Source organism: Macrobrachium rosenbergii, chromosome 44 (assembly GCF_040412425.1).
Source record: "Macrobrachium rosenbergii isolate ZJJX-2024 chromosome 44, ASM4041242v1, whole genome shotgun sequence".
NCBI lineage: Eukaryota > Metazoa > Arthropoda > Malacostraca > Decapoda > Palaemonidae > Macrobrachium > Macrobrachium rosenbergii.
Window position 1 is genome coordinate 38,073,070 of NC_089784.1, and position 62,500 is coordinate 38,135,569.

At 37.7% G+C, this 62,500-nt stretch overlaps 2 protein-coding genes across 4 annotated transcripts; both read left to right on the top strand.

The window, feature by feature from the left end:
- Window positions 1-6,469: 6,469 nt before the first annotated feature.
- LOC136829533 (decapping and exoribonuclease protein-like) lies at window positions 6,470-57,450 on the top strand. 3 transcript variants are annotated; one of them, XM_067088369.1, is made up of 8 exons: window positions 6,470-6,763; window positions 30,959-31,193; window positions 33,984-34,135; window positions 40,509-40,604; window positions 41,828-41,955; window positions 46,311-46,521; window positions 50,030-50,165; window positions 55,353-57,450. In XM_067088369.1, exons 2-8 carry the CDS (start codon window positions 30,969-30,971, stop codon window positions 55,557-55,559), a joined length of 1,155 nt encoding a protein of 384 aa, XP_066944470.1. In that variant the 5' UTR covers window positions 6,470-6,763; window positions 30,959-30,968; the 3' UTR covers window positions 55,560-57,450. The 3 variants fall into 3 exon arrangements, with proteins under 3 accessions (XP_066944470.1, XP_066944469.1, XP_066944471.1); XM_067088368.1 differs by having other exon boundaries at window positions 6,479-6,755; XM_067088370.1 differs by lacking the exon at window positions 40,509-40,604 and having other exon boundaries at window positions 6,488-6,755.
- nero (deoxyhypusine hydroxylase nero) lies at window positions 15,852-16,772 on the top strand. The gene has a single exon (XM_067088439.1). The coding sequence runs from the start codon at window positions 15,852-15,854 to the stop codon at window positions 16,770-16,772; it is 921 nt and encodes a 306-aa protein (XP_066944540.1).
- Window positions 57,451-62,500: the final 5,050 nt, after the last annotated feature.

Genomic DNA, 62,500 nt, shown 5'->3' on the forward strand with positions numbered 1-62,500 from the left:
TATCACTTGAACCAGAAACACAAACACACCGAGATGGATTATTGGTAAAACTAAAACCCGACGCTCTGTTTGGAACTGTTACCTACTTATACAATTTCATATTCCCGAAAATACGTAGTAAAAATATGTCAAGACGCATTAAATATTATATGTGTGCTAGTAGGCATGGTACGCCTGTGATAATTTCAAAATATCGAGATGCATAGATATATATTTACTTTTTTTGATATTTTGTTTTATATTTTTTTAGAGAACGAACAAGCTCTTATCGTAGAAAATGGGTAGTTTTGTCGCTCACAGAGAGATTTCGCAGGGCACTATCGAGAGACATACATATTTACTCTGATATATTTTTTGAGAGAGAGCGCCAGTTATTTTTAGATAATGTGTATTTTAGTAGGAAAGCAAAGTATATTTCTCACTTCCACCTAAAAAGTCATACGGAAATTTTGCGACAATTTTTCGCTCAATGCCGCGTAAATGCCGATAAATGCGGTGTAGAAAAATGTAAAAAAAAACATTTAAAATTTTTTTAGCAATAATATTTCAGGACATGTTAATTTAGACATATACCAGTACAAAACTGTAAAAAACTAAAAATCGATAATTCCTCGAAATTCGGCTATCGGCGCGCCCTTTAAGTATGCTGTTAGAATGATACAAAATCATATCTAACTTAATTCATAATGTAACCGACAATCATAAATACTATGCATTAGTGTTTGGTGCCTATGTTAGTAGTCAGGAGCGACTCGTACTTACCTTACTCTCGCTCTACTATAAATAAACGGAGAGGTATCATACAAGTGTCATTTAATAGCTGATAAAATGCTATTTCAAACTTGTTCTTAGGTATTTCTATTATATATGCGTGTATGCCCATAGGTAGTTTTCAAAACAAAATTAATACAACTTTGGGGAGACACTAAGAGTTAAATAGCTCTAAATCATAGTAAGCACTTCAAATTGGAAATATAATGGTATAAACAGATTCCTCGTGCCTTAAAACATATATGATAGTTCAGTCATGTTTTTAAGCCTTCTGGTTGCTGCGATACATTATTTGGCACGCTTGAATCAAGCGTCTGTGGGGGTGAACTGCGCCTCAATGGACCCCCTATTGTTCACATTATTCTGCCACCCTTTTAGATTAGTTAAGTCATAGTCCAAACTATGAGAAAAACGCAAAGGGCAAACTTTTACATTCCGTGTAAATCACAATGAATCTTTACTCTGTTCTCACCTACTACCATGTCTGTTTCTGTTTTCTTCATAGTTTTCAAATGCTTTTTTATTAGTATCTGGACTCTCTGTTTCTGTCTATAATATGCTTCTTTGTAACGTTTCTTTTCCCATGTGCTTGAGGTCTTCCTCTTTAACTTATCCCTGGTTCTTGGTTCCAAAGCGCTCACTCCGTGCTCATTAATATTAGTCAGAATTAGTGTCATCAGCGTCCAAGTATATTGCCCTTGAGCAAGTTTATGCTTTCTCTTGACAGTGACAACCAACCAACAAAAGAAGGAACATAATTCTTGCTGCAGACACAATTCTCGGCACAACGTTTTTTGCACATACACCTCACACTTGTTTCCAGATTAGCTGTGAGTACTTTTTGGTCATGTAAACTGAAGTCAGTATTGCAGAGTTTTTTTTTTTTTTTTTTTTTTTTTTTTTGCAAAGACCAGCCATGTGATGTGAAGTCAACAACGTTGTGATGACTTGCTTATGATTGTTGCAACGGCAGAACATTTGATATGTTGTAGAAGAGCATCTTCTGTTGGTGGAAGGCTGAGTAGTAGTCCGGATTTTGCTGTTAAAAATGTTTGCGTCCGCAATTCAACCAATGATTGTTCAGTGCCACCTGATGCACGAAGAACTGACTGGCAAGACTGTATCAGCTCGTCACTGACAATCTGGACTGCATATCCTCAGCAAATGATTTCAGAGGATTAAGAGGTATCTGCCCCAGACACTTCTACAACTTCTTTTTGCCAAGTTCGTAGAAGAATGATGCGTCATCTTTCCCGGAAAATGCATGAAAGAATGGTAACAAAGTGCATTTGACCTTCCCCAATGATCTGACAATATCATTGATAGGAATAAATGCCCCAGGACCTGCTCTAACCCACACATTGGTCGAGGAAGTTGATATTACACAGTAATAGGTTCCCAGAAGACAACATCTGTCATTGAAATGAATGACAATACGATTTTCACCTAATTCTTCAGCACTGTAAATTGCATGAAGGATGATTCGATTGTCAACTTCCTCGTGAGTTGATCCCAGTATGGTGATGTCTCTCGCTCCCTTTTCATCCACAACCATTGTTTTTAACTTCTCTGTAAACCCACCAGACAAGTAGAGAGGAACTGGACTGCTTGCCCTAGGACCAGACCAAGAACTTGAGAGGAATTACAACAGTGCTCCCTTATTTTCCATTGCCAACACAAAATCCCTGAAGGCAGGCACTGAAAGGTGATTCTGGATATCATATAGCTTCTGTAGTTTTGATTTTCCTCGCCCTGTCCTTTCCATTGCCTTTAGACTGGGCTCTTGATCATGTCTATCAGAGCAAAAGAGAGTGCTTGATGTGTTTGTTGGGACATCTCGAAGAAGGGTGTGTCTGTAGCGTTTTTCAAAATCTTTGAATTTTCCGCTTGGGCGAAATGACCACCTATGGATTGCATACATGGCGTCTACAGTGACAGCGGTGCTGATTGTTTCATTAAGTAAAGCATCTAGACAGTTTGCGTGAGTGTCTTCCAATATTACTTTCAACACTGTTGATTTGTTGCCTTTTCTCATTCTGCCCTCAAAGTCAAACAAGGAAGGTTGAATTTCTGTACATATGCATATGCAATTTCAAAAGCTGCTTGGTCGCAAGTTATGATGGTGTGTGTCATTCCAATCGTTCCTGCCATTTTAACAAGACTGATCATCGCAGTCTTCACAAAACCAGAATCTATAGGGGAGGAAGGAATAAATGGCAGATAGCAAATTTCATTTGGTTTGTGTGTGTCAGTGGCCCTCGCACAAAATGCACTGAATCCTGGGATATCGTCATCAAGTTCAAGTATGCGAAGCTGGGTTGGTGTCATTCAAGTAAGACCCCAGAGAAAGAGCAAATGCTCACCAACTTTTGGCCCACATGTGGTGAGAGATTCATTGCCATCAACATTTTGCAGACGTCTCGATTTCTTTCTGTCTCCAGAGGTAAGACAACAAACTTGAATAGCTTCTTCCTCCACTTGATCAATAGCACGCTTACGTGAAATTGTTTCAGTGTCCTTTTGACCAACACCAGAGTCATGCACTCCTACTGTTGATTTAGGAGGCTGGATCATGATAGAACTTGTAGCTTGGTAAGTGGATCCATCTTCTGTTTTCTCAGCACAGTCAATGTTTTCCATTGCGAAATGAGTAAAGACACCATACGTCATTTTTGGAGGTATACAAATTCCATTTTCTCTTTTGATGGAAATGACCTTATTATATACAGATGTCAATATAAGATGGAAAGTATCATTGCTAACACACTGATGCAGCCGGTTCCTCTTTGTGAACTGAGTTTTGCTTCTTGTTTCGTAGTATATGTCAAAGGCAAGTCCGATGCTCAGAGGTGTCTGAATATTACATATCGAGGTTAAAAGCTGTTGTGACAAAATCAATGACCTGTCATCTCCCTCTTCTTTGGAGACTGTTATGTTCTGAATGTCAAGCTTTTTGTCATTAAGAAATTGGAAAGCAAACATGTAGATATATGTCTGGAATCATTAACAGGTCATCAAGTGTTTGAGTTTGAGATAGTCTGAGAGACTTCACTGATTCTCTCAGGACTCTTGCAGCATTTAAGACAAGATTTGCATCATTTTTGTCCAAGTGAGCATCTTGGAATTGTTCGAGTTTGATGAGAACGTCTCCTATAGGCAAGCTTGACGAAGATACGACATCAGATCCCTTGCCTTGTGAGAAAAAGGAAATTCTGATCTGGAAGTAACTCTGCACCTTTTCATGAGCGATGAAGATCTGTAGGTCTCCCAGTATTGATTTCCATGTTCTTGAAGTATGGACCGATATATAGCACGAAGAATAGTTAAAAGGAACACTACAGATCCATTTGACAATGGCTGAGTGATTTTGTTTGCAAAATAGTTGAATATGTCGTCATTGTCGTCAGCCATGTTGGAGGTCGATGATTTAGCAGGCCGTTTGCACATATACCTGTTCATACAGATTCTGTGATAACACACATAGGCAACCATATCAATAGTTGTGTCACCAAATGCTTGAATCCTCGACAATAAAACCTTATCATTCAGATCCTTGGCTTTCTGTTGCAGTGAAAATTGCCGCTCCTTTGTTGTCACCAAAGAGGTTGGCTCTTTTCCCTCCTGGTATGTCTTGCAACAGATTATGCATTGCTTCTTGCTGTAAAATTGTGGAGACATTGAACGTCTTGTCATGGAATTGTGAGATTGATCATCCTTATTGTCTGAAGATTGTTTGCTTTTTAATACCTCGTTTCGTTTTTTTTTTTTCAGCAAACTCATATGATGATTTGAACAGGTAGATATTTCTACATCTGGGATGCCACTTTGGTTCACATTTGTGTCTATTATAACTGGCAGTCTTTCAGAGACAGTATCTTGTCGAGCACACATTGCTCTCTTGATTGAAGGTAGAGGAGGTGGTGTGACATCGTACAGTTTTCCTGTACCTTTTTAACAGATGATACAAGATGTGAAGTCTGTTTCTGCATGCGAATTTTTAACAGCAGAATGCAGCTGTAGGTTACCAGCGCTGGTGGAAGGCCGTAAGTCTGATGACATCATGGATTTTCTACATGCAGAGAAAAGAAAAATAATTGATATCTTATTTTTTTAATATTTCAAACTGAGGCATGAATCAGCTTAAATTATATCAACACTTGGCTAAAGATCAACAATATTGCCACCGATGCTGGAACTAATGCACTTCTAAGTAGCTTACTGAAGGTGTGTGCTCTGCATGAAAGTAGAGGAGATGCAAAAAAATATAATAATGAATATTTCGTTCTCATTACCATGGTATTACGACTAGAATAAGTGGGGGAGATCAAGGGTTTGGATCTGTGGTTTTTCATTTTTTTTTTTTTTTCAGGCGGTGTATGGTTTTGTTGCCCCATAGCCTTGAATCTTCTAAATTTCTATAAACTAAATTAAAAGACCAGAATAAAATGTTACATCTCAAATGCCCTTTCAATAGATATACAAATTATGTAGCATGATGCAATAGTAAATGCTCAGTACAATAAAATAAAACATAGAAATAATATTGCATGGTTAAATTTGCGGATCTTCACCTATATCTACTAGTTAATGTGGTCCTTTGCAAGTACATATTGGCTGATATGTAATGTGATAGATATCACTTAGAAGCTCATTTTTCTAGCTTCCATTTAGTACATCATAACACTAAACTGTAGTGACTACACATCGTAATTTAATGGAAAACGATGATACCCCTCATTTTTATAGCAGCAAAATTGGCAAAAATTTGCTTGTGGGTCACCTCGAAACTACCCTCGTGTAGAAGTTCCTGCAAAATTTCCAGAAGCCTGGCCAAGCAAAATGCATTCTATAGGGACCGGAGTTTATGAAAAATGACACCAGCCTTTGACAGCATGAGGTGTCCACTGAACCCCCAAAGTGGGACCTTGGTTCCCCGGGTACGATGTAATCATTTTCCCCTAAGTTTTCTATGAACATCAGCTTCATTTCTTTCTTCTTCTCTTCCAAAGTCTCTTCAATCTCTTGCCTAATTTCTATCTTTATTTCCTTCTTCGATGCTTTTTTGACGTACACTCTCATTCCATTAATCTCTAAGTTATATTTGTTACATATGGTTACTATGCTTTTGTCTAGCACAGATCGTAGGGGGTCTAGTTGATTTTCTAGTATCTCTTTAGTTAATCTTTTCTCCTCCGAGTTTATTATGTTGTGGAAAATCACATTTTTTATACTCTATTCTGTAAGCTACTTGCCATATGCCGGACTCCGCTACAGATCCACAATACGGTGTGCCCTTTGGTTCTTCATGCTCATACATCCCTCGGAGGATCCTGTATTGCATTTTCTCTAGTGCATTCCATTCGTTTTCCGTGACAGACATTCTTCTTGGGCTATTTCTGACTTTATCTCTTTGCATTGTTGAACACAAATTGAGGCGTTAACGTTTCCTTTGTAGTATTGACTCTCTACAGTATGACAGAAAGTTAAATATTATCTTAGATAGATAGATTAACATGAGAAATAGGAAGTTTAGTAAACTACTACAAATATATGATATACAGAAGAATGCGTAAGACATTACTAGCTATAAGCTATTAAGTTTTAAGAGCTATTAAGTTTTAAGAGCTATCACTTTCATATAGCTTGAAATTTCCTACGGGCGTTCGGCACTGAAATCCAAGCAATAAACTCAAAATATACATTACGTGTTTTCCTCTTTTTTTATTGCGTCAACCACTGCATTCTACAGCACGAGCGGCACTTAATCCAGCGGTGAACTTGTATAAACAGCCTGCTTGTTATTAATAATTTAAAGGGTTGATTGATTAAAATTGCAAGCCGGTGAAGCAAGACTCGACCATTTAGTATATCAGAGAACTGCCATCTGTACTGGTAAAGCCTCGGAGGTCTCCAGAAGTCTTCAAGTGATTGACTAGAAACGCCGAAGGCAAGGCTGGTCCCCGCCCAAGTTCCCCAAGGCTAAGGTAAGAATGTAAGTTCAAGAGTAATTTTTTGGTTTAATTGCACGCGCTACTGGTAAATTTGAATGTTATATCCGTAATCGAGTATGAATGCATAGCCTAATAAGCTAGCCTAGGTAGCCTGTCAGATGTGACATTTTTGACATTTCTGTAATTAACCTCGCCGGTAGAACTGTACAGTAGCTCCGCGCAGCCGACGGCGCCATAACGTGACTTTTTCTACAGTTTTTTGGTTGCTAATTGTGAATTTACCTTTCATTTTTGGTGCTCGAGCCTAATTAACCTGTAATTAACCCCTGAAGTCCATCCAACAAGGGGGTTCCATACGCAATCTTCACAAGAGAGAGCACGGGTACGTCTCTTTCGAACGGTTCATATCCCGTCCGGCAAGTGCAATAACTTGTTAACGTATGGGTACCCAACGCCCCCGGGCCAGTACTAAACATAGCGAAGTGGCATTCCATTTGGCCGACAACAAACAGATACACCGCCAGTGTAGAAAAAAACCAGTTGAAAAGGTAAAACCAGGCGCGGAGCTAATGTATATAATTACCACCTCGCCTAATGGTATGTTATAACCCTAAAACGAGGCAAGCGAAACGCCATAATTTACGGTGATAGGCTTAAGAGTTCAGGATGGAAATTTTGTTTGTTCCAGCGGAAATACAACCAGGTTCTTCATGTAGGCTAGGCTAGTGGTAATTTGGCTGGTTGTGCTGCAGAGTAGGCCTAGTTGTACACGTCATTCTGCATTCAATGACGTCATGTTGGAAGAGTCAAAGGCCAGGTTCAAGTTAGGTCAAGGGAAGGTCAGGTAAGGATGTAGGCTCTTTGAAATGTCTTTAACTCTTTCGCTGCGCAGTCACCCAAAGGTCCTCGTCCATGACATGGGATTGATCTCCACGGTCATACTTCTTTTGGTTCTAGTTAGGCAGTTCGTAATGGAGAACCCGTTTCCCTTGTCATTTTAAGGAGTTTTCTCTGTATTCAAGCGATAAATGGCAACATTTGATTTCAGACTTCCAGGATCATCTATAGTTCTGATAGTGCCAGCAGTGAGTATGGTGATGTTTATTGTATTGTAGTTATAGGCAAAACTACTTTAGATAATTTTTTTGCTTCAGGTTTTATCAGAGATGATCATGGATCAAAGGGAATGACAGAGGAGGAGGCAGATTTGTCAAGCACCAGAGGTGGTGTGTGCAAACAAAGAAAAGCGATAAAATTGGCGAATGGAAGACCATTAAAGATTCAGTTTGTAAAAAAAATTGGTGCTCTGAATTTATTGGAGATGATACATTCTCATTATTTACAGAATGCCAAGTCTATTTTTTATTTTTTGTGAGGTTTTTCCACATGAAATTTTTCACCAAAAGCAAGCATTCAAAGTTTGTAATAAAGATTTTCACACTGAATAACAAAAACAGCTTTACTTCACTCCAAGTTCTATAGGTATCACACTGAAGTGAATCACCAGTAAAAGCTACATAATTAATTTAGTATTTGAATATTACCTACATATCATTTGCTTATTTTATCATTCTAGTATAAGAAAACATTATAACATAATAGTACAGAGTAATATTATATCAGTAATGAAAATAACAAAGAATCGAAGTACAAATATAAAAGGGAGAAAATTAGTCAGTTACACAATTAGTAGGACGCTGCTCTCGTCACTTAGTGGTGAAAGCAGGCTTGCAGTGAAGCGGTTAGTGTAGCCTACCTATAAGCTGACCAGAGCTTTAGGAGATAATTCTAAGGAAGAATTATTGTATATTAATGAAATTTTTTACTGAACAACATAGGAAAGGGCAAATATGATGTAGTATAGGTGAGATAACTTGAAAAATTTACTGAAATATGAGAAATATACTGTCTTCTGTTCATGTTTTTACATTGAAAAGGTCAGCAGGACATCATGTTAATACCAGCCCCAAAACATAAACAAAAGGTGGTAAATTTCTCACTTTATTTTGATAAATTTCTCAAGTTATCTCACCTATACTGCATCGTATACTACACCCTATTCTATATTGTTCAGTCGAAAAATTTTATTAACAAATAATATCTCCATGTAGAGCTCTGCTTAGAATTCCTACTTGAGTTTTGGCCAGCTTAGAGGTAGGTTACATTGAAGACATCTCAACAAGCCTACATCCTTGCCTAACCTTCCCTTGATCTAACTTAAACCTAACTTAAACCCTCTAGGAAAAAACTTGTGCAACACTTGCACTTGTACAGAGTATTCCTCAGCATGGGCTAGAAATGATTGATGAAGCTTGGTAATGAGTTGGTTAAGTAGTGCTATTGGTGATCTGTTAAGACCTGAGGGTCTTTCTCTTTTGGAATCCATTCAGGCCGGTTTGCAATGGCACTTATTTCCTACTGAAGTAAAAACCATTGTCTTTAGCCTATATATCAGTATTTCTCAGTGCAAGTTGGAAACGGTCATTGAAGCTTGATAAGGTTGTTAATTGGTGGTAGCCAAGTGAGTTCCTTAATTACTTGCAGTAAACCAACACTTTTATATAAGTAACCTACCAAGTAATGACATAGCTATTAGTTCCTAATTTTGCGGCAGCTCAAGTTTTTAAAATTTCGCGGTAGCGATTCATTGTTTTGGAGTAGGTAACTGACCCCGCCCACTTTCAGGAAAAACTTGTGCAACCTGGCTCAGGAGCCCAATTCGTTCCTGCCGCTCAGCGACTGAACATCAGTTGTTGGGTAGCTTTTGTTTTGGTTTGGTTTCACCAGTTGGCTGCAGACATTTGCCAACTTTTGGTGAAGTACTCTTGTTTATTTTGGTAGTACTAATCTTGTTAGCTTAGCTAGTTCATCAGTTGTGACTATGTCAGACTCCAGTTCACACAGTACAGTATTCAGTATTGCAGCAGGGGCTGCAAGACCAGATTGATTTCTTCCAAGTATGACACTCATACGATTTGTAGTTCTTGTAGAGGACAAACTTGTTTTCCTGACCTTATTTGTGACAAGTGTAAGCATTACCTGGCTCCAAACCTTCCGAGCCCAGTGCCTTAGCCAGCCTCGAAGCCAAGGTAGATAAGAAGTTTGACGTCTTAGTGGATACTGTAACCCAGCTTGGAGCTTCAGTTAAGATCCCGATGGATCAAATGAGTGCGCGTAATGTTGGTGCAAGTGTTGTGTCAGTGGAGGGGGTGACTACTGTACTCGTCCCACTGACGCTCTAGACAAACTCCCCTAACCCTGGGAGGAGGCAAACATGCAGTGGCAGCTGAGCACCCAGGGGGAGAAGAGAGTGTAGTGTGCAAGCACTCGGCTGGCACCAGACGTCCAGCTGGCGTCAGATGACCAGTAGGAGAGACTGCAGTGCATTTTCAGTGTTCAGTGGTAGTCGAGCACCCAGTGAGTTCCGTATTGTAGTGGATTTCAAGCACACAGTACAAGCCAAGCGCTCCGAGCTTTTGTTGGCGCCCGAACATCCTGCTAAACGTTCACTTTCTAAGAAGCGACCAGTGTTAAATCAGCCTTTAGCTGAATGTTCACCTGTTTCTGAATGTTCTTCGGTATTGGTGGCTTTGCCTGTGACTTCTCACCCACCTGCGTCGACACATTCACCTGCTCTTTTGGTGCCACCATCTGCCAAGCATTTGGCACCACGTACTGCTTATCATGAGCATCCCTTACAGCCAGATTTGACGACTGTCAGTGTTCCTGCGGTGCAGAATTCTTCTTTGGACCCAATCCAATGTTGCTAGACAACATCTTGGACCTTTTAAAGAAGCCTTCGTTTGCAGTGCAGGAGCAACCGGACTTAGCTCCTTCTTCGATTTCATCCTCAGAAGAAGACTTAGAGAAGGATCAACCCACATCGGCACATGCTTCTTTGTTGAAGTACTTTTTATTTTGTTATCCGATGTTCTCTCTTTCGGGCTGTCGTCTCCAGGCTCTGCTTTATATGATGAGGCAACCTGCAGGCTCCTCTAATCTGCCAAAGATGGTGCTCTCCTGTTCTTCGAAGAAAGTGTTATCCTGTATCGAAGTTTGGTTGTCCGACAAGAGGGATCTCAGGAAGGCTAGCTTTTGCTTCCCTCCTCCTCGTCTGATGAAAAGGAGGTATCTTTCCTATGCCAGCAGGGAAGTTCCTTCTTTGGGAGTGTCTGCCTCCTCCCAGGGGGACTTCTCCGGCTTGATCGACTCAATGCATACAGTAAACCCCCTGTATTTGCGTTCTCACGACTTGCGAACTCACCTATTCGCGGATTTCTCTGTGGAACGCATTTACACATTATTCACGGAAAATTCGCCCATTCACTGTATTTTTCACTGAGAAATATTCAGTAATTACTGTATTTTCATATGATTTTCATGACTAAATGCACTTATGTTAAAACTATTAAAATACTCGGGTATAAGCATTTTTAGAGTTTTTTTTGTGTTTAAACTATCAAAATAGGCAGTTCTAAGTGTTTTTAGAGGGGTTTTAAATATTTGCAGATTTTAGCTATTTTCGGGGGGGCTGCGGTACACATCCCCCACGAATACAGGGGGTTTACTGTACAGTATATTGGTGTTCACCTCCGCCAAGCTCTTCTTTTCGTCTTTGGAATTGGACCATGTAATGAAAGACTTGTTTAAAGTCTTTGAGATATTCAACCTCCTGGATTGGACTTGGGGGCTTTGATGAAGAAGATTGCAGACTGCCCCACCCTCCAAGACAATTTTGCAACTGACTGGTTTGGAGTGTTGTCTTCTCCGCCAAGGGTTGCTTCTCTCCGTTTCAGTTGTGAAGAATGGAGGCCCTTGCGACCTAGTCTTCTATCTGAAGTAGCCTTTTTCTCCTCAGTTGAGATTTAGCTACTGAGATTTAGCTTCAGTCTTGCTGTCCTAGGGAACTGATCCCTGAGTGGCATATGACTCTTGTTTAGGGTTCCTGTCTCATGCTCTGCATGCGCCCTTACATCCGTAAGTTTGGCAGGTGCTGTGGGATTAGAGCAGCTCTCACAAGTAGACTTATTAGCATTCAGATAAACAGTAACAACCAGTCGATCACCACTCCTTTGAGGGCCCGCAGGCTAGAGCAGTGGATGTGTTTCTTTAAGTTCGGCCTGATTCAGACTCATAGGTCTTCCCCTCTGTCTGCTCTAAGGAAGTGTTGAGCAATTTCAAGCTCAAGAATTGTTTAGGGACTCCTGTAGAGCCCTAGTAGCCTCAGAGCAAATGTTTTTTTAACTTTCTAGCGCTCTCGGTCAATGTCTCTCTTACTCTTCCGTTAAGGGGAAATCAACTCAAACTACGGAATTCCATGCACTTCCACTAACTTCTGCATCTCACTCTTTAACCACCAGCATCTCACTCTTTAACCACTTGTAGATGCTCAACTGTTTCCTCCCAATAAGGGAATTTTCAAAGGTATCATGAGTTCTATCCTTAATCAAGTGGAAAACAACCATGGCCTTATGTCAGAAGCAGCAGTTTGTGTATTACAGTACTCGGTGCTGTTCTAGAGGAATTTTCAGCAACTGAAACCTTGTAGACATCAAATTTTCTCTGCTTTCTTAGATATAATAAGACTTTTTCACTATCTATTTTCAAGGTTATCATTCCATACTTTCCTTGGTATTGCATCATGTGCAATTAGATCTGGTTGATGATCAGCACCTTAAGGTGTTGAGATCAGTTAAGATTGAAGCCCCTTCAATTCAGTATCAGTGTATCCCTGAAATTTAGACACAGGTCTAAATTTTATCTGCAGCTACTTTTGAGCCTCTGGGATGAGTTCCATTGATTTATTTACAGTACAGTACTATGAAACCTTCTTTTATTTAGCACTATTGGCAGTTAAAAGAATAATTTCATATAAGTAACTTACCAAGTAATTATAGCTTATGTTTCTAACTCTCGTGGCAGCTTAAATTTAGAAATTCGCAGTAGCGCTTCTATTGTTTTAGTGTAGGTGACAAGACCCTGCCCACTTTCAGGGGAGAAGAGGTACAACACAGCTGAAGAGCTCCATTGGTTTCTGCCAGTTAGCAACTGAACTTTAGTTGTCTTGAGCAGCTTTATTTTGTTTTTTGGTCACTGGATTTTTGTATTTGTTCTCCGTCTGGTGAAGTATTCATTATTTTGGTAGCCTTCGTGCTATTTCTAGATAGCTTAGGTTTATTTAGACCTGATTTTCACTGATTACGACCTTATTCCTGACTATGTCTGACTCTAGTGCTTCTAGCGTTCGTTTTTGCAACAAAGGCTGCAAAACTAGACTGACAAAAGTCTCCTATGATTCACACATAATCTGTAGTTATTGTAGAGGACAGAATTGGGAAGCCAGAGGTGTACAGCAGTGGATTTTGATAGTTCTGAAAGAGGGCTACTCCATCCCATTTAGGGAGAATCATCCCTTAGTGTTGACGCCATCACATTGACAGCCTACTCTGAGTTTTCAATCATTTCCATCCCCCAAATGAGTTCAATCATGCCTTCAGACAGTCTGCAGTTTCCTCTCCATCCCATCGTTCTTCATTGGAGGGGTGGGTAGAGCTCTTGGCTAGCACGCTGTTGGCCCAGTGTTCGATTCTCCAACCAGCCAATGAAGAATTAGAGGAATTTATTTCTGGTGATAGAAATTCATTTCTCGCTATAATGTGGTTCAGATTCCACAATAAGCTGTAGGTCCCGTTGCTAGGTAACCAGTTGGTTCTTAGCCACGTAAAATAAATCTAATCCTTCAGGTTAGCCCTAGGAGAGCTGGTACTCAGCTCAGTGGTCTGGGTAAACTAAGGTATACTTAACTTTTTTTCCTCCCCATCCCATCCTGTTTTGCCCAACAGGTGGACGAGTCTCTTAGGAACCCTCGCATCCACTGAGAAGTTCGTCAGTCATACATGAGGGTACTGCAATTCATCCTGAAGGCCAGTTGGAACAGGAAAAAACACCTGGACTCGTTCATATTTTCAGTAACTCCAGAAATCAAGGAGGACTTGCAGTGGTGGATTTCAGAAAGAAGGTTTTTAGAAGGGAAGTCTCTCCTTCCTCTGAGCCCCAGCCTAGTCTTGTGCTCAGACGCTTCAGATCTGGGTTGGGAGCCTCTCCTGGAAGACATGGAAGTTTCTGGGATTTGGTCGCCAAAAGAGAGGAACCTTCACATCAGCGTGAGGGAATTGAAGGCTATTCATTTAGGTCTTCAATCATTTGCAAAAGCAAAAGAGACAGCGAGCTGCAGGCCATAGATAAAAGAGTCGGATTCTCCCAAGGAGGAGATGTGGTCTGCTCTTTTACCTTTGGGTTTCTGGCTAAGAACGAGACTCCTTCTAAGCCCTGGCCCTGTTCTTTTATCATCAAGAGTTTGATGGACATTCTTGGTCCAGAAGAAGAAGAGAGAGAACTCTTTGCCCTGTAAGGGCATTGAGGTATTATGTGAACAGGGCTGAGAGTATCAGAGGTCCCTCTAGCAACCTCTAGTGTTCTGTGAAAAATCCTTCCCGACCACTTTCCAAGAATGCTATGTAATTTTTTTGAAGAGATATTATCTCAGAGTCACACTCGAGAATTCAGGAGGACCTTTTACCTGTTTTTACAGTTAAAGCCCACAAAATTTGAGCTGTCACTACCTCATTGGCATTTTAAACATAACATGTTCATAGCTGCAATTTTGTTCAATCAATTTAAATCAGTGATTGCAACATTATTTATGAGAACTGGAGACTGTGTTCTAGAACTGCAGTACCCTGGGTCGGTTATGTGTGGCTGGGCTTGGTATTGGGGATGAAGCATAGGAGTTATTCTCCTATTCTCCATCTCTTCGTCTTGATATAGGCTGTTGAGTCTTGGGAGCTTGGAGTTACTGTGTACCTGTAGTACCCACGAGTCTTTAATGGATGGGTAGTGTGTTTTTTAATTTTGTGTAGGTGACAGCGTTGTCTGGTTGTCTTTTATTATGGTACTGCACCCAGGGCAAGGGCACTTTTTGAAGTTTTGTTAGCCACCAGATAACTCCTTTGCTGCATAACTTCCTCTGATGCTTTGCTAGCCATCGGAATACTCCTTCGCTACAAAGCTCCCACTGAAGTAGAGGCGCTCCACAGCTGTACCACCATGCCATTACAGGTTAAGATGAGCACCAACCAGAGGCAGTATCTTCCTGCAGTAGCTTTCTTACCAGGCAAGGTTATAACAAGCATATTAACCAATGCTAGCTATCTTTTTTATTTCAAAATTCTCTTCCTTACTGAATTTTATGGGGTAGATTATGTGTATGCATCCCACCTGTCAATATGGGATTCAGCTATGTAATTACTTGGTAAGTTACTTATATGGAAATGGTGTTTTCAAAATAAAATTTTCATATATACTTACCAAGTAATTACACAATCAAAGCCCTCCCTCTTCCCCTCTGATGGACATAGGGCACAAACGAGAATTTCAAAATTTAAGATGCCATGCAAGTAAGAAACATTAGCTATTTTGAAATAATATCTTGTAAATCTTGGTATATATGAAACTTAATTTTATTATGAAAATACTATACTGTATTACCTTAAAGTTTGATATTTTAAACACTCTTATAATTTTTTTAATCTTTTAAATTTTAGAAAATAACCCACTCAATAAAGAATGGTTTACTGTATGTATATAGTTTTATTATAAAGACACTCCTTTGCTTATGAACGAGTTACATTCCGAACGGCTGTTCGTATCTTGATTTGTTTGTAAATCCAACTTGATATACGCAGTTAATACGTACAGTACTATTCATGTTTTTTCATACTAAAACACAATACTAGTACTGTACTGTATTTCATAGAGTACTTTATCAATATGAATGATGTATAAAACCTAAACACATTAAACAAATTTTATGATAATAATACAGTAAAGTACAGTTTTAATTAACAATCACAGTTGTTTGTATCTCTGAAAGTTTCTTAACTTGAATGTTCATAAGTAGAGGAGCATCTATACAGCTGTGAAATGGGTAACAGAGTACAATGTATGAAGACTAGGCAATGCACTTGTTTTTCCAGCTCAGAGATCGTTGTAGTTTAAATGTAATGCTATAATTTTTATGTGTATTAGTAATTTCCACTAATAAGTTTTCTCTTTCTTTACAGCTTCACAATGGTGCCTGACAGTAAAATAGAGGCTATTGGAGATCTTTTGGCAAATCAGAGTTGTCCTCTCAAGGAACGTTTTCGAGCTCTTTTTACCTTGAAAAACCTGGGTGGAGAAAAGGCAATCAAGGCTATTTCTGAGTGCTTTGGTGATCCATCAGCTCTATTAAAGCATGAGCTGGCTTATTGCCTTGGTCAAATGAAAGATACTAGGGCAATACCAATTCTAGAAAAGGTACTGAAAGATACATCCCAGGAACCCATGGTTCGCCATGAAGCTGGTGAAGCACTAGGAGCTATTGGAGATCCCAGCGTTTTGGAGCTCCTCCGTTCTTACAGCAAAGACCCTGTTGTGGAAGTTGCTGAAACGTGTGAATTAGCTCTAGGTCGAATCGAATGGTTACAGAATGAAGCAAATAAAAATCAGAAATTCACAGGTGAAGAAAATTTCTCTTCTGTTGATCCAACACCACCATCTACAGAAACAGATGTGGAAAAATTGAAAGAGAGATTGGTAGATGAGTCCCTTCCTTTATTTGACAGGTACAGAGCCATGTTTTCTCTTCGTAACCTAAATACACCAGAAAGTGCAAAAGCTCTTTCTGCTGGATTTAAATGTAGTAGCGCACTTTTCCGTCATGAAATTGGCTATGTGTTGGGTCAGATGTGCTGTGATAGTGTTGTTCAAGAACTAGCAGCAGTCGTAAGGGATAAAAATGAAAATGAAATGGTAAGGCATGAAGCTGCAGAAGCTCTTGGCTCAATTGCATCAAATGAGGCAGTAGAGGTGCTTAAAGACTTTGTTGGTGATAGTGCAAGGGTTGTCAGAGAAAGTTGTGAAGTTGCATTAGATATGTCTGATTACAACAATAGTCCAGCATTCCAGTATGCAGATGGTCTCTCGAAAGTAGAGTTTACCGAGAAGTGAAGAGAAATATATGCTCTGGAAAGTCATCATGCTATTGGCTTTGTTTTGAAAGAAATGTGAAACTTATGCCAATAAAATTAAAATTTTTGGTTAAAATTTTATTTACCCATAAATGCAGGTGTTAGATGTGTCAAATGTAAATGAGTTTTGGATGGGGCTAATAAGAAAAATCATAATAAAAGTGATTGTGATATGGAGAACTTTTAACTGTCATGCACAATCCCCAAATGAGTATTGTGCATATAAACCACAGTTTCTAAAGACCAGACTCAAGGTTGAACACCATAAAGAAAAAAGGAGGCATTGTTTTATGAAAAGCAATGAAAGAAACAGAGTACAGAGCATTAAATTTGACACAAGATTTGAATGTCAGAGACTATAAAAATTAATTAATCCTCTGACCATAATTTTTTAAAGTGTCAAAGATTTTGATAATTCAGTAAAACTTAATATTTTGCATGTTTACAGTACATATCTGTCAGAGAGAGTGTGCACACCATTCAAGGCTGATGTAGACTAGTGATAGTTGATTGCAGGCGATTATGAAGGAGAACTTCTTACTACCCATCTCCTTTCCATTGACAGGCTTCATAGCTTTGGTTATAGAAATGAGGTATTATTTGTGAAAAGTTTGATTTTTTAAGATATGTGCTACATCCTTTCTGTACACCCATCATCTTTACCTCATGTTCGTTCCTTGAGAATACGAGCCATCACCATTTATTACTAGAGGCATTACTGTTGGTTGTTGGCTGTGTCCCATTGGCCTCTAGTTGGACTAGCATTTTAGTTTTTCCTTTACCTCCATACTTCCTTTTTATCTATCTTATTGTTAAACTTCTCCAAATTATTGCATCTTATTGCAGTAGTGGCATTTGTTCCTACAGAAATACAAACCATTGCCTTTTTTTTATTGGAGAGTATCCATCAGTGTGAGCTGGAGCAGTTGTTGAACTTGATAACAAGATTATTAATTAGTGGTATTTGGGATGAGAGGAGGAGTGTCCTTCACTTGCCATATGTCACCATTCTCTTACAGAGCAGACATGCTTCACTCACTGTCTTCCCGCTAAGTAGTTGTTGAATTTGATATCAGATGACTACATGTTCTTTTACTTTTTATGTTCATTTTAATTGTTTTTGTCTTTGTTCTTTGTTTTCCAAGTATGAAGAAAAATGTGACCAACGGTGCGAGGGGTAGGGGTGTACTTGTGGGTGTTTCATGTCTCCTCATATGGTAGATCCCCACAGGCATTGTAGGTGAAGGGTGTGTACTCATTCTTCCCCTTGCAAGGAGTGTCCTGGTTGATCTTCCCCACAGTGGAAGAAGTTTGGCAAGAGGAGGGAAGGATAAGGCATTTGTTGGCTTCTTGGAGGAGTGGGAACACCCGGAATCCTTCTGGCTCTTTTCCTCTGCAATCTTCCATTCCTATCCACCTGCCTGCAAGTAGGTAGTATTATCCTTCCTCAAAGGGATAGTATTCCAGTGGAGTAGTCTGGATGACAAAGCTGTTGGTAGTGGTGCCCTATCAAGCAACTGCCTCACCCTATTATCCATATGGTTGTGATGTTCCAGATAGGCTACTAAGGAGACATTGTCTCTGGAGTACCTGCAAAAGGTATGGCCTATGCTTAACACCCTGGTGGTCCATCTTGCACAACATTTCTGGAAAACCTGCTGGAGGAGAAAAAGGAACTGTCTCCAACACCTTCCTTTCCTGTTGTGTCTGAGGCTGCCCAAGCCTCTTTCCCTGCTGCAAAGCAGTAGTATCCTCATGTTGAAGTGGTCTCTCTAGTGGCAGATCCTTTGGTTGGTACATTGTCTTCTTCAGTTCTAGCCTCAACCTTCTCATTATTGTGAAAGACTAGCAAGACATGGGAGAGAGAGTGAAGCAATACTCTCAGTAGTCTCCCTCATCATCAAGCTTGTCTTTATCCTCCTCCTCATCCTCAAACTTTGTTCCACCAAGTGGACAGAAGAAGAAGAGGAAGTCTAGGCCTTGCACAAGAAGTCCAGGCAAATTTGTGCTCTTCCTTCTTGGAGGGGAGCAGGGTCCCATGATCACTGGCGCATGAGCATTGTGCCTTCATAATGTGAAGGTAAGTGGTGAGGCAGCAAGTGCTAATACAGTAGCTGCCCAAGGACTCCTGGAAGCAATCAAAGAGGTTGTTGAGGAAGGTGACTTTTACCCCAGCATATATATTCAAGCAGACAAGATGGGATTATATTGGAAACAAATACTGGACCTAACTTACAAAAGTAAAGAAGGGAAGTTGATGCCTGACTTTAAAGCAGGCAAGATAGATTGACTCATACTTGGTGGCAATGCTCCTAGGATCTGAAAAGGAAACCTCTGTTAATAAACTCCCCAAAGAACCCAGGAGGCCTTAAAAACATAGCAAGGACTCTCTGCCTGTTGTGTAGATGAGTAACCCCAAAGCCTGGGTAACAATGGCCATTTTCCAAGACTGGCATACACCATTTTATCCAAGAGAGGACATCTGTTTTGACATTCTTATGTTAATTTATATTGGCCTGCGCTGCCCCCCCTATTCATGGGACTCTAAAGTCACTTTTTAGCAGACAGTGAAGGCAACCACCTGTGACTCTGAAAGGACCTAGCAGTAGTTTTGGAAGGATTAGAGTATTTACAAAGCCATCATGAACATTTATTTTGCATGGATGAAGTTACGGCCTTGGACACAAATATGGAAGAACCTGTGTGCGACATGAGGAGTTCAGTAATGAAGACATCTGTGAATGGGAAGCTCAAAAAAAGCAGGAAGAGAAAGAAGAACAATGTTGATAGCAAAAGGGTTAAGTTGAATTGAGAAAGCTGTGTCAGTGTTTGAAGTGCAAGACTCAAATGTGGAACAGTACACCAAGGTTGCAGCAGCCATTCATAAAGCAATGCATCAAAACCAACCCATCTATGATGAAAACAGGAGAGCCTCTACTAAGATATCACTGGATTGGTTCTCCAAGAGGGCAGATATATTGAAGCTCACCATGAATTTGAACCAGTGCCATTGGCATCAGGTTACATCTTGCAGGAGGGTCATCAGCCAATGGAATAAAACAATTGGGTTTTTTTTTCTTAAACATAGCCCAGTTTAGCAAAATTGGAACTCACACAGTATGCAGAATATATAAACTTTTTCATGTACTTCATTGCACTTTTTCAAGGAAACATTTGGTTTTATTGATAGAAAACTTTATTATTGTACAAGGCTATACATATGCCTTAGGCTAATTACAGTACAGGATGCGTAGGCTAACTTTGTTAGACTTGTGAACAAATTGAACTTTGAAACAAACCCTCAGAACAGAACTCAATCATTTTCAGAGAACTAACTGTACACTGTATGTGCTCGTGCAGTGTCATTGCTCATGCCCCACACATTCACTACTTATCCTGCGTGTGTGTGTGTGTGTGCATGCAATGTCTGTGATTTACACTACTAAGTTTTTCAGATATGGCACATACTTGTGTTGGGTGGCTTGATCTCTTGGTGTACATATACTACCAGAGCTTGTATACAGTGCGTTTGTTAATACAGCATGCCCTATGATGACAGGGTATCAGAATGATTTTCTGTGATGGCTACTGCCATGTGTGAAGAGGACAGGTTATGGACATTAGTTTTGCTCATTCACAATAAGCTCCAACATCTTGGTTTATTGGCTTTATGTGTAACACAATTAGTTTCAAGTACAGTAGTAGTGTCCCTGATCACAGGAGCAGTCCTGGACAGGCTACTCTGTCAAATGCCTCTCCTGGGGAGGAATCATCTCACTATGCAGGGATCAGTTGGGATTTAAGGCTCCAGTATCTTTAAAATCCATGCAAGCAAGTTGGGTGGCTTACTACCAGTTTTCATGATTTTTGCACTTTTCCTCATGTTCCAACACAGAATTGGCCTATGTACTGAGCACTGGTCAGATTCTGATCATTTGCTGGCATATGAGGAGCAGGTCAGGTTAGCTTAGAACATGCTTGTGTGTTGAATGATCCCATTCCAGATGTAGGCCATCTTGGGCATGTCTTCCACAAGTGTGTACTATCAGATATTTGTTACCCATGAATATCTAGACCATGAGGATTGTGGTATGAGGTCTTTGGTGGACATGCTGTATATAGAAGGTATCTAATAATACTTACACACAATGCATGTATAGCACTGCTTGTGTTATTGTTGGCATAATCTCTGTATTGTATGCAAATGGATAATTCTCTAACAATATCTTGCACTTAGTAGGGACCGTGCATATGACGAGAGTCTTTTCTAGGTATGTATGGGTGTTTTGTGTGCTAATACCCATTAAAGGTAGATTATGTGATTTCACACTTTGCCTCCTCTTAATGTTACAAAAACCTAATATCATTGGTTCTCAATGCCATGGGTGCTCAGTTCTGTTGATGCCTGATAATGCAGGTGATTAATGCAGTGGATGCCTGAAGCTGTGGTGCCCTGCACCAGGTAACCTTTCACAGCCTTAGGTCCTGTTTGCAACCCAGCAATGCTGTTTTGGAGATGTAATTTACTGGTGTCATGGCAGCTTTTGTTGCAGCCCATCACAGGTATATCTCTCTATCTGGCACAGACCCTGCCTTCTAAGCAAAGATTTGCATTAGGAAATCTTCCCAGAGAGATTTCACTTTTCTGACCCACTCTCAAGAACATTGGAGTATTCCTCTTGTTTATACCTTTGAATGGATCCTCTTGAGGAGGTGGCAGTCAAGTTCTCCCAGAGGAACAGGTGCCTAACACATACTTTTACTACAGGAAACTTTCTCCACTCTTTTGCTCTCTCCCTCCTTGACCTATTCCCTGTGACACCAGGTTGGAAGGTTTGCCAGCACTGGCTCTTCTCTCACTGACTTCCAATAATTTCCCAGGGCCTTCAGGTTAATTCTACTTACTGAAGGGCAAGTTTTCCATAGCTACCTCTGTACTGAAATTATTGAAGAACAATTGGTACACCTTTGGGAAGAGTCAAGGTCCCACTCACCCCTTGGATTCTAGCAATAATACCTGATCTTTCATCTTCTGAACCCTAACTTTTAAGGCACAGAAGGTGGGTGGGTGGAGAGATGACAGAAGCTCTGGGAATGGATTTTGGTGGGTTCCTTATCCAAATCTACTTTTTAATACTGATACTGGTTTTAAATAGGCTTTTTGCCACCTTTTAAGGAGAATTCTTAGCCTTTCTATAGTTCTGTAATCTCTACTGTTTGGTTTGGGTCAGATTGCCACTTGATGTTCGACCTGAAAGAGAATTCCACTTGATGTTCGACCTGAAAGAGAATTCTTGGAATGGAACCCAGGGAGATGCTATTCCTTGAAGACTACTTTATACAGTGCTAGGAAAACTGCCAGTGGGAAAATTGCTGTTGGGAGTATTTCCCTTGGGTATACTGTATTGCCCTTGGGTAAATTGCCATTATGGAAAAATTGTCATTGTGGGATAATTGCCATGGAGAAAACTGCCAGGCAGAAAATTGCCATTTAATAAGTACAATTTATAAAGAAAATAAAGGATTGCAAGGAAAAACCATTACTATCAAAACTTTGTGAATTTATTGAAAAGCTTTACTTGGAAAAAATGTTGATACACCTAAAAATATGCTTATTACATGCGATGCCTCTTAAATACATTTTATTATTACTGTCATAATTTGAAATGAGGTTGCCAGTCGAACAGGTAGGTCTCTGTACTTTTTTGTGCATATGAAGTGTATCACCTCTTTCTAGTTGGATTCTTTTTGATAGCCAAACCTTCTTCACTTTTCAGAGCATTGATTAATTTCCATATATTAGGGTGACTATTGCTGATGGATTTTTTCAAGGAATTGTGAATTGTGAAAGGCCACAACACTATTATTAGTACAAGGCAGTGAGTTCTCGAAAAAGGAAAAAACGTTCCAAATTTCAACCAGGAAAAGTGGTATATTTCTTCTGTTATAACAGGTTCCTCTTTCATTTCCTATATGCATATATTCAAAGTATGATAAACATTCAGGCGGGATGTCTTCGTCATCAGAGAGTTCTTCAAAAGCAGATATGACATCTTGTGGTGGCACAAACGTGAGTGCTGAGAAATGTCGCATTTTCAAATTAAACTCTTTATCATTATGATATTGGTGCCTTGGTCCTATGTCAATCATTTTCCTGTACAGTGCTTGACCAAAGTGAAAAAATAGCCATTATAATTAGAATTAGGAAAGACATGTTTTACTGCCTTTAGAGAGGCTTTTTGTAAAATCACCTGTTACATGCTCAGGAATATCACCAACAGATTCCTTGATTTTGTTGCAAACAGTAATGTAGCCTCTGTTTTGTTTGGCACAAGGGCAACAACTCAAGGAAGTGTTATATTTTCGATCTGAACATGAACTGTGAGAATTTGGTAATAAATTTCAGAAGCAATCTTGAATGTACCATCAACTGCCCATTTTTTGTACTGCTTAAGATTCTTTAGCCCTTCATTCGAAACAAAGGTCAATATTCTATCGCCATCACTTATTCCAGAGTCATATTGAAGAAATCGGGCTCTTGAAGAAAGATTTTGAAATTGCAATGGAATATCATAGCTGCTTCTTTGTCTCCAATTCCTAATATTTCAACTCACATGACATAGATTTAGCAATTGAGAAAGTAGTACACATTCATCAAGACTGGTGGCAAATTCAGACACTAAGGAACAACTTGATTGTTGAGAAGAAGCTATTTCAGCTTTTAAATTTCTTTGAGCTTGTTTAGCTTCAACTTAATCTTTGCTTGATGAGGATATATGGTAAAAAAAATTTCAAACTTTTATTCTTGCCATTCAGATGGTAAATTTATTGCAAATCATCGACCAGAAAGTCTTTTCCTCTCACTTTTTATCACAGACACCATAATGGGCTGAAAAGATTTAAAAACAGCAAATTCAAAAGAAGCTATTGGAATACTGACTGTTGATATAATTGATAGTGCAAGACTTTCTTCTTTTGGAAAATTTAAAAGACTTGTTTGTTTGCTAATTTGTAAGATGATAGTTTAAATGTAAAACAGGCAATTCTCTGCTTGACAGTTTTCTCCTTGTAGTTCATAGCTTAAAAGACATGCTTGCTAATTTGAAAGATGATAGTTGAGAAGTAAATGGCCAATTAAGAGTAATGGTTTTTGCTTTCAATCTTCATTTCAAAATATGGTTTCCAATTCTCCATAGAAAGACAACAGCAGTGATTTTCTATAAAATGTAAACAGGAAAAAATGAAGAAGTTGACTTGAAAATGAAACGTCATCATATGCCCATAAATCAAACAGCAAACTTCTTAGGCATAACCTTAGATACCCCAGACACACACACACACACACACACACCTACACTGGAAAGCAAATACTGTACAGTATAGCCTATATGAAAGTCAAATGCAAAAAAAAAAAGTGCATTAATTTTGATTTAATAAAGAAATTATCTCCACAAATCGGGAGCTGTACAAAGCAACTCTCTTATACCTTTCCTAGACTATGGATGTCAGATATACAGTTCGGCCTCGAGTACAGCTTTAAAAAGTTTAGATCCAGTTCCTAATAAAGGACTCAGAATATGTACTGGAGCTTTAAAATCTTCCCCAAACTCCTCTGTCCAAGTCGAGTGGTGAATCACTTCATCGTAGTGCAATAAAAATACCAGCAAGTGATTCACCCATGAAAAACTTTTTGATCAAAGAGTTATAATTATGAACAATCACTCACCTCATTTCCCAGTTAGAGGCAATAGCTTGAGTAAAGAATATGAATATAAAATTTCCTTGAATATAGCAACCTCCTTCTTGGAGTATGCATAAGATATGAACTTGTACAAACTTGAAATATTTGTCACAAAACTATGCATATACCCCAGAACATCATAAACAACATACAGTGGAACACAGACAAGAGGTTCTCACTATGCAATTTACACTGAGGAGACCAAATCTTTGTTAGGCGTGGTATTTGCAGCCTCATTACCCAACAAAACATTCCAGATTCCCTTGCCCAAAAATGCTTCTGTTTTAACAGCAGAATTATGTGCAATAGGATCAGACAGTAAAATGATAGAAGATATACCATCACAGAAATTTGAAATGTGTAATCTGGAGGTGATTTATAATTTAAGAAATTTAGGCCAAACACTGGGGCACTTCTGGCTAGTCAGTGCTCAACACAGTGGAAAGAGGGAGTTGGCAAGGTTGGCCAGCAAGATAAAGAGATTCAGATAATATAGGAGAAGAAGTAAAAGAATCTTAAGTTGGAACTGGGAAATACCCACAGTTGTATGAAGAAGTCAAGTCAGACAGGTAGGACAGCATGTTTAAAGAAAGTAAGCATGATTGGAGGTAAAGTCAAAGGCTAAAAGGTGGGTGCAGATAGGAGGCGAAGAAACGCTGCAAACTCGCTTACTAACGCCTACAGTGTACCACATGAAGTGCACAGATAGCACCACTACCCTATGGGAATTCTAGAATTGGTATAGAAACCCTTCAGAATTTTAATTAAGAAATACCCTTTCTTAACAAATGAAATATTCACTCACAAATTATACAAAGATGGTGATAACACAGAAATATGTCGGATTCCTGCCCGTGAAGGCATTAAGGAAATGAAGAAGCCGATAAAGCAGCCAAAGCTACAACTATTGTGACATGATCATGCATAGATATTTTATTAGTGATTACTATAACAACTCTAAAACATGTATAATCTATAAATGGCAGAATAGCTGGAACAATCAACTGTATATAACATTTTCAAACAAATCAAGCCCAGTGTTGGAATATGGAATTCATCACATCAAAAGGATAGAATTACAAGAATTTTGACACGTCTTAGAAAAATTGGTCAATCTTGTTTGACCAATGGATTCTGATGTATAGCCCACATGATCCAGTCCCTCTACTTTACAGTAACATTAACTGTTAAACATTTTTTGTGTGAATGCCCAAAATATAATGGACGATGAATGTGAAGTTTTGGACACAAATCAGTTAAGGAAATTTTGTCAGAATCTCCAACATTTTCAATTACCCAATTATGAAATGTATAAAGTGATAATTTAAGGTACTGTATAGAATCCGAACCGTATAAGAAAAAATCTTTTGGACCAGTCCTATGAGAGCTAAATAAATTCACTCTGTGAGGTGGTCAAAATAATAATGATAATCAAGGCCAATGCAGAGACACGACCATTATTCAAACTGCCATGGTCTGAGTTTGCTTGTAGTGTTTTGGACCAGGTGAAAAGTCCAATCTCCAGATCAGAAGGTTCCCTGCTCTTTACCAGATATTGTAAGCTCCTTCCTCTGCCACTAACACTCCAAACAGTATTATGCACAAGAACCTTCTCTTGGGCCTGGTATTCACGATCAGGTTTACTTGTCAGTCCACCTGTCAGTTCATCGAATCTGGCGTTAAAACTTACGTGTAGGCGACAGTTTGTGGGCGGAGTCAGTCCACCCGCCAGAATGGATGAACCGATGGAATTATCTAAAGTTTTTCCGACCGACTAACAGGTGGTTGCACGGGTGGACGGGTCAGCAACGATTTTATGACAGTTCGCTGCCGGATTTCGCCTGGGAAGGATCTCAGCCACTCTGACCAGAACATGCATAAACTTTGTACAGGCCTAATTCATTTTGTTGTTAGACCCTGCAGCACTGTTTGTAGACCGTTGTGAGTCCAAATCTTATGATAAAAAATAAATAAAAATATTTCCATGTGATAGACAATTTTTTTATGAAAGGTGTTACTAGTGAAAGTAGGCTTCACGGTCCATTTCATAAATAACTGAACCAACCCCCAGTTCTAATTTAACCTAGTTCATTACTATTGGGTGAGAATAGATATCTCTCTTTAATAGGAAATATTTAGACCATACTCTTTTGTGGTTTTTTGCTTCTTTCCTGTTTTTAAATGAATTGCCGCAGCAGCTAGTCTATGTAGCTCCACCTCCTTATCAGCCAGCGAAGTTTTAATCGCTGCATGTAGTGTTGCCACGACGAAGGCTACGCGAAAACTGAGGGCAATGACCTCGAGTTGGCAGTCCGACTGACAGTTCTACTCTTTACGTGTGGACGCTCATCCGTCGAACGGTTGCAGGTGAACTGCAGGTGAACCTGATCGTGAATACCTGGCCTTATAGGTGGAGTTGTCAATCTATAGTCTATCAAAAATATTCTTTTGAGAGATCCAGACAAGAGGGTACTTCATTCTTGTCCAAGGAGTCAAGAGCCATAGCTTCCTTCCAGGCAACAACGTGGCCCGACCTCTTGTTGAACCCCTTCTGACTTCATCATCATCTGTGGATGAGAAGGTGAGCTTTCTGAGTCCTAACTTTTGGGTGAACTTCGTATTGAGAAGTTGTGATATGCTATCTGTACTTTTCTCATAACAGGTTTTGGTTTGAGTAATCTCCTTGCAAAATGGGTCAGGTCTGGGATCCAGTTTACTCTTCCCAAAGAATATAATAGAGACAATGGTTAAGAAGAGACACTTGAACAGCTGGGACTCCAAAATCCACCATACAGTCTACTTCAAGTCCTCTGGAGTTTCTGCATTGTAAAGGTCTTTCTTTTTTTTTTTAAACTGAGACAAGAAAGTCGGCCTTTTCTTCTAGAAAGAGCTAGGAGTCTTCCAAACCCCTTTGGCCATCCCCTCCAGCTCCAGTCAGAAAGGGAGGTAAGAGGAAGAAGAAGGGAAGGGGATGCTGAGGTAAACAGTCCCCCCTTTCCAGCTGCCACTTGTAGAGGTATGGCTGTCATGCCTTTGGGCAATGTGACAGAGACAAGGGGCAGGGTTTGGGTGGTCTGTATCCTCCAGGATACTTATAGGCTACATTTCAGGGACTGACACCCTACCTTTTCTCAGTTACCTATCATGTTGTGGCCCACCCTTTCAAGACCCCATGAACCTTTGGCCCTGTCAGTAGAAGTGAGGGCATCACTGAAAGAAAATGGACTGTAGGTTGTAGCTGACCACTCTCCAAACTTCTAGTAATCTTTTTTTTGGTGAAGAAGTCAACTGGTGGCTAGAGACCAGTCATCAACCTCTCTCTCTCTCTCTCAGACTCGTTTCAAGAGGGAAATAACTTGTTTCATGTTGGATTCTATGAGAGAGAATGACTTTATCCTTTCAGTGAATCAGAAGCACATGTACCGTGAGATGCCTATCCATCAGCCCTCCAGGAAGTACATCCACTTTATTGCAAAGAGACTACAAGTTCACATCTCTGTGCTGCAGACTAGCAACAGTCGCTGCCCCCTTCCCCTAGTTTTTAACGGGAATGTTCATCTTAGTGTCAGTTTGAGCACATTTGCAAGGAATATGTGTGCTGTATTACTTAGACTATTGGTTAGTTCTGGCTTCCTCAGAGGTGCAGTTGCTCTGGAACAGAGAACTGCTCCTCCTCCTCCTCCTGTTTTGTCACAATCTTGTGCTCATGGTCAACTGGCAGAAACCAGAGCTCATGCCCAAGTAGCAGGCACGTATTAGGCATGATAGAAACAGCAGCTGCAAGAGTCTCTCTCTCTGTCTCTTGTGTCAACAAGCTCAGGAAGTGACAGCTCAATTCCTGTCGCAAGAGGAACAACCAGCGCGACTTGGTAGGTTGTCCTCAGCCACCTGCTCTTGGATGCATCAAAGGAGAGGCAGGGCTTATGCCTGGGAGGTTTCTCTGCCTCAGGCATGTGGACAAAGGGTAAACCTCATTTGCATATCAACATCTTGGGAATGCAAACAGCCCTGAGATCATGAAATGAGCCATTCTTATGTCGAGTGACAACAAGACCATAGAGGCTCACATCACCTCTGCTAGTTGGCTAGGCAGATGCATGAGTGGGTAGTTTGCCATGCCATTGAGCTGTCAACCAGGTTCATTCCAGGCAGGAGGAATATCTTTGAAGGCCAGCCCAGCTGCCAGTGTTAGGTATTAGGGATGTAGTGGACCCTACGTTCTCACATTGCAAAAAGGCTCTCTTCCACCATTCCATCTGACTTACCAAGTGATCAATTGAGTCACTCCAGAACTTAGATAACACTGGTGCTTACTTGTTGTTCTCATCCCAAGTGGAATCCCAATCTGTTAGCTCTTCTGATTGAGGTCATTGGAGATTTTCCCCTTTGCCCCACTCTTCTCTGTCAGCCATACAGTTTGAGGTAACATTAATTAATGTGTACCAAGGGGTGGACCATTTCAACTGATTACAGCAAAATGCATACTTACCAATCCACCTTAATTGAGGCAGGCCCCTCTCAGTCCCTGGACCAGGTCTTCTGACTGAACATCTGGACCTCTCTTACTTGCTAGAGTTGTCCAGATTCAAGTAAGCCTCAAAGTTTTGCTAACCTTGTTGGCTTCAGCCTCAGGAGTGGAGTGTGACTCTCTTCCTCTGCAGCCTAACTCAGAGACAGTGAACCCCTTGTGATAGGCCTCAAATTGAGATATCAGCCTTGTTCTGTTGACTAGGCCCTTCATACTTTGTCTGGTTCTTAGAGGGGCTGGGGTGGAGTGAGTTATAACCAAAGTTATTAACTGAACCCATCAATACATAATTAATAAAAGTTTTAGCTCTTTCCAACTTGTGTTGCCCTATCAATAAGGCACCACTTGCTTTTCCAATGATTTTCCTAAAATGAGAGTTCAGACATATAACTCTGGCTCAGGGCCCTACCAGTTTTACAGCCCTCTACCAGACTGTATTGAAGGTCACTGGTTTTGTGACCCAGAAAATGGCATATTCAGTTGGGAGTTTAACTTGCCAGTCAGTCAAGGGACTACCCTCCCATCTAAGGAGTGGGTCTTTTACATAAAAGACAATGGTTTGTGTTCCTGTAGGAACAAATTACAAATTTTCAAAGTAATGTGTATTTTTCGTAGGTGTACAAATCAGATACTATTATCATAATGCCACCTCACTCTTCTGTAGCTCCTGATGTTGAAGGAAAAGGTATTTACTCCTGACAGATGTGTTTGTGGGGGGGTGGGGGATGGTTTCCTCACTCCAATTAAGCACCTTATTAGCAAGTTTCAACAACCAATTACAACTCGTGCCGAGGAATGCTGCTACATTAATGGATATATTTTGTAATACTTAAGAAAAACACAACTTTCTTTGGAAATTTGTGATTTTGAAAATAAAACTTAGAATTAACAAACTGGGATAGGAAATTTGTTAAATACAGTATGGATTCTTCAAAGATAGGTGGCAATTATGTTAAGTAAACAAGACATAATGATACAACATAATGATAAGGTTATCAACTACAGTATAAGGTAAAATTAATCTGTCTAACGTCAAATGCTGACAGAGCAATAATGCTAGAAGGCGCTGGTTCTTAAGTTAGACTACAGGTAAGGTGACAGTTGCAAACACACTAAGTGAAATATCAGTTACTGAAATATCAGAAATGAAAATCAACTTACATAGAAGACAATTAACCTATCTATAATAGTGCTGACAAAAGTAGTCATTCACTATAAGTACAGAATATAAAGTAGGTCAGCAATTACAGATAGTAAGGTAACATAATTGATATCTTGAATAAAAACAGTGTTAGCAGGAAGAATAAACTTCTTTTACTAGATAAGTAATTAATGGCATGCAGTAAAAACTTGAAAAAATTGTATTTGACAATTCTTAAGAGTGAATATACAAAAATGCTTAACACATTAATGATCCATAATATTTACTTCACTACTTTAGAAGGTAAATACTTTATGCAGGAAATAAGGAGGTGTTTAATGTCTTACCAGTGAACTGGAAAACCTGATAATCTGCAAAGTATTCTTATTTCTCTCACACTTCTTATACTAACAAGAGAGAATAGTGTAAAAACTGAAATACATTAGCTTTAAACTATACCTAAAAAAGGAAAACCCAATTAATCTTGCTGAAGAAAACAAGGTGTGATATACTTTACAGAGCTGTTGCCATCATGATAGACATGAATAATTAGGTTTGTGGACAGATACTTGATGGCCTGATGGTGCTAGTGTTCCATGAGGAAGTTCTTGTCCTCTTATGTAAAAACACTGAGTCTTGGGAATACAGCTGATTGCAATTTGGGCTTACTATGATTGATAATTTTAGTATGAAAGGTTTAAAAAAATATGTATGTCTTTGGCCTGGTTGTAATTTTTCCTTACACATTCTTTACAGCTGAAGAGCCATGCATCATGGTCATCGAGAGAAGCGCCACAGAGATAGACATGAATTTGCTGTGGAACGCAGGGTTGAATTTAAAGTGCACCCACGTGGAAAATATGATTATCGGCAAGCTGTTTTTAGGAGACCTATGTTCATTGGAGATTTTTCTTTAGATGATAACAGGCAGTTTTGCCATGACAGGAGGAACTTGAATTATATTCCAGTTGATTTTGAATCAACAAAAGAGGTATGGCAGGTATTTACAGCAACAGTTCTAGTCATTCAATTATATAAAATATTATTTCCAAAAGCAGTTCATTTAAATGCACAGAACTTTATAAATGATTATGTCCATACAACAAATAAATCTTCTATTTTACTTTTGTTGTAACACTGGTGGATAGAGAAAAATGGTGTAACCTGTGATGTGGTGTATATATATATATATATATATATATATATATATATATATATATATATATATATATATATATATATATATATATATATATATATATATATATATATATATATATATATATATATATATATATATATATATATATATATATATATATATATATAGAACAGCAATCCAGTTTTATGGGCTTGTCTAGCGACGAAAATCAAGTAGTTTCTATTCCTTGGCATGACTTTTAGGTATACTAACTGTTCAGGAATTAGCGAAAATCTGAAATAAATGAATAAATAGATATATAAAATGTGACGAGGAAAATAATGTTTTGCATTGCTAAGAACTGATGCTCTATCACTTTTGGTATCAAAAATTCTTCAAAAAACAAACCTTACATTATCAATTACTGTTGAATTTACTTTGTTCTTTAAAGACCATTTCCTGTTAGATGGTGCAGTAAGGGTGTAAAAAGGAACCAGTAACATCAAACAACATGCACAGTGCAAGGCAAAACGTCCCTTAAAATGCGCTAGTTCCGGTGAAGAGAAATACTGAAAGTGGAAAGAGATCAATAGGAATAAAGCGGTTACCAACCACCGTCACTTTCTCCAATATATCAAAACACTGAATCATATTTCGAAAAACTACAAAGGTTAAAATATTTGTGATAAAACCAAACTTCTCCTTGGATGAAAATGTATCTGTTGGGGATGAAAATGGGCAGCAAGAAATACAGTAAAAGAATGTGTCGCTGAAATAACTTTCCAAATCCACACAGGACCTTTGATCCTTAGGACAAGATGTCTTGAGTATGAGGTCAGCTTGGAATCTCCATTAATGTGGTCTTCAACGATAGGCACTGGTAAGACCCAGGCTTCCGGGCAACAAAGACAGAGTGCTTCTTTGTAGAGGGGGATTGGCAGGAGCCAACCAACAAGGAGTCTGCCTTCCAGTGATGTTGGTAACGAACTGACATTTGACCCCTGACCTGCCTCTTTATACGTCTTCCATTTGCCACATTTTCTAGCGTGGGTTCGAGGAGCGTGGTTCCCGTTAGTCGGGGCGTCTTCAGTGCAGGTGTTCAGTCTTTGTTTTACAGTTCTGCCTGGATTATAGAAAGGAAATCGGCAGAAAGGGGTTTGGCAGAAAAGGATACAATGGAGAGGTAGTTAAGGAGGAGAGAGAAGTGTCAAATTGGTCCTTTCACTTGGAGCGGCTCAACGAGTCTTGCTCGTTTCTTATGTGGTCTGCTTGATATTTTAGTTATTTGAAATGGTAGAGGGCTACTAAGGGCATTCGTTATTCATGAATACTCATGGCAATATATACTGTAATTTCCTACAAAATGATGTTAACACTTTCATAAAAGTAACTGCCTACCACGTAAAACAATGTTACAAGGTGTTCAACTGTTTTAGTTAGGTAGGGATACCTGTCTAACAATTCTGTTCCTGCTTTTTTTTTTTTTTTTTTTTAGATTATTACCACTATCTCTTGATTGTTAACTTCTTGGTTGGAATGTAGACCTAAATGCCTTTCCTCCTGGAGCTGATTCATATATCATTGCAAACCTGAAATTATAATGCCATCCAGTTTTGGGTTGGAAACAGTCAAATAAAAATGTATTATGATGTTTTGGTATTTTAATTACTAGCAGAGGGTCACTTGAAGTAAGACGAGGTAAGCATCTAGCACTTTACACACGCATACATCACAAACATTCACACCCACGTACTTATAAAAAACCTCATACTAAACTTAACCGTTACACTTATTAGTGTATAAAATGCTGTTTTATACAAAAACCTTTACAAAATGAGCAAATGCCACTTTCATGTAGAATTCACTTTGTTTACATAAAAAAAAACACATTATGAACTGATAATGAACTGATAACAGCATTGAAATCTGTATTTGCTTTTCTTCATAATATGTCAGAACACTTCTCTGACATCAAGACCAGTCATGTTTGGTGATCTTCATGGGATATCTATCATGTCACAGCACTATGGTGTTTTCACTATTCTGAATATCTTCTGAGTCATCAGATCCAAGGCGGTCTCCAAGAAGAGAGAGCACAATATTCTTTGTTAAAAAAAATTTATCTTCAGCACATCACAACCACCCCTGACACACAAACTGAGAAACAGCAGAAGAGAAATTCTTGGGTAACAAAATATAAAAATGCACAAGTTATATCTAAATGGTTTCACATGGGTAGTTCAGAAGACCTAATGGCATAACAGGTGGGGAACATTTAATCACCACTAGCTGTAATCCTTCTATATGATCATGTCCCTTTACCACCATCATCATTATGGTTTGTATTTAAAATGTCTCAAATTTAAAGCCACGAAACCTGCATTACCCAAATTAATATTCTTTAATTTAGCTTACCTCCTCCTGTTAGTTTAAAAAACTTCATTTTAGTACAACAGCTAAATTAATATATCTTAGAAAACTCGTTAATCATCACTCAACTATATCCCACAACTGTAATCAAACATCACAACATAAACAACAATCTGTAAAAGAAGACAGAATTAGTGAAAAACGATGATGAGAAAATTATCACAGTGAAATTGTACAAGAAACATTTATAAAAATGAATGTGTTTTACAGGTTGAGTATGATTTGAACATAGGCATGGACAAGGTGGTCAGAAAGGATTATGAAGTTTTAAAGAAGGACAAACTCAGTCAGTTACTCAATTGGCTTTTAGTCAATAAGCACAAGTTTCACACCAAAGATAATGCTGGCAGGCCTTTGCAAAGGTTGGTATCTTTTTTTTTTAATTTCCAAACTACAGTAAACAAATATTTTTGCACCAAGCCTGCTGTTTTTTACTTCCTATGTTAGAATCGTTTGAAACACCTCATGAATGTAGAGTTGCTCTGTTTATTTGATTTTGATATGTGCCATGTTTTTTGTTGATTATTTTTGGTATGTTAGTCCTGTCCACTTTTAGATTGTAAATCCCATTATTTATGAATTGTTTCAGTTCATGAAGTCTTTATGTGCTTCTTCTGAATGCATACCATCTGGTGTTCAGATGGAGTAAACTTATTTTTATCGATGTTGAGTCTCTAATTGCTGTTAGTGTCGAGATTGTTGGCAACCATGACTTCGTCTTTGGTACCACCATTGTTAAAGTTTAATATGTACTCAGAGACAAAACCCCTAGCAGTTTCAGTAAGGTAGCGACAGTGAAGCACTGATACTTCATGATTTTCAGGAAGCATCATGCAAAATTAATTGAATATGTGAGTCATTTTCCCAGACCTCACCAAGAAGGTGAATACTAACAGTAAGAAGATAAAGTATTTCGTGACTATAATGGGTGACTACCTGTATACAGTAATAGATTAGCTAGTCGCTAGTCAATTTCCATTCATAGTTAGCCAGGTTACCAGTTAAGATGTCAGTCACCAGTCAGTTTTCTGTTGCTTCACTGACGTGAGATTATCAATATTTTTTCAAGCTAAGAGGAAATGACACACAAGGTGAACTTTATTTTTTCCCAATTGTATCATTTCCTGACCTCTGCTAAGGTGAGTTAAAAGAACTCTAGTTAGGTAGAACATGCAATTTCACAAATCATGAAATGCCATACTGAATTCTGGTGGTAGAAGAGAGCATAAGAAGTGGATATTTTTATAGACATTCTACTTCTTATAGTAGGAGAGATAAGCAGACTGAAAAGAGGTGATATACTTTCCATGACAAAGAATCAGTGATCAAGACAAAATGTCATAGAAACAGTATTTATGAATCAACCTGCCCTTGCCTAGGGATGGAAAGGACCTCCAGTCACTCATGGGAGAGGAGCAGACAATTTCAACCTGGATCCATTTTGCTGTTAAGTATTACCCACCTGTTGAAAACAACCTGGGAGGATTGTATGATGAAAACACACAATATCTTCCATAAGGACTTGCCTCTTTTTATGGAATCCAGGAATGAATTAGAAACTTAATCAGTGCCCAGCCCAACAGAGATGGCAAAAAAAGGTACTGTCAGAAAATGCTTCTGAAAACCTCACAGCAAAGCTTATTGTGAGTCGTCTATTAGAATCATAATTTTATTGCAAATTTTGATGGTTTTATAATAAACAAATGCTTTATAGAAAAGAGAGGTCATGGATTCACTTGCCTGCCTACACAACAGGCATACAGTACCTTTACTGTATTCAGAAAGTTATTAGTACAGATGCAAATTTCATTGAGTCTACTCTACAGTGCAAACCAGTGGAGTCAGTTACAAGAAATGGAACCTTAGTGGAAAGCTATACAGTGGACCCCTGATATTCACAGTGGTTAGGGACCACAACTGCCCACAAACAACTAAGATTCTCAAATTCTTGAGAACCCCTCTAAAAATGTTTATAACTGCCTATTTTAATACATAGTTCAAACACCAAACATACCTTAAACTATCATCCTATAAATGCTTATAATTGCCTATTTTAATAGTTCAAACACCAAATACTGTATACCTTAAACTATGATCCTAAAACACTTTACTGTATCCTCTTTTTGTGATAATGGACCAGTTTTAGAATTTGACACACTAATATCTATATAAGACTAGCACAATGCTCATTAAGGAGATAGAAACTACAGTGCTTTTATGAAAGCAGGTGGAGCTCTAAGTATCTTTTTACTAACAGAGCAAGAAGGCTGAGGTTTCATTTACTTTTAAAAGTGGCCTTGTGCAGCTTTTGCAGTATGGTAAATATTTAAATGGTGCCAGGATAGGCAAGTTCACCTGGGATATTGAGTTAACACAAGCTTGTTTATGTATGGTATCCTAATTATTCAGTCAGCAGCTCCCTAAATACTACCAGTCCATAGGAAAAGGCAGCCATTTTGTCTGAAGTTTTTGATAGTAAGCAGAGCAATGAGAAACTCAGTGTGCTTCATTCTTTTCCTGAATGTAAACTGACAAGTTTAACATCTCAGTCCTGTGAAATTAAGAATATTTTACTCAACCTTCATGATTATGGAAATGTAGAAGCAAATATTTTCAGTTTTGTATGAAAGCAGCCAATTACTTATTACGTAGCTCCAAAGCTATCTGTTATTTTGAAGTTATTTATCCAGGATGGCATCATTTTGCACTTGTTATAGAACTGGTAATGTTACTCCATTAGGTAAATGTGGTTAGGGAAGCTGTAGCCCTGCTTATTACCACTTAATTTCTATAACTCCCATATCTGATGTTTTGATTGTCTGTAGGCAAAAGGCCTGAACTTCTATGATGAAAGTAATTATCTGTTCCCTAGTTTCCTAGTTTGCAGTCTGGCTTTAACTAGGACCCAAGTGCTTGTGTTGCTCTTCTTTCAGTTTCTAGTGTTGTACAGAAATCCATAGATTCTGGTCATGAAGTTCTTAGGATTGGTCTTGACTTTAGTGCTGCACTTGGCCATGTTAATCATGATGGTCTAATTTTCAACTTAACAGATGGAAGTCAGTGGACCGTTTCTAAGTATTATTATGGTGAATGTCCAGAAGAACTCCGCATGCATAAAGTACCAAAATTAAAAGTAAAATGTAATATTTTTCATATTTAAAGCGTTTTAGACCACTTCTTATGATGAGGAAACACCCACAATTTTGCCATATTAGCTATGGAGGGGTTGGGGACAGGTATTGTCTAACCTTATAAGTCAAAAATCGAAAATCATTCGATGGGGAACTAGTTTTTCTGAGAAACATTACACTCTTTGAGAAACATTACAGTAAAAACCTCATTTTCGAACTAACTCCAGTAAGATCAAGTACACGGCGCGTAAAATTTACAGTTTCAGTCAAATTCACATTTCCGATATAAAATTACATTTTCCCTAGCTTAAATAGTGTACTTTCAACGAATCTGACCTTTATTTCTACCGCAAATTATTAGATTTAGAGATACATGGCTGCCATGGGTACTGCTCTCAGTTTGGGTGGTGCAACGCGCCGCGCTCGCTGCTTATGCACATTTTAAATGATTGTTGCAAGCTCGTATGTTCTGGCAAGCGGTAATATTGAGCTCTGCGCGACTTGCCACAGGGGTTACAGGGAACGAAATTTTACCCCTAACGTCTAGTTACAGTTTCGTGAAATTCACGGCCGAAACTGCAATGTTACCCTTTTTCGTTAACCACTTCACTTACCTTAAATAGATGGTAGTACTAAATGTTCACGAAGAAAGGTATTCACAACCTGTGGAGTTCCATTGTAATGTCCATGGAAACACCAAACGACCAATAGCCTCAAAGTAAGACAGAGAACACCCACTGCAGACGTGCACGACGGAATCCATGGCAGTCAACTGAAGCGCACTTTTGTAGAAAGCGACTTATTCCAAAATCGCAGTTAATTGGATATTCTTGAAACAAAGCAACCAATCAGGTTTCAGCATTTGTACCGTGCTTTATAATTCATAACGAAAAACAAAAGACGATTAGGCATTTTTACCCACAATACATTGACAAAAAACAAAAACGCATCAGCAGAAAAAAACTGACATGGCAGCATAAACGCATCCTTGCGATAACAACAAGGCACAATATTCATCGGCAAATATCTCCGTAACTCTTAATTTCCATGGAAGATGCGAGTAAGTATTTCGTATGAATCATGACAAAAATATATGATAGCAAGTAAAAAAATATTAGATATCCGAATTTGACCGAAACTGTAATAATACCCGGGGCGACTGGATGTAAACAAACGACTTAGAAAATTTTCGAGGATGCCGATTAGATAATCATTAATATCTCGGATATGGTGAATCTCCTCAAAAGTGTTCAGAGACAAAGTTTTATTATTTTATATTGTGAAAATTATAGTGTGACCTATTTTCTTATATCTCACCGGAGTTGTTCTGGACATTGACCATTATTATTATTGAATCTTTAACTAATGTTAAGAATGCAAATAGTTGTTGATGGGCATTATAGTAACTTCATGAGTTTAATTTTTGGTGCTCCTTAAGATAGTGTTATTGAACCATTAATTTTTATATTTTACTTGAATTACACATGATATGGCCTTGAAAACAAACTTCTTGCTGATGCAGGTGATGCTGCTCTCTTTGCACTAGCCCCATCTCTTGGGTATAGACCTGTGGTTTGCTGAATCACTTGAAAAGAGATAATTAGTTCATGGTACAAATTTAGACAGATGGAGTTAAACCCTATTAAAACTCTGGTATGATTGCTACTAGATCTAGGACATTGGATACCTACAGCCAGATCTTTTTATTGAGAGTACAGTACATAATTCTTTAACTCATTTAAAATTCCAGGTGTCATCCTTCATTGCAAATTTCCTTTTGATAAACATATTAGGTCTGTCTCTTCTTCAATTGCACAAAAAATTGGTATATTGAGCCTTATGATTTTTGGAGACCTGTTTATTTGAGGAAATATTTTAATTCTTTTATTCATCCATGGTTTTAATATTGTTCCCATGTTTGGTCTCCAGCAGCTGACTTCATCTTAAAGTGTTGTACAAAACCTTTGTAAAAGATTCAGTCATCCAAAGATAAGTTCTTATGGTTCTTCCAGGGCACAAGAGCAGGTCATTCTCATTCCCACCTACACAAAAACATTGATGGTGCTTGAGGTAGGTGAGGAAGTTGCCTTCATCTTGGCTACAAAAACAGGTAGACACAACAGTCCTGTTTTGCACCTGTTCTTTATGTAGGAAATTTTGTGGGAATGCCCAAGAACCTCATTTTTATTTAAGGTGACTTTTTTGAGTGGCCTTTACCTGGGGCTATTTAAGTGCTTTAAAACGAGAGAAAGAGATCACATGGGGAAGGTCAAAGAGTTTTTGCCGGAATTCTTATTTTAAAACTTTGCCACATTTGTCTCAGCTCATTAGATGTCCCCAAGTTGGTGCCTCGGCTTTCAAAGACTTGAGACAAGGCAGAATTGTAATTTTCAATTGCCAACACTGACAGCAGCATAGGAATAACAGGAAATCTACTATTTGTGGAATAGGGGTATGGAGTGAACCAATGTCCTTTCCACTGCACCAGTCACAGAAGTCTGGAACTGAAGTGCATGGCTAGACTGAAGAAGACCTTAGCAGCTTCTGGTAAAATCCTTTCTTAAGGATGGAATGCTTGATAGTCTCCAATCTAGAAGGGTGAGAATAGTAAGAATCCTTTGGTTTCTGTGGAAGCAAAGCTGACAAAGCAATTTAGTCCACTCCAGAAGCTGCCTTGGATGGTCTACTAACACTGTCAGCAGATCTGGAGACCAAGATTGTGGCTAAACTGGGGTTATCATAATCAAGTGGGGATTTCTGGAGTGCCCAAGTATTTTTGCAGTTTATGTAGTCTTCTTGAAGATTACATAAACTGCCCTGGTAAATCCTTCCTTGTCAGGAGAACCAAATGAATATCATGAAAGACCAGTATATGAGGACCTGAAAATAACCATCATTCAGGTACATTAATGACCAAAAAATTGTTCCTCTAAATTCCATTTAAAAGTTAATAATTTGGGAGCATGATTAGGGTCATATTTAGTGTTTAAACTTTAGAAATAAGCATTTATTAGCATTTTTAGAGACCATGCCAAACTTACGCAAAAATTCACCCTGCGCGAGGGGTTCTGGAACCTAACCTCGTGTAAGTTCGAAGTATGGCTGTACACCATGCAAACCGCACCAAAGTAGATTTAGAAAACCAATATTATGCACATTTCAGAGCCATCACAAAATATTACTTTTACAATTTGCAAAAAAAAAAATTACTTTAGTGAAGTATTTTATTAAATTTTAGTTTCCAGTGTGCATGAAATACCAGAATTTCATGGTAAGTTTTAAGCTGGCCTAGCATAAATTATATTATATATATATATATATATATATATATATATATATATATATATATATATATATATATATATATATATATATATATATATATATATATATATATATATATATATATATATATATATATATATATATATATATATATATATATATATGTGTGTGTGTGTGTGTGTGTGTTTATATATATATATATGTCTTCTTTTTTTTGGTAAATGAAACAAGTTACCTCTACAGGTATTCCATAGCTATTTATGTAGTGTGGGTAGTCACTTGGAACTAAGTGTGAAATTATTATTTTTTTTTTTGTCAGTCTTTCAACGGACTTCATATGCTTCCGAGGGTTGTTGAGAGATATACTTTGTATGCCTTATGAAAACAAGGAGAGAATTATACTATGTGCCACCAAGTGAGTATCTTACTGTATGGTGTTTTAGTCTGGTGTTCCTGACATTTTTGACAGTTTAGCCCTTTGCTACCTTGCCTTCTTTGTGATATCCCTGTGTATGCTTTCATAAATTTCTGCTTAAAAAATAATTAATTTTTCTCTTGTCCTATCTCATTTTGCTTCAGTAATAATAATTGTTCTCTTATCCTTGAATTATCTAAACTTATATAATGTCACACTACAAGTAGTCATATATTAAATTTCAAATACCTTTTTCTTTATTGCCTTGTGTTTTACCCGGGGAACTTTTATGATGACGATTCTGTTCTGGTATAAAACCCACCACTATCCACTGACTTTTTCACGCTGTGTGGGAGGAAGGGATCTTTAAGAGCAGCGGCCTATGGTGTGATTACAGCGTAAATCTTACATAAAAATATAAAATTTACGAAACACAAACAACTTCTCCTAGGAGGTAATGATATCTTCTGGTCAATCGTACCCATTGTAATGGTAGTCAGGGATTGTGCTTTTTTTGTCATGCTCTTCTTGGTCTTGCCTAGCTTCACCAGCTGCAGGCTTCTACTTGTATGATCGCCCCCAGCTCTGAAAGTTCTGGCACACACTTACACACACACTTTCAAAAATAAGCTTCTGTATGAAATTAACGTATTTAGGTAAAGTTTCAGGACATTACAGTTTATTTGAGATTTCATCTGCTCTCGAAATTGCAACACAGAAACGGTACTAGGTTGCACTATACTGTACAAAAGAAAAATCTCCATTGCATAATCTATGCTTTGATAGAATTCTTTAATGAAACATTTAGTCACTCGACAGTTTGTTGTTGGGGCTGTTAAAGGTTGTCTAATTCCATAAATCTACATAACATGCATTGACTTTCCTGAAGTTTAGAGGGTACAATGAACATTGTCTGTAAGCTTGATCCTTGACGTTGTTTTGCCCAGAAAATATTTCTTCCCCTCTCTATTTCTAAGTTTTCTCTAAATCTTAATTTGATTTTAGCTTCAAATAGTACTTTAGAATTCTTGTTGCTTGCAGAATAAATGTGGAGTAATTTAAAGCGTTAAAGAAAGAAATTTATTGCTTACCACAGAGAAGTTGACCCCAAACATGGTGAAGACTCAGCACTCTGCTAATGAAGCATTTGGTTGCTTACGTATTAATAATATGAAAGATATTATGTAAGGATCATGATTTTTATTTAAAATTTTGCTTTTTAGGTTTAGAGGAACAATATACATGTGGTCTTATGAAACTCCAGAGAAAAAGGCAGATCGTGAAGCACAGACTGAAGAACAATTGAAGATGTGTTCTTGGGGATATAAATTTGAACAGTACATGACAGAAGGTAAGCAGTCCTAATTATGCACTGAAGTTACTTTCAGTTCATAAACTGTCAGCTGTAAGATATCTCAGTTAAATTAATTCTGTAGTACTAGTAAATCTGCCATGTCTCTAACTAAATGTAGACCATCTATTTGTCATAACTGTCAAAGTAAGGTTGGAAAGCCCTTGTAATAATTGAAACTGCATTGTTATTCCAGTAATTTGGGAACTTTATGTGCTGGGAGGAGACTTTAAGTATACACGATATCGAAATTGTGGCCCCATTGTACAATGCTTTTGTTCTTTGGTGTTTTTGTTTCTGTTTATTTTGTGACAGTGTTTTGACTTATATGCTGTAGAGTGGTCCCGCTTATATTTCTAGAGTATTTGTAAGCAGACAGAAAAATTGAAATTACTTGTTTCAAGTAAACATCAGTGATCATATAGTGACAGTTTAAAGTATGTGTAAAGATTTTTCAGGCCTCTTTTTGTATGACTGGATCTTTGTAAATGAAAAGTTTTGTCATCGAAGATGCATGAACGTTCCAAAAATTTCCTTTCCTCACATGAACAAATTGGTAGCAAAGAATTGGGAAATAATAAAGTTTTTGTCACAATTTTTTTGTGAGCAAACAAAGAGTAATATATCTACAGAATTTACAAGGGATTTTGGAAAGCTTTTGTTATTTCCCTGTTTATATTTCTAAAAATAGGTAGATGAATGGCAGAGTTGATTATTCTTGCTTAGTGAGATTGCATGACGTCTTCATTTTTTAAGAAAACTAGTTTCCATTTTTAATGTGCAATTTATTTTTAAACAACATTTATTTTCCAATACAAACCTATTTCCATACTTGTTGGAACATAAAAGAAAATCTCCCACTATGGTAGGCTGGCACATTTGCATATGGTCCCCTGGTCTTCCAGAGGTAGATTATTTCATCATACGTGCTGTCCAGCAGTTGCTCAGATCAGAGTGGCAGCAATTTATGTGAAAATAAAGGGTTTCAGCATTGAAAAAATTTTGTTTTTAAGAACATACTGGTACAGTATTTGCTTCTCTATAGACCCTTTACTTTTTCACATCCTGAGTAGCAACTTAGTTGGGAGGGAGCTGGGCTGTTGAGGAACATTACTTTGTGGAGTTTTCCAGACCAGCAAACTGAAAATGGCCTAGATAAGGAAGAAAAAGCTTTTTAAAGAGAAAAATGATAGGACAGTAATTGTATGATCACTGAACTTGCAAACTTACCATCCTAGCAATGTGTAGAAATAAGTGACCTTGCAAATGTATGCCAAGAAGACTGGTGTGATGGAAATGTCAAGTGGATGAAGTGGATGAGTCCCCTGACCTTATATCTTTGACCACTATGTGTGAAACCTGACCTGTAGCAATTGTCAAACCCAAAAATATTTGCCTAAGAATTTATCAGTATCTCAAGATAAAATTTTCAAAATCAAATGCCACTTACAAGTGCCTGCCATTAAAACAGATCATTTATTCAAATTCCATTTAAACAGTAATGAAGTAAATGGTGTCTAAATCCCAAACTCTAACCATAACTTGAGCTGTCTCTTCAGTAGTATTTTTTTATGCTCTAAAGAAAACTCTTTAGGCACTGGCTCATATGAAGGCTTGGTCAGGCTCTTTACAACTAGGGACAAGTCCCATTCCCCTGAAGGGGCGTAATGATTCTGGTCAGAGTTTTTATTTCAAAATATTGAATCTTCTAAGGCTAGAACAGGATAGGATGCCCAAACCTTGAAGTCCAGTTATCTTTTAATAGCAAAGAACAGGTTCTGCCATCATAAAAAATTAAAATCCTGTAACTCCAGAATAGAAGCTTTAAGAGGATTAATGCTTCTCCCCTGCACCAGTCTCAGAAACTTTTCCACTAGGGCAAATATAAGTTGACTGTGGAATTCTTGCATGTTGTGGCTTCTTCTCATGAAAATTTGCTAGCAAGGCCTTGCTTGATACCCTTCAAGTGTGTCAGTTTAGCATGTCCAGGTTCTCACGATAGCATTTAAGTTTGGGTTGTTAAAGTAACTTCTTTCGCCAAAGTTAATTTATGCCAAAGAGGAGCAATCAGGTGATGCATAGTTTCTCCAGCTCCTGTATTTTGTTGAAGACGCATCTGATTAAAAAAAAAAAAAAGGAAGGTAACGACTCCAAGGCTGTTTCAGAAATGCATGAATCATACATCTTCCATGTAGCTGGGTCTGTTCTGTGCTAAAATATTCTTCTTATTTGAAACACCTTAGGATGAGATGATGCATTTTCATCAGTCATGGTTGAAGTAGAGTATGGGCTATGGTCTGAGATGTCGGACATCACTACAAAAATTTTCCTGGTGATGTGATGAACAAAGGCAACCAATGCTAGAATGACATCCTTGATTTCTTGGTAGTTTATGTGCTAATTTCTGTCCTCTTGTAAAAAGTCCCTAAGTCCTGGCTATCCATTTCCACTTTAAGGCACTGAAACCAAAGGATCTCTAGAATGATAGTGAGAGTAATCCTAAGCTTATGTTCTTGTCATGTTTCTATCACTGTAGGTCTTTTGCACATCCGGAGGGACTGGAACATGAAAAATATATGAAAACACCACCACCGAGGAATCAGATAATAAGCCTTAGAAATTCTGATTTAGCCAAGGGCTGACGGTTTGGGCTTCTATTAGGCAGGGGAATGACATAGCAGCTAGGGAAGGACACATATATGAGACATACTTAAATGCTTATAGTGCTCTAAATCTTACCTGAAACTATACGACCGACAATGGGAAATACCCAACACTTAAGACCATACAAACTAAATTACTGACAAATGCTTAACCATAATATAAACGCTGAAGTCCAGGCAGGCCCCAAAACTAAAAAAGACAGTTGTTACTCACAGATAGACAATCAATTTTATCTTGAAAAACTAACTCGCATCCAAGCTGGAAGAACAGAAAATCTCATATTTCTTAGCAAATTACTGCAGAATGTTCAAACTTTCTCAGTTATACCTTCACCAAAGGTCCTGTATTTATATACACCCAAACACTTTAACCCTTAAGGGACGGCATAATTTATCAATGTGCAGCACCCCAGACCGGGGAAACTTTGAGGTCTGTAAAAGAAAAAAATCACATCAATGGAAAGAGAATGACACATACATTTACATTGTATAAATAAAAAAATTCTAAAAAATTTTCCCTACCTTCTGCGAGAAGTTGAAAATGACTATTTACAACCCCTTGTGGAGCCACATTTACAAGACAATCGTAAATTTTACCAACTTATATATGTTTTTTCTAATAAATAAGTTTTTTGGATTTTGTAAAATTATTATTACTGCTCACACAATATCAAAACAGATAAGAAATAAAAGCAGTAACAAATTTTTTGCATATTTGTCGTAAAATATTCACGTAAGTTTACGAGAAGGAAGATTCAGAAACTTTTTTTTTACTTTTACATGCTTTTTCTAATATTTCTTTGCAATTTTCTTTGTAAAATTACATTTACAACCGACATACTATCGTAAAAGACAAAAACAAAAAACAACAGCAACCCCTTCGTATATTTACAAGCAAATTTACAATAAGACCCATGTGAGAGAGAGAGATGCAGTACCTTCCCCCTTGAAGTCATAAGCATTACTGATACTGGCCCAACTCTCAGTCTGTATAAAAGTTGCCATTAGTGAATTTATAGCATATAGAAGTATTGGCACCTTTATTTCAAATCATTATTACCATAACAGTGGTGCGTAATTCTGCTTCACACTGAAGCGCAATCCATCCACCTCCCCAAACCTGTTTTACTTCACACTGAAGCTCAATCCGTCCACTAAGGGTTAAACCAATATGGGAAAATGCCAGGTAAAGATAAAAAAGTGTATGAAAATTGACACTCCAAAATTTAACACTGGGGAAGACAAGCTATTAAACAGCTAACTGACATAAAAACGAGACACCCAGCCTCTGAAAAAGCTGAGGAACCATATGTGCATGTGCCAAACTACAAAGATTTGGAGACCTTTCCTTCTCTTAAAAGTGAAATGTGTGGAGATTAGCACAGGGGCACAAAAGGCCACATAAAAGTAATGGGTTTGTAATTAAAAAAAAAAAAACGCATTTAACCTTACCTCAGTGATTTGGGTAAGATTGTAATGTATTATTACTAACACACTATGTGTAGAAGTTATAATGCAAAATCGACTTTGGATGTGTAAAAAACATCACCTAAAACATGTGCCATGATTTGGGCGATTATTTTTAGATCTTAACACAGTTTGAAAATTATTTTTTGTCCATATTTACAATACATGATTTATACTATAAAACTACTGAAAGAATACAATATTCACTTGAAATTTGTTTTTTAGGTAGTGATATCTCAGAAGGTGTTAATGAAAACTCTGAATATTCTTGTGTTCTACGTTCTCGTTTGGAAAAGCATTCCATTGTGTATAGTGCTGAAGTTGATGGGGTTAATCCTGAGAAGTATGAATCACCACCTGTTGATCTTAGAGCTTTTGTTGAGCTGAAAACTAATAAAATACTCAATGAAGAACGTGATGTCCGCTCTCTTCACAGGTAAGGTTTTCAATTTTTTATTTATTTTGAATAAATTGTATATGATTAATGTTTGGTTCACTGTAAAGGATGAATTTATACATTTAATACTTTTTGCTCTGATTCTCAAGATTAATAATATAATTAAGGTCATCAAGTTAAGTTAGCTTGCATATGATGTTATGCCAGTTTTTTCCTGGTTTTTGAACAAGTATGTCAATAGTATTTATTTTGCACAGATGTTTATTTTGTAAATTACATTAGCAGCACTAAATCTATCATTAAATCTTTATTAAATGCCAGCAAACAGCATAATAGAGTTTGTTATATGAATGTTATTTGTTTCAATGAGAATGCAATTTTTCATCTTTAATAGTATTATTCCTAGTGCCAGCTGGAATCTGTCATTGAAGCTCATTAACATGGTAAGTAAGTGATGGTAGGTATGTAAGTGGATGAGTAATGCCCACTCACCTGTCTGCACACTCTATATTTCCAGCCACCATCGAGTCCAGACATCCTTACTGCTGTGGGATCTCTTGACTTTGCATTGTTGAAGCCTTCTCTTTGGATGTTAATTGTGTGGTTGTTCTATTCCTTTATTTAGCCTTTGACTTTTCTCTATGAATAATCATGGTTGGCTATTCTGGAGAGAACACTAAGAGTATGAGAAAACAGCATAGATATCTCTGGTGAGAGAAGGGTTGTGAGGGGCAGTGTATGATCCTTTAGCATTAATCTTTATTCTTTGTGTTCTTTTTCAGAGGCTAGGTTTGTAGTATGGGTCTCTCTTGCCAGAACTGTTCTTTTTGTTATCTAACTCAGTGGATAAAACACAGAACTAAGCCAAGTCCGAAAATCAGTTGCCATGTCTTCAGCAGACAAATAACCACCCTTGACTCTGGCTCTAATTTTCTGGTTATGTTGATCTTTAGACTCCTTTGTCTTCCACTGGATCTGTTCTTGCCTATTCATATATTGCCCCTCAGTTCTTGGTTGTACAAGCAGTGCAAATGGGGATCCACTAACCACTGAACATTAGAAAGAAATTACTATATACAGTATGCATACATATACTGTGTGTGATAGATATATATATATATATATATATATATATATATATATATATATATATATATATATATATATATATATATATATATATATATATATATATATATATATATATATATATATATATATATATATATATATATATATATATATATGCATCTGTGTATACACATGTATAAAACTATAAAATATTTGCCGTTATATCAGAATTTCACCTAATAAAGGTTGCCCATAAAAGCATCAAAGAGAGTAGACTTTACAGTGTTATATTCCAGAAACTACTGCTTCCCTCAGTGGACCTGTTCATTGAGGGAAACACTAGTTTCCAAAGTATAATGCTTTAGATTCTGTCTTCTTTGGTGGTTTTATGAGCAACCTTTATTATTATATATATATATATATATATATATATATATATATATATATATATATATATATATATATATATATATATATATATATATATATATATATATATATATATATATATACACTAGCTAACCAACCCGCACTGCCCAGAAAAACTCTGAATGACATTCGATAAACTATCTCACTTTACTTCCCTCTTTCTCCTCCCCTAACACCCCTCTTCTCTCTCTTCTCTCACTCTCTCCCAACACAGTCATTCATTATTATAGAATTCAACAACCTAAGGCTGTGTATTCACAATTAAGTTTACCTGTTGTTTCTTCTGTCAGTTCATTGAAACTGCCATTAAAACTTATGTGTAGACAACAGTTTGTGGGTGGAGACAGTCCACTCCCCAGAATAGATGAAGTGATGGTATTAGGCCTACCTATATATCTTCCAACCAACTCACAGGTAATTGCACATGTGGACAGGTTAGCACCAATTTCGTGACAGTTTGCTGTTGTATTTCATCTGGGAAGCATCTCAGACACTCTGATCAGAATATGAATAAATTATGTATAGGCTTATTCATTTCACTGTTAGACCCTTCAATGCTATTTGTAGGCCATTATAAGTCCAAATCATACGATAAAAATTTAAAACAATATTTCCATGTGATACAGACAATTTGGTATAGGCCAGTGATGTCTTTTTATGATATGTGTTACTCTAATGAAAGTAAATTTCACTGTCCAATTCATAAAAAACTGAACCAACCCCTCAGTTCTAATTTAAACTCATTCATTGATATTGAATGAGAATAGACATCTTTTTTCAATAAGAAATATTTAGTCTATACTCTGTTACGGCTTTTTACTTGTTTCCATTATTGAGTGAATTGCTGCTAGAGTTAGCCTTCCACCCCCTCATCATATTAAGAAAAAAGTGGCGAAACACTTTTTTTATATTGGTTTTAGGGATGTTTTTAATAACATCAAATTCCTTAATGTAGAATTGTGTATAAAGTTACACATTCAGCATCTATAAACCTGGTCAGTTCGTACAGTACCGTAATCACAAATCAAACAAAATCTTTCCTTTCTTGGAAGAATGTTAGGCAGTCGGTTATATTTATTGTTTTGAATACATACACATTGATAAAAGATAGAAATGAACATATGTCATTCTAATATGTAACCATAAACAATCATTTTATTTTCCTAAATGATGGGAATACTGTTCCTTACTGTGTATGGTTACATCAGCAAAAGGTATGAATTGACATGTTTTGTAAGCTGTGAGCACTTCAAGTTATCAAAATACAGTAGTTGCCATTTCTTAATTTAATCCTTATTTGCATCTAATACATTTACCCTCCAAGTGCTTTTCAGAAAAGATTTTGAAATGTAACGATCTACATTCCTGTAAAGTTTTATCTTCCGGTAATTAGTACCAAGCAACGTGAAAAGAAACTTATCTTCCGTATGCAGTGAAGTTTTTGCCAATTCACACGATAATTAATTCCAACTGAGAGGGACAGCAATTCCCTAGAGTGGAGGTTCATTAGTAAAGAGCATAACTCTAGTACAGAGTCCTATCAGCCTCTGCATAAGGTTACAGGAGTCATCTTTCCCTTGCTCATCCATATGACCAGGAAGCTGACTTTTCTGAGTGATGATAGCAACAATGCCAGTTGTATTCCATTAGACAAACCTCCCATTTATAGAGTTAGTGTCCTTTATAAAAGACAAAGTTTTGTATGCTCACTGGAGAAAAGCAGATTTTTCATTAATTTTCAGTTTCTATTAATAACAAAAACCTGAAGTCTTTCATCATAATCTCACCCCTGATCATCACATTTGTTCCCACTACTGAAGGATAAAGTGAGGGTCTGCAGACATATGAGTGGGTGATACCTGACATTTCAATCACCTGCCATCTCCTAAATACCTCATAAACAAATGTCAATGACCAATTCCACCTGGTATCAGGAATGCTACTACCTAAAAGACTTTTGTTCTTTATATTTAGGAAGAATGCAAGCTGCTTAATGGAATTTGTTATATTTAGTGTGCTCATTGTAATTTATAATGTCTTTTGTAAGGTTCAAGCTCATGAAATGGTGGAGTCAGTCTTACCTTGTAGGCATACCAACTGTTGTCTGTGGCTTCAGAGATAACAATGGAGTTGTTCAGTCATTAAAGATTTTCGGAGTTGAAGAAATGCCTTCTCTAGGTCAGGTGAGTATCATATGTTTATGTAACGAACAAGCTTCTTATGTTACTTATGCCATATTGCCAGGTAAATATGATCCAAGTTAAGCACTGCAGATGAATTAAGAAGTCTCTTAGGTTAGGGCTTTATCCTGCTATGGGGAGACTTGTCAGTCCAGATGTTTTTATTTTCATTCTCTGTTTGGCTTACTGTAAGGAAAGTAGTTATCCAGTGTTGTTCTTGCTTTAGTCGCTTGATCGTATGTGTAATTACAGTCTGTACAGAAGGCAATCAGTTATTTCCTGGTGTTAATTTATCACTGCATAAGTAGATTTAGGCTGAATAACTAGTTAATGATATACTCAGTGACTGTGCATCATGTATACTGTATCTGACAAGGTCATCACTGTATTTATGTTTCTCTAGGTAGTTATGTCTTCACAGGAAGTTTGTGTATAATGTTAAAATTGACTCTGTGTGAATTTATGTTCTTGCATGCAAAAGCATAAGAGGGCATTCTCTGTACATTACCATTCCATATAGGCTCTCCAATAGAATGATGGCAGTGCTTTTCTAAACATGTTTCTTGAACCACATTATTTTGACTGTTGTGTTAATTATTACTCTGCATTCACTGAGTTGTCTTCAGCAGGACTAGAGTAATTCTTAGCCATATTTCTTATTGTTGATTACTAGCTTCCAAGCACACTTGGTAAAGGGAGGGTTTCAGTGTATCATTATGTAATCCTTACCCTTGAGTGGAAGACAAACCATATGCTAAATACATGGTTTCCCATATGGGTATAGAAACTCATTCCCAATGACTCTCTTTGCTGGGAGAGAGAATGTTCTTTTGATTGTTCCTTCCCAGAGAGTATTGATTGGTCAAAGGTAAAATGGGGTAGTCTAAGAAGAGAAAGACCAATGCCAACAGGAAAGAAACTTTGTTCAGAAACCTCTGTCTGGTGTATTATATGAAACCAAGTCTCTCATTACCTTCGTCTGCAGGCAAGAGGAATTTCCTAGCCAAACCTTTCCTGTGCCAGATTAAGCTTATTTACGGCTGTAGCATATGTTGTGAAAAGGCTTTGCATCATAAAAATTCACGTACAGTATATTAAAGTACACACCTTTAACTATCCCATGGTAATTTTGCGTTCTCTAGACATCCAGACTATTCACAAATATGAGTACATTGTTACTTACACACAGGTATCGAAAGTAGTGTTAAAAGTAACAGTGATGCAGTTCAGAGTGAGTACCAAACTTCTTCATGCCAGATTCAGTGACACATTAAGGACTAGCAGATTTAGGAGTTGGGTCAATGGAAGGGGAGGGCTCCAGGTAAAGTGTTAAAGGATAATCAATAATTTTAGAGCAGGGTCTGGATTAAGTCATTATCCACTAGCTCCATATGCCTTCTAAGCAGAAAGGTTGAATGGTACTAAAAGGGAAAATATATATACTGTATATAATTTCGAACAATTAAAATCTCTCAATAAATGTTGCAGACTTGCCTCAAAATCCCAGTAGAGGAGTGCATCCTTTACTGTATCAGGTATTCAAGGTGAAACCTACAGTAATAAGTTCATGTGCTATGTCATGCTACAAACTTTCCTGTAACAACACTGTTCATCAGGAGATCAGAGCACGTTTTTTACTATTAAAGAAGTCATACATAGTTCTTGTTAGAAAGTAGGGGCCACGCCAACTTTCTTTAACAAAAATGTCACATGATCTGTTTTAGAAAAAGCAAAACAGTTTCATAAATACAAATCATTTTTATTACTTATATCTTCATGCATAATACTGCAAGATTCCCACTAATGAGAGTTGCCTGCCCATTTGCAGCACTAATTTAATTACAGCCAGGTATATACCACAAGTTTCTGCCAATACGAGTTGGGAGACACTCCTAGTTAAACAAGGAGTGGTATTTACATTTTGTTTGGAAGAATTAGTGAAGTATTAAAAAGACCAACAAAGAGAAACATGGACTTGTGTTCAGGAGGTAAGATTTAAAGGAGCGGGCGCAAACGGAATCAGTAGTGATATAAAGGATTATAAATTGTGGTGGACAAAATGGAATGGACATACTTGCCAAAAATGAAATGGCTGAAAATGTCATAGTACTGTATTGAGCAAATGAATGAAAGAATAATGAAGATTAAGATGATTGTAGAAAAGTGGGTAATGCTTGTATTTTCGTTTACTCATCATGATCAGGAATACCAGAGAAGAAAAGAAGGAATTTTGGGAAAGGTTATGAGATGAAGTAACACAAGTGCCAGAGTTTAAGAGAATACTGGTAGAAGGAGACCTGATGACCGCAGAGAAACAGAGCTGGTTTTGAGGATGTAATGGGAAACTGTATCTTAGGAGAAAGAACAGGAAGGAGTACAGTAGTACTGGAATTCTGCTATAGCCAGGGATGAACATTGCTAAACACAATGTATAAGAACCCTGCTTAAAATTTAATAATCTACAAGAGTGGAGAAACTGAAACATTTTATGATGAGGAAAAGTGCAGTTAGCATCAAAGAAAAGAATTGCACTGATATAACAAGTAAGGCATGCTTAACGCAATAGGTCGCTGGGAATTGGTCTGATAGTGAGGTATAGAAGGATGAAACAAAACCAACCAAAAGAATAACAAGTAAAAAATGCATTGAAGTTTCTTCAGTGCAATCGAGTTTTCTGTACAGTGTATAATCAAAGCCACCGAAAATAGATGTCTTTCGGTGGTCTCGGTATAATGCTGTATGAGCCGCATCCCATGAAACTTTAACCACGGCTCGGTGGTGGCCTATCCTATATTGTTGCCAGAAGCACGGTTACGGCTAGCTTTAACCTTGAATAAAATAAAAATTACTGAGTCTAGGGGGCTGCAATTTGGTATATTTGATGACTGGAGGGTGGATGATCAACATATCAATTTGCAGCCCTCTAGCATCAGTAATTTTTAAGATCTGAGGGCGGACAGAAAAAAGTGCAGACAGAAAAAAATGCAGACAGAATAAAATGGGGACAGACATACAAAGCCAGCACACTAGTTTTCTTTTATAGAAAACTAAAAACAGAATATGAGAAACCAGCCAAAAGAATAAAAACATAAAAATAGAGAAATGAAAAAAACTATCAATGTACAGTATATAGCATAAAAATTGGTTTTATGTAGTGTGACATCAGTGAAAGGTTATCTGGAATAAGAGACAGTTGGTATGATATGTATGTACAAAGGGTAACTGAGGAGTAGAAGGGAGTCTTCAAGCTCAGGTAGAAGACTGGTAATGCAGAGGATAGACAGAAGAGGAGAGAGGCCAAACAGCAGGTGGCAAGGTCAGCGAATAGTAGATGGGAGGAATCAAACCAGAGTCTCAGCACAGCAGAGGGAAAAGAGAAATTTTGAGTGAAGCAGAAGTGGCTGAGAAAATACAGAAAAGATGTAAAAAGGACAAAGTTTACAAAATATGAAAATTGAGAAATAACTTGAAAATAAAGACGTACCATTACTGGAATTATGGGGGCAATAATTAAAAATCATCTGCATGAAGAAAGTATGCATGTATTGGAGGAGAGGGACTAATAGAGAATGTAACTGCTAAGAAAGTTAAAACGTCCCTTGGAAGGTTAAAATTGAGAAACCCCAGGACTATCTGGAAGTAGGAAAGCCAGTCCTCCATGAACTTACCAAAGTATACAAAAACCTGACAAAGGAAGAGATGGGACCTGAAGAGTGAGAAAAGCACCTTACAGTAATGGTATGCAGAACGGGTTGTACCGCAGTGTGGAATTAATAGAGGAGTAAGACTGCTTGAGAATCCTATGAAAATATTGGAAAAGGTGCAAGGGGAACGACTGAGAAAAATTGTTACAATCGATAACTGTCAGTTTGGCTTCATCCCAGAGAGGTCAGCCACAGGCAGTTGTATAATGAGGCAACTACAAGAAAAGCCTTTAGACAGAGTACTGAAACAAATAATCAGATGGGGATTACAGAAGCAGAGGCGGGTACTAGCGAGATCATCAAGCTAGTAATATTACTCTCCCATAACACTTGGTCCTAAGTGAAGAGCAACAGATGGGTCAGATGAATTTAGGATAGGTTAGTGCCTATTAATGGGTCAGTTTTGAGCCCTTTGTAATGCAGAAAGCTATGGAGGAGTGCAGCAAATGAGGCCCTAAGAGCTGCTATATACAGTTTATCTGAGGAAGATGCCATGTAAATGTTTAAAAGATGGATGAAAGGAATGGAGAAGAGAGGAATGGAAATTAACAGAAGCAAAACTAAGTTTATGATGACTGGCAAGACAGCAAAAGAAAAAGTAGTCGAGAACGTAGCCATTTGGCTGTTGTGGGAGAGGTTTCATAGTGAACTGAGTTTTGTCCACCAAGTACTACAGATCAGTTCACATGATGTGCTAGAGATTATGAAATAAATAGAGATAAGAGACTGTTGATGCCCAAATAGCAGTACAAGAGCAAATGGGGAAGAGAGGTAAGTGAAGAGCTGTGTTGTAATGGATAGGCAGGTCTTATAAGTAGAGCATTTGTTATCTTTGGGACACACTGGACTGCAAAGCAGGAGTTGGGATGGCAGTAAGAAAAAGAGTCGCTACTATTGATGAAATGATGAGAGAGAGCTAGAGCAACAGTAAATGTTAGAGAGAGAGAAAAAAACTTATCATTAGTAAATAAATGCTGTACTGCTGGTACTTTCAGCAACAGAGATATGGGCATTGACAAAGAAAACAGAGGAAGTTTTGAAAATATATAGAATGTTCATATTTATTGGTGGGGTATAGGGGAGGTTTGTATTAAAAAAGCGAAATGGTGAAAACAACAAAATCATAAAAATGTGAAGAGCACAGACCAGATGAGAGTGGACAGAACTCATTTTGTCTAGTAAAGCTGATGTGAAAATGTTTGATGATAAATAATGATCATTGAAATTTACTGTTTAGTGAGTAAAGGCTTCAATAAGCAAATCAGAACTTGATGAAATAGCTGAACACAGATACAGTACTTGCTTTGTCGTGTATTTTATGGTTTTCTTCAAAAACATAACCATTTAAAATTCTGGAACTGTTTTCTGTCATACCAAATTGAGTTACGCATATTTTAAATACTGACTTTTGGCAGTCAGTTGTAATACTTATTGTAGTAGCCACTTTATTGTTCAAAAATATAATATGATATTCTTCTCTTTACAGGCTCACTGGAAATCAAACATCATGATGAATTTTCTGGATAAATTTTTAACATTTGTAAAGCAACAAGTAATAGTTGATGACCCAACTGTTGTTTATAAGTTTGAGAGAGATACAGTAGGTGGTGATATAAGCTGTAAATATTTAGGTAAAGATTCTAATTGGTCAATTCTCCCTGATTGGTATTATAAGGAGATGTTCAGGGCATGATAACAATTACTGTTTCGTGTTCTTTGGTTTATGATTAATGATTCTCTTATGTATTTTCAAAAATTTTTGACAGGAGCTTTCGATACAAAAGTATGAAGTATTGAAGCAATAGTACAAATGTTGTTGTAAGGCCTTATGAAAATATTTTTTCTAGAAAACATAGTAAGATTAATTTTCTTTATACTGATCCATAACCTGTAGTGCCATTTTATTTGCCATGAAATGTTTCCCCAAACATTCTCTGAAATAGGGAGAAGACTGCCTGTCTCTTAACAGGTGAGCAGTGCACATGCCGTAAGAGGCCTAGTAAGTTTCATCTGTCTGCTCAGCACAGCCTTCGTCATAAGCCGTTCACAGCTGGAAAATTGGCAGGAAGGACACATAAGTAGCCTGTAAGTTATGTGTTTGTTTTAAGAAATTAATCTATGTAACTTGTGTTTCAGAAAAATTGCCACATCACAGTTGAGGTGTGGATTATTAGAACTGTTAAATCTCCAAAATCCTAAATTGAGATACGTGGACCTACCTTGGTAGCAAAAGAGATGCCAGCCAAGTGTACAGCCTGTAGACTGGTGTTATAGAGTTCAAAGCATCTACAAAAATAGTAGATCTGTGGTTAACATGGTCCCTTGAGTATATGTCCTACATTTTTTATGGTATCAGTTCACTTGGTTAAATAACTCACCCCATAAGTAAGACATTTGATCAGCTGTGTTATCATTTGTAAATTGACTGCAGAAAGAATGTTGGCAAATGTTAAAAAATCTTGGCAGCCCACTTATTTTGTTATTGTTTTCTGGCAAAGAAAACTTACACCATGAAAAAATTATCCCTATATCTAGCCTAAGTAAGAAAAGCACAACCTTATAGTAATTTTCTAAGAAGGGATTAGAAAATCCATGACAAAGATTTGGAGAATGAGTGTGCCTATACAGACAAACAAAGAATGAGCTGGATAGACAACTGAGACGTTTCAGACCTTTATGACTCATATGCACTGCTCATCCATCAGAGACTGGCACTTCCTCCTATTCTTTAGAAGACAGAGGAAATGGCAATTCCTCCTATTCTTTAGAAGTCAGAGGAAATGGCAATATAAGTTACAGTGTAGGTTTGTTATTGAACATATGTTTGTAGTATTCTTCTATAGACATTTTATTTTCATTATTGAAAGATCCTAATTGTTTCATAAAATCATGAAAGGTAGCTTACAGGAACAAGGATATCCTTATCAGACACTCAGTGGTATCATTAGCTTTATACTATGGCAAAAATTAGGATTAAAATTGATATTTAAAATGGATGCTTGAATGTTACATAACAGTTTATATTTCATGTTTTTGATGAGAAATTTAATAAGGCATGTTTAGATTATTTAAAAAGGGTAAATAACACTGAGGCAGAGTTTGTTCACCACAGTATTGCAATGGTTGTGAATAAGGAAATAGTGTCTCTTTGATATTTATTTTTGCTGATAAATTTACTAAAAAAATCAGTCATATTTATTATACTATCTTTCTTTTAGTCTGTACTATTTTTAACACAATTTTTTCACCATTTTTGAGACTGAAAAGCAGATGGTATTTTTAAATTCACTAATAATTTCCAGTTTTGTCCTTTCATTGAGTGTTTCAGCATGTTGTAAGAATTTTGTATTTTCCTTTTGAATAAACAAAGAGGATTGCTAATAACTGATTGAACAAGTTGAACTTTACTAGAATCATTTTAATATAGCTTTTAAAGTGAAATTCGAAAACCTCTCCCAGCCAAATGTTTTGTAGACTTTTGATTTTACATCACCACATCACCAAAAGTTCTTAACAGTGTTCATTTGATCCTCAGATGCATTTTACTGGGTCTGTTCCCATTAATATATTTCCACTTGACTGTTCAGTTTCTTTACATTTCACCTCTTATTGCAAAAGAAAATGTTAGGGTCAGCCTTACTGGATACTTAAAATTTAAATCAATAATCTGCCTCAATTCAATTTTAATAATAATAATTTGTAATTTTTCTGGTATCTATATGTAGGAAGGTATAATTCTTAGAGAGAGAAAAACAGAAAAGTAAAAAAATATAGCAATGTCACATTTATTGGAACAATTAAACTGACACAAGCTACACTACATAGAAAGAAGCAAAGTACCAAATAATATTGTGTATGCATGCATGCATTTTAGTCACAATGAACTTTTTCCACAAGTGAAACCTTTTAACGAAAAAAAAATTTTGTGTTTTCACATAACGTTCAACAAGGACAGCAGGGAAAGTCTTTTTAAGAATTCTACTGTATACAAGAGAAAACAAAAACAGCTTAGGAATAGCAGAAAAAACTGGTTAAGCAGGAAATCAGACAGGCAGAATAGTCATTTGCAATGAAAATAGCATGCATAACTGCAATAAAATATGGCAAAAAAAAAAAAAAACAACAGCACTGTAGGTACAACAGAAAGTGAACAAGCTACCAGTACAGTTTCCATACACAAAAACACAATGAGAAGTTTGGAAAACATCAATCTTCTTCCTCTTTGTATGATCTTTATCCTAATTTCCTATGAGGTTGGCTGCTTGAGTCTTGAAATCATACTCCACAGAATTCTGTCTTGGGCATCTGTGTGTTGTACACCCAGTGATTTCATGCCTCTCTCTATAACATCCTGCCACCTAATTCACTGCCTACCTCTGATTCTTGTACCCTCCATACCCATACCATACGCTTTCTTAACTAAAGCATCCTCATCCCTGTGAACCATATGACCATACCACCTCATCCTACTTTTCCGGGCTTTATCTGTTACTTTACAAACACCCAACTTATTTTGTATTTGTTCACTTCAATTCTTTCCTGTAATGATATTCCAAGGATCCATCTCAACTTTCTCATCTCTGTCATTTCCAAGGCTCCTTATCTTTCCTGCAGATTCCCAACATTTCTGCACCATACAGCAGCACAGGTAATGAGCACTGCTTTGTAGAACTAAACCGTAAGTCTTAAAGGAATCCTTTTGTCAAGGATCTGCCCAGAAACCTGTCTCCAATCTGCCCAAGTTGCTTTAATTCTCTGCCATGCTTCTATTCCCCATCCACCCTCTTCACTTATGACAGGACCCAAGTGCTTGAGACTATTTGTTTGCTGTATTTCCTTGCTAGCTCTTGGCCTTACATGTAGTTCCTCTCTTTCCCTTCTACTGCTTAGCATTACTTCTGTTTTTGCAGTGCTGACATTGAGTCCTTCTCTATCCAGTGAATCCTACCAAGCCCTGTACCTCTATTGCAATTCTCCTGTTTCTGCTGTAAAAAACAGGTCATCTGCAAACATAAATCCCATAGTGTATTTCCTCTCACATGCTCACTCAGCACATCCATTATGAATACAAAGAGGATGGGACTTAAAGGTGATCCTTAATGTAATCCAACCTTAACTCAACAGCATCTGCATCTGTCTTCCTGTATTTTGTCCTTCCTATCATTCTTACTCCCTTTTACATTAAGTGAACACCAGATGAAGCAGGTACTGCAGTCACACAAGGAATAACATGATCTCTTAACCAATAATTCAGGAAGGACTTCATGGGAGAGCAGCCAGTCAGAGCAAAGATGTATCCTGCACTATATGTTTACTAGGAACTGACCGGGAAGAAGCCGAGATGCTCAAGATGGTAATCATGAAAAGGTCAACTTCTGCTTAGCCTTTGCCAATAGTAATGCTGAGGGAGAAGGCTGGATCAAACAGTTCTGCATGGGTTACCAACAACTTTATATATATATATATATATATATATATATATATATATATATATATATATATATATATATATATATATATATATATATATATATATATATATATATATATATATATATATATATAGGCAGTCCCCAGTTATCAACTGGGTTCCGTTTCTGAGGGTGTGATGATAACTGAAAATCACTGCTAACCAAAATCGGCGATTTAGACTTTTTCGGCGATTTACGGGGGTTATTGGCGCCGAAAAGTGCCAATTTTTGGTTATTGGCACCTCTGTTAGGTATGTATTGGCGCCAATACCCAATTATCGGCGCCGATAAGCGGAAATCGGCGATTTTCGGCACCGAAAATTGCCGATTTTCGTCGCTAGACAAGCCCCATAAAACCAAATCGCTGTTAACCAAAAGCCTGCTGCTAACCAATCAGACTGCCTCTATATATATATAATATATATATATATATATATATATATATATATATATATATATATATATATATATATATATATATATATATATACAGTGAACCCTCGTTTATCGCGTAGATAGGTTCCAGAACTGGCCGTGATAGCTGAAAATCCATGAAAAACAAGCCCCATAAAACCAAATCGCTGTTAACCAAGCCCGCTGCTAACCGGGGACTGCCTCTATATATATATATATATATATATATATATATATATATATATATATATATATATATATATATATATATATATAATATATATATATACAGTGAACCCTCTTTATCGCGGTAGATAGGTTCCAGAACTGGCCGCATAGCTGAAAAATCCGCAAGTAGGGACACCATATTTACAGTATTTATTTAACATGTATTCAGACTTTTAAAACCCTCCCTTTACATAGTACTGTTAACAAACCACCTTTACAGTAATGTACAGATATCTACAATACGTACATACAGTACACAGGCACAAAATGATAAGCAATAAAACAGTAAGTGAACATAAAAAAATAGAAAGATTGTTATGGTGCGTGCTGTACAATTGTACAGTATTTTACTCACCACGATAGAGTTGGAAGTTACAATAAAGCCCTCCTCGTATGTACTGTTAACAAACCACCCTTTAATGTACAGAACACTTAATGCATGTACAGTACCCTAATCTAAAACAGGCACTAATATTAAAATGTTAGAATATTAAAGTATATAAAGAAATAAAGATTGTTACTGTACCCACCATGAAAGAAGTTGAAGAAAAACTTGAATGATGATGGCGATGAATTTGCTGCACAGTAGAAATGATGATGATGAAGCTGATGATGTCTTCTACTGTGCAGCCAATGATTGTATTTTACGCCTCTTCAGACTGAGGTGTCTTTTCCTGGGACGCCTCTTCAACTTCTTCCTGGGACACTTCTTCAATTTCTTCCGAAGGCATAGTAGCAGGAGGAACTGGCTCTTTTTGCGATGCTGGAAGAACATTGTGATCGGAAGTTGCTGCGCTGCTTCTTTTTTCGATCGAAAATGTGCATCCTGTAGAGTCATGTCTTCATCGATTTTGTTGCAGAACTGCAGAGAACGAACCATATCCTCGTCCCATTCTTGTGACAATTCTTTCAGCTCCAACATCGCTAGGTTGCAGAGCTTGGCAAGCCGTTCTAATGTTAAGCCTGTTTCTTCGACAACTTCTTGGGTCTCTTCCTGTGGTTCATTTTCTTCCTCACTGGCTGATTTTGTCAGGTCTTCGAGGTCTGCGTCAGTTAGTGGCTGGGAATGGCAGTCCAACAACTGTCAACGTCTTCCGTCGTCATGTCGCCAAACCCGTCACCTCCAATTATCGCAGCCAACTGCACAGATTTCCATACTGCAGAGTGTTGAATCTCGGCAGGCGTAAATCCCTTGTCGTCGTAAACAATCTCAGACCACAACTTCCTCCAGCTCGCGTTAACGGTAGCAGGTTTCATTTCTTGCAGTGCCTTCTGGATGTTCTGAAGGCACGTGGCAATTGTGTACTGCCGCCAGTACGCCTTCAAATTGAATGTTTCATCCGCCAAGGTATTCTTCGTGTAGAGGGCCTTGAACGCCCTGATAACCCCTGGTCCATCGGTTGAATTAAGGACGTTGTGTTTGGGTGGCAGGAACTCAACCTGAATGCCCTCATGCGAAAAAGATCAGTCGCGTGTCCACCAGCGTTATCCAACAGGAGAAATGATCTTAAATGGCAAGCCCTTCTCTAAGAGATATTTACTGACTTGTGGGATATAACACTGGTGGAACCAGTTGGAGGTCAGCATCTTGAATCCATGCTTTTGGATTATGCATCCAATACACGGGAAGGAGATTCTATTTTTATTTTTCAAAACACAAGGGTTTTTCGACTTATAAATAAGCCCTGGCTTTACAAAATCCATGCAGCATTGCCACACATCACGAGGGTAACACGATCTTTGAATGCTTTAAAGCCAGAGGCTTTAAAGGATTGGCTTTTCTTTGAACAGGAAAGTTCACGATGGCATTCTCTTCCAAAACAAACCCGTCGTCCATATTAAAGACTTGTTCGGCTTGTATCCACCTTCAGCGATAATATTCTTGAAAATCTCATTCACTAAGTTTCAGCAGCGACCGTGTCATGAAGCAGCTGACCATGCAGGGAAACGCTTTTCAGGCCGAAGCGTTTCTGAAACTTGGCGAACCATCCTTTGCTGGCGGTAAAAACGTCGTGTCTGAGGCTGGGAATCAGTGGATGTCCCTGCTTGAGGTTCATCTACATCATCTTCGTCGTCTTCCTCTTCTTCTTCAGCTGGTCGCCATCATCTTGAGGTTCCTTTGCGCGAAATTCTCATACAGCCTCAAAGCCTTGGTTCGATGGTGTTCGTATTGAAGGCTATTTTCTTCTTCCGCAGTCGGCAATCCAGATTGACAAAGCACCTTCCATACGGACGATCGTTTTATTACGAGCCGTAACAACTCGCTTTGCTGACTTGCTAAAGGTGATGGCAGCCGTCTTCCTAATCTTCGCCTCATCCTTCTTAATGTAGCGAGCGGTGGATTCGTTCACTCCAAAATGGCGGCCACGGCCGCGTAACTTCTCCCCTTCCTTCAACATATCGAGAGTGTCACCTTCTCAGCAATCATCATCATTTTCCGTTGGCGTTTAGGCTCAGTACCAGCCTTAGCAGAAGCAGAACGCTTGGGAGCCATTGTAGGGGTTAAACAAAGTTAAAAAAA

Bases quoted from the DNA above. Each gene is read 5' to 3' on its own strand.
- nero (XM_067088439.1), top strand. From the start codon at position 15,852: ATGGTGCCTGACAGTAAAATAGAGGCTATTGGAGATCTTTTGGCAAAT.
- LOC136829533 (XM_067088369.1), top strand. From the start codon at position 30,969: ATGCATCATGGTCATCGAGAGAAGCGCCACAGAGATAGACATGAATTT. The intron at 31,194-33,983 runs GTATGGCAGGTA...TGTGTTTTACAG, and splicing joins ATTTTGAATCAACAAAAGAG to GTTGAGTATGATTTGAACAT. The intron at 46,522-50,029 runs GTAAGGTTTTCA...GTCTTTTGTAAG, and splicing joins GATGTCCGCTCTCTTCACAG to GTTCAAGCTCATGAAATGGT.